This window comes from Ahaetulla prasina, chromosome 8 (assembly GCF_028640845.1).
Source record: "Ahaetulla prasina isolate Xishuangbanna chromosome 8, ASM2864084v1, whole genome shotgun sequence".
Taxonomy (NCBI): Eukaryota; Metazoa; Chordata; class Lepidosauria; order Squamata; family Colubridae; genus Ahaetulla; species Ahaetulla prasina.
Genome location: NC_080546.1, coordinates 40,279,780 through 40,351,868, shown reverse-complemented (window position 1 = coordinate 40,351,868; position 72,089 = coordinate 40,279,780). Strand labels below are relative to the sequence as shown.

General features: G+C 35.9%; 1 long non-coding RNA gene across 2 annotated transcripts; it reads left to right on the top strand.

Moving 5' to 3' along the window:
- The first annotated feature begins 21,051 nt into the window (after positions 1-21,051).
- On the top strand, positions 21,052-67,387 carry LOC131203433 (uncharacterized). Of its 2 annotated transcripts, XR_009156373.1 has the most exons (4): positions 21,052-21,108; positions 39,723-40,113; positions 59,187-59,362; positions 67,036-67,387. It is a non-coding gene; the product is annotated as an uncharacterized LOC131203433 (long non-coding RNA). The 2 variants fall into 2 exon arrangements; XR_009156372.1 differs by lacking the exon at positions 67,036-67,387 and having other exon boundaries at positions 59,187-62,088.
- Positions 67,388-72,089: the final 4,702 nt, after the last annotated feature.

Below are 72,089 nucleotides of genomic sequence, written 5' to 3'. Positions count from 1 at the left end.
CAAAGTAGTCTTAAGAACATATATTTTAGAACCAAGATAAAATATGAATGCTTAATTTGCCATCTTTTTTTCTTATCACAAGCATTTCTGATTCCAATGCTAATAACCTAGTTGATGCTGATCGCTAACAGTGCTAGTCTTAAAAAGAATCTGAACTAACTTTTGTTGCAAGAAGAAACTGTTAATTAGCTTTTCATTTTGAGAATGACTAAATGGAGACTTACCATTATCTATGCAAAGGTCAATATGTCTTCATCAGTACTCACAGAACTGATAAAAAGGATGAATGGAAAAAGTTCCTGTAAGCAATTTCCTTAAGAAGCAATGGCATCTCTTCCTCTAGCCTTAGCACAAAATCTCTGATGATACGATGATGAAATTATGAGACTGCAGAAACTGAAATGTTCTGAAAACAGCTTTTCAATCTTTTTTTTTAGATAACTGCAAGAACATATTCTCAGTTCATATAATGTACACTATTCCCTGCCTCTGTAACCACACTCCATAGAATATTCTTCTATTCTCATGAGCAGCAAGAAAGCAACAAGAAAGGCAAAGTGGGATATCTTTCTTTATATTTTGCTCTCTTTGTGGACCAAAACCAATGTAATACTAAACTTAAAAAAATCTTTAATATTATTTTGGTTTCGGTCCATAAAGAGAGCAAAATATAAGAAAGACTTTGCTCCTTGCCTTTCTTGCTGTATTTTTTAGGCATCTCCCAAAAACCTATTCATGAGAATACAGGAAGTCTTCAATTTACAACAGATCATTTAGTGAATATTCAGATTTACAACAGCACTGAAAAAGGGACTTATGACCATTTTTCACACATACAACTGTTGCAGTATCCCCATAGTCATGTGATCAGAATTCGGATACTTGGCAACTGACTCATATTTATGACAGTTGCAATGTCCTGTTGTCATGTGATCATTTTTGTGAACTTCTTACAAGCCAAGTCAATGGGGGAAGCCAGATTCACTTAATAACTGTGTTACTAACTTAGCAATTGCAGTGATTCACTTCACAACTGTGGCATGAAAGGTCATAAAATGGGACAAAATGCATTTAACAAATGTTTCACTTAGCAACATAAATTTGGGTTATAAGTGGTTATCATTTGTGGTTATAAATTGAGGACTACCTGTAGTAGAATATACTATGAAGTATGGTTTTTGTATGGAGGTTACAGATGCAGATATTGGTCTAAGTCCATGATGGCGAACCTACGTCATGTGTGCCTGAAGTGGCATGCGGAGCCATGATGCCTGGCACACCCAGCATCACCCATTACTCTTCCGGGTTTCTGGCACACATGCATGCACAATGATCAGCTGGCCTTTTTGCATTGGCAGTGCCGGAAACTGGAATAGCTGGTCTTCTGTTTTCCTGTGTGAGCATGTGCACCGGCCAGCTGATCGTCGGGTGCGTATGCATGCCAGAAATCCGGAAGAGTAGCTGGCTGACACTGGAAGTTTATTTGCTGAAACCAGAAATTTATTTTCGGGGCATGCATGCGCCCTGGGCAGCTCTTCCAGGTTGCAACCCAGACGCACGCACGCTCCCTTTTTGGCACTCGGTGCCGAAAAGGTTCCCATCACTGGTCTAAGTTATATGAATATATGGACAGTTCATCCAACTGAAAATATTTCTTGCAATTATCTAAAAAAAAGTTGAAAAGTTGTTTTTAGAGGATTTCGGTTTCTGCAGTTTTATAACTTCATTATTGCATCAGCAGAGATGACAACTGTTGAATTTATATTTATTTGATATGTTTTCTTGAGTTTAATGATAGGGACATTTACTTTTTTAAAAAATCATTCTGGAAATGAAACAGAAAGCTAAAAAGAACTTGTAATATTCTCCACATGAATGTCTTTTCTTCCTCCTTCTGTCTTTAAGGCTCCCAAAGGGAATTTCCGGAACTCACCTTCAACTGACTTCTAGATCAGAGCTGCTTTTATAACTTGAGAAAAGAAAGCTCTTCTTTAGATCTTTAAAGGTGTAGAAGTGCAGAAAAGTGCTTTAGTTTAACTAAAAAACAAGTTCTATAGATTTAAATAATTTCAAAACTTCCAGTTCACTTTAATGAATTCATTCTGAAATAAGTGATAATCCATCTTCAAACTAAGAAAAACTGGGTACAATAGAGTTGGGAATTAAAATTTGAATTAAGAATATGTCTTAATCAATATGCCTTAATTGAGAATATGTCTTAATCATGATTATTTATTTATTTATTTATTTGTCACAACAGTATATATAAGCATAAGCATGAAATAACTATACGATATATAAGTATAAATATAATCATAAGTATGTAATAACTATATGAAATTGGATACAATCAAATGGAACATTAGGATAGGAACGGTAGGCACGTTGGTGCTCTTATGCACGCCCCTTACAGATTTTTTTATTACTATTTTTTATTATATTTTTACTATTTTATTAGATTTATTATTATTATTTTTTAGTACTTATTTGTGTGTGTGTGTACAGTATATGTATATACATTAAAAAAATCTGATTCCTTTGAGTGTCTTCTTCAATCTCAGGTCCTTTATCAGAGGCCTGGGACTTTAAGGGTTTAGCATAGTATCTTAGTTGTTCCTAACTCTAATCTTCTGACAGAGTTCTGATGTGGTTCCTGGGATCTGTTGGAGCCACTCTTCCAGCTTAGGTATCACTGTCCTGAGTACTTCTATCACTACTGGGACCATTTTGAAGTTTACTTTCAACATCCTCTCTAGTTTTTCCTTGAGGTGCTACTATTTCTCCAGTTTCTCATACTCTGTCTACCCCCTGCTATCACTTAGCATTTCTATGTCTATCATCACTGCTATCTTCTGGTCTATGATTATAATGCTTGGTTGATTTTCCAGAATCTCCCTGTCTGTCTATATAACTACACCAATTATAGATAACATTCTCAAATAGCAGTTTGTGCACCATCGTTTGTAGTTATTATGATGCTTTTGCAATTTCTAGTTAATGTGAGGGAAATCAGAATATCTGCAGAAATTTGCATATGCCTTGATGTGGGTTTTATAGAAAATGAAAGATTCCTATAGAAACCCCAAATTTAACTTAATACACCAAAGGAATGCCAAGTAATTCTCTAGTATTATTTTTTTTAATCTGTCTTTCCTACTGTGCTGTATGTCTCATAACTGGTGAGAGAATAGTAGGGAGCACATAATATGACATAGAGGTGGTGCTCAACTTACTCCTGTTCATTTAACTATAGAGTTATGAAACAGAGCTTTACATCCTGTAAAGCACTTCCCAAAAATAAAGTTGTAAGTTGTTGCTTCCTTGGTGGGCTACACAAATCTAGCTGAAATCCTGACGATCTGTTTTTGGTAGTTGGTAGTTCTCTTTTGGGCACAGAGGACAACTGAACGCCTTCAGCAGGGTGGAGAAACAGAGTCAAAATCTGAAAAACATTTCAGCTGCATTCCAGTACCCTGCTGAAGGAGTTCAGTTTCCTTCCATTCATACATCAAATCTGAATTCCTTTAGTTGGCAGTTCTTTCAGCCAGTCCAATAGATAAGAAGAAACTGAAATCTAAGCAAGGAGAAGCCCTGTGGGTCCTGCATGTGTCTCTTTGTTCAAGGATCCAAAATTGTGTTTGGCTTTTTTCAGAGAAGATTTTCAACTACTTAGAAGGACAGTGCAGTAAGGAAAAAAGCATTGGGAGTCCGAAAGGTGGGTGAGGAAGCCCTGGAAAGCATAACAACGGCCATTTTTAGGGACTGAAAATAATGCTTGGATTTCAGCAGGGAGGAATTTCAGCTTCTGAATGGAATCTCCCAAGGTCTTAACCATCCACCCCACCATCCAGGCACCCTTTGCTGCTTACCCATCCACTCCATCCACTTAAACACCCACAAGCTCATTACCAACCACAACTAGGAGAACCGTGATTACACTCAATGAGAGCAGCAGTCATATGGATGTTTTGCTTAATCACTATTTCACTTTAACAACTGAGATTACGGTCCCAATTCTGTTCATAAATCAAGGCCTACTTGTCAAATTTTGTTTATGCAAGCTGAACTTTTTTATTATTTTGTTTATGCAAAAACAAATCATAATAAAAGATTTCATAAAATGAAGGTAGAAATGCAAATTAGGTTTAAATGCTTAATATATCTTATAAACAACATTATAAAAATAGCAATAAAAATTGTAAAGACCTTGGAAATGTTCTTATTGGAACTACGCTTACTAATCTCTGCATATTACAATGTAACTATGAACACTGATCAGTAAAATCATTTTCCATTTGGCCTAGTAGGTATACTGAAATTGTTCTCTATTCCCCATGCACAGCTGGAATCAAACCTAAGGATCCATGTTAAAATTATCATGAAGCAAAGCGTACATTCTTAGGTAGCACATACGGAAAATACATTTTAATATATTTTACTTATTAAGTTTTTTTCTACCACATTCTTCTAAAACATACATATCATTTATCTATAGCAATTAGGTGCACTTAGATTTATAGCAATTATAGTTATTATATAACTATAACTATAGCAATTAGATTAACATCCAAAATATTCATAGTCTAAAGGTTGATTAACATAGATTTGAGGGGAGAAAATTATCTACCAAGACAGGAACATTTTTACCGAAATAAAACTATTTAGAGTAATAGAAAAACTTCTAGAAATTGTCGTAGCCAGCATTTGCTTTATTTTCCCAAACAATGTTTGCTTCTGGCTATGATGGCTAAGAATAAAGTTCCAACATTCATGACTGCAAGAGGCATTAGTCTGAGAAATCCAATTCAACATTTACTTATATTACTATTTAATTTTTATTTTACAATTTCATTCCAAATGATTTACCAAGGTCTATAGTATTGAAAATCACTTACTATGTTATTATATTTTCATTCCTCTTTATAGAAGTATTGCCATATTTTTTACACTATAAGATGCACTCCCCCCAAAAAAAGTCAGTGGAAATGTCTGTGTGTCTTATAGAATGAATATTGCGGTGGGGAGAGAGGGTTGCTGCGACTGTCACTGCTGCCACTGTTCACCACTGGCAGGAAACACTGGAGCCTTTGCTGCCAAGCAGCTGATCAGTGGTATTCTGGGAGGCCAGTCCACTGCAGATCCAGGTGGTGTTTCTAGGTGGCGGCTGGGATTGGTGAAGGCGGCAATCCCCACTGACTAGAACAGCTGATTGGTGGTATTCCGGAAGGCTGAGCCAACTGCCAATCATCCAGCATTCCCTGGCAGCAGCAGAAGCTCAGCTCAGTTGACTGGTGGTGGTGGGTGCATCGGAATGGAGCCCTGACGAGTCATGTGCTGAGGCTGCAATAAAGTGTTGAAGCTGACCAGACTTTTTGCTGTTTGCTGCAAGGATGCTAGCTAGAATACCGAATGGATGCTGGGAGGCAGAGGCAGGTTTTTTTCTTCTTGTTTTTCTCCTCTAAAGCTAATGTGTGTCTTTTTGCGTGGTGTGTCTTATAGTGCGAAAAATACGTACATATTATAAACACTCTCTGTATCTTGATATCTGTATTTCTACCAATTTAACTGTTCACACGTGAAAGAAAAGAATAAGGAACTTAGTCCATCATTGTTATGCACTAAATGTAAGCTAGTTCATCAGCTTTCCATGCTCCAGCAGCATCATATTTTTTCCCGTAGAGGCTTGTGTCAGAAAGCTATGACCAATACAATACAATTATTATAGGATGGTCTTATCTGAGTATTAGACTGAGTTATAAAAACAAACAGTATAGGATTGTGTTGGGAATTTTGTTTTTGCCTTTGATCCAAATGGGAGTCTTAGGAGAGAAAGAAGGGTGGGAATTATAAAATATGCATCTCGATAAGCTAATTCTTTGCAAATACAGAAGGGATCAAGATTATGGTGTGACATCAGTTCCTCAAACATTGCTATTAAGAACATTCAAGTTACTGACCTATAATACAGTGATTATTTTGATCTTCTTTCCTGTGAACAAAGTTATATTCCCACTACCTTTTAACAGATTAAAAACTCTATATTGTTATTTCAATATAAGCTCTCCATTGTTTATAATTTCAGTAAAGCAAAAACGGAAAACAAAGTGACACTACCAACATTGATAATTCTATGGTTTGACAGCTATTGCTGCAGGGAGGGATCTATACTTGATCCTATTTTCTTTATAGTGATTAATGATCTAAGAGAAATATTACAAAGCATGTTAATTAAATGTAAAGAGGTTACTTTAAAATATTGAGAAAATTTAGAACCGAGAGGATAATTTTACCAAATATATGGGCAGGTAATAGAGAAAATAAATGAAGGATGGAAAATATTTCTAGTTAAAATCTTAAGGTAATATTTTTATATGAAATCAAAGTTGTCACCACATTATAGCCTCGAGTGATTCAAACAGAAAGAACCTAACTTGGTTAATTAACTGATTTTTCTATTTGTTATCAATCGCATATATGGCAAAAAAGTTATAAGCAAATAGTATGAATAGTAAAAAAAAATCTTAAAAGTATATAAAAAACCTGCTTCTTTCCTATCTAACATTTCCATGTTAATTTATAATAATAATGTCAAGCAACTAACAAAATAAAATCTAGTTATGAACAACTGTCCTAGCATAAATTTGATAGTTTTTGTGTTACACAAGATTGCAAAGTGCTTTAAGTACTTTGAGCTTGAAACAAAACATGGGTGCATTGAGAATTTTGTTTTGACCTTGAAACAAAACTTGGTTGTTTTATATGCATTGCTTCAAATGTTCTGACTAATCCTAGTGTTGTGTTTGGTCTGATGTTTTATGGCTTGTGATTTGTTTGCTTTTTTCAATTATTTTTTAGCTTAGTCAGTAGAATTAGAGAGCAGTCATGTTCCTGAGGCTATGATTTAGACTGGATGGGGTCAAATGGGAAAACTTCAACTACACTTATGGTCAGACAGAAAAATACAGTTCTCAATCACACACTTGCTATTCTACTGATTTAAAAAAAAAAGGTACAGAATTTAGAATTTAGAATTCATATGTGAGAATGAGGGAGAGCTCTGAAAATTGCTTCTAATCAATATATCTAATCTAATCAATACATCAGTAGGAGATGACCAGGCTATGCTTGAGGAAAGGTCAAATATGTCATCAGCTTGGCGTTGCTTTGCTCCCACAAGAGAGAGAGAGAGAGAGAGAGCGCTAAGTCTATTTTCCTCTTGAATTGTGTTGGCTTTTGGCTCTTATCTAGCACCAATTTGCCTTGACGGTAAGTAGAACAGATTCTGGTATATAGGTAGCATGTAATAAACTTGAACTGCTTTGAACTAAATTCATGTTCCTAATTATTTGTGCCTGACAATGATTTCAATTTTCTCCTCCCTACACCTATAGCCAGGATATTATAAATATTTCCAGTGTTGTACTGTCTGAACAATAAAAAAATCTTAAAAGTATTATAAAAAACCTGCTTCTTTCCTATCTAACATTTCCATGTTAATTTATAATAATAATGTCAAGCAACTAACAAAATAAAATCTAGTTATGAACAACTGTCCTAGCATAAATTTGATAGTTTTTGTGTTACACAAGATTGCAAAGTGCTTTAAGTACTTTGAGCTTGAAACAAAACATGGGTGCATTGAGAATTTTGTTTTGACCTTGAAACAAAACTTGGTTGTTTTATATGCATTGCTTCAAATGTTCTGACTAATCCTAGTGTTGTGTTTGGTCTGATGTTTTATGGCTTGTGATTTGTTTGCTTTTTTCAATTATTTTTTAGCTTAGTCAGTAGAATTAGAGAGCAGTCATGTTCCTGAGGCTATGATTTAGACTGGATGGGGTCAAATGGGAAAACTTCAACTACACTTATGGTCAGACAGAAAAATACAGTTCTCAATCACACACTTGCTATTCTACTGATTTAAAAAAAAAGATACAGAATTTAGAATTTAGAATTCATATGTGAGAATGAGGGAGAGCTCTGAAAATTGCTTCTAATCAATATATCTAATCTAATCAATACATCAGTAGGAGATGACCAGGCTATGCTTGAGGAAAGGTCAAATATGTCATCAGCTTGGCGTTGCTTTGCTCCCACAAGAGAGAGAGAGAGAGAGAGAGAGAGAGAGAGCGCTAAGTCTATTTTCCTCTTGAATTATGTTGGCTCTTGGCTCTTATCTAGCACCAATTTGCCTTGACTGTAAGTAGAACAGATTCTGGTATATAGGTAGCATGTAATAAACTTGAACTGCTTTGAACTAAATTCATGTTCCTAATTATTTGTGCCTGACAATGATTTCAATTTTCTCCTCCCTACACCTATAGCCAGGATATTATAAATATTTCCAGTGTTGTACTGTCTGAACAATAAACATTCAATACTCTTCAAATATTTAAACACAGCCATCTTGAAATTTATTGACAGTTGGCTTATTTTGTTCTAAGTGCTAAATAAAAAAATATTTTCCATTTTGTGGATATCCTTATGATTCTTCCTATAGGACTCATTATTAGGTTAACACAAAATGTACAACAAGACATTCCAACCAATGATGTTGAAGCAAAGATGTTCATGAAATGGTTACTCTGTACTTTCTTTTCCAAACTCCCAAACCTTTAAGCTTAAACTGCCTACTGTTGACCTCACCCCATTCCTTTGATGTTTGTAAGGTGCATGCATAAATGCACCAACGTGCCTACCATCCCTATCCTAATATTCCTTTTTACTTACTCTTTTCATGTATCCAAATTATGTTTATACGTTTACCTGTTATCTTATATATGATTGACAAAATAAATAAATAAAAATAAATAAATAAATAAATAACTAGGACATGAACGAAATAATCAAATGGCAGCAGAAGAAAACCATTTAGTCCCAGAATATTATTTCCAAAAAAGGAATAAAATTGTAATAATATTCAAATATGGACTAATTGAATAGTGCTAAACAGGAATGAACACATGGCTTTCCTGGCTAGTATTAAATAAAATAAGGAATAAAATAAAAAAGCATATCTAATTCAGGAAGCAATAAAAAGTATATCTAATTCAGTTCTTTGTTCAGTTCTCTTTAATTCTGTCCTGTTTTGTTTTTTATACCATTTGATTTTTCTTTCTTTCACTTCATCTCTCCCATTTACCCTTTTTCTGCTGATCTGAGCATACAAATGCATTTGAGATTAAAGAATAACAAGACATCTTTCTGTCTTGTTAACTAATAGATAAATCATCTCTGTTTGACTTGATATGAAAGCCATGTTGATCAGCTGTAATTATTTCTCAGTAGCATGTGCAGGAACTGTGAAATATATTAAAGGGGCAATTGTATTGGAACCTTGAATCAATTAACATATGTAGTTTTTGAAATGCATCCCTGTTGTTTTCTGTGCTTAGTTTTTCCACCAAGGATGAAGATCACACATAGGCTTAAATTGCACTTGACTAATAGAAAAATCCCTGTATTGGCATGTAGCTTAAATATTATGGATAGTGAAAGAGAAGAGAATGAAAAAAAAAAGATTTGAAAGAAAGCATGAATTATGATATGCAGACGTTAATTGATGAGTTAAAAGATTTTAACAGCCTTAAAAGAAGTTTTCAGAAAACAGAATGGTAGATAGCTTCAATTTCAAATGATGAGATCTTTCCTTAATTAGTATTCCTTTTAAATAAAATGAGAGGTAGGATGGTTGACTGGTGAAGATGCTCTCCTTCCACTTGGAAGGTTGAGAGTTCAATCCTAGGTAGCAGTAGATTTTTTTCTCCTATGGTGCAAAGAGAAAATATCTGCTGCAAATTCTGTGTGGCATCAGAAAGGTCATCCGGGCCGTAAGCACTTTTATTGATTGCTCCAATCAAACCTTTTTAAACCCCATGTTTAAATTTAATTGCAGTCAAATCCTGAAAGATAAAAACATGTTTATTCTTGAACACTTGTGTCTCTTTGGATACATTAGAAAACAAGACAACATTCTCAAATAGATAAAACATATATGGAAATTAAAATGTAGAGAACAATAGAAAAATATAGATATAAAAGCATATAATGCAAGGTGCTGATCTTGATCTAAAATTAAATATTTAATTAAATATTTATATTTGATTCCATTCTGAAAATAAACCAATTTTATGAGGCTGTTAAAATTAGTTAACAAAAAGCTGCAAATAGTTATTACTTATAGCAGGGGTGTCAAACTCACATCGTCATGGTGGTGTTAAGTGACATATCGGGACTTTTTCCCCCTTCTCTAAACTAGATGTGGACATGGCCTGCATGTGACACATCCGGTCCATAGATTGGGAGTTTGACAGCCCTGACTTATAGGATCTTTTGAAGATGTTCCACATGCTTCAAGAGGCATTGTGAATTGTTTGTAGGCATTTAGAGTAAAGTTCATACGGGAGCAATGTAGCTTCAAATAGAATCGTTCTTTTAAATTATCTCACAGCACTGAATCCAAATGGTATGCTCTATTTTGTGCTTGAATGGATAATTTATTTTGAATGATACAAATGCTTATATATTAATTGGAAGTATATGCTTCAAATGAAAATATGAGGTTTTTAATTTAACTTGACAGATTTATATCTTTCCTTTTCACCAAAATCTTCATTTATTATCAGCCTGTGAGATGGGTTGGTTTGGCCAAAATTACCCAGTGAGTTTTGATGTCTGTAAGTGTGCTTGAACCTAGATCACTCCAATACATGAGTGATTATATTTTCTGGAAGAAAAAGAACATAAGAAAATGACAGCTGGATTAGGAGAGGATCTATTTAGTTTGGCATTTTCTGTCACATACTGGCCCATCAAATGCATTCAAGAAGCTCACAAACATGTTGATAGCTCCCTTTCATAGACATTTCTTAGGAGCTGGCATCTAAGCATCCTGCTTATGATCTGAAAGAAATAAATAGATATCAAGACTAAAAGCCTTTATGAATTTGTCAATTTCTTTTTAAATAATCTAAATTGATGGCTATCTTCACACTCAAGGCAACAAATGCATTAAATGCATCTGCATTTAATTACTGTCTGTGTAAGAAAAATCTGATTTCCCCTTTTTTAAAAAAAATTGAATTATGACTAACATGGTGAAAGGAGGAAAAATAACTTCCCCTTACCATCTTTTTCTAAAGCCTTCATGATTATATATCACTCTATCATACCTTTCATTATGACAGTGTATCAAATATTTCCTCAGAGGGTTGCCCTTTTTGAATTTATACATTTGTACCAGGGGTGAAATGCTCCTGGTTCGCACTGGCTTGCCCGATTAGGTAGCAATGGTAGCTGCTGGTTCGGAGGACCGGTAGCAAAAATCCCTGCCCCCACCCCCTCTGCTGAGCCGCACCATCAGCAGAGGTTTTTTTTTTTACTTTTAAAAGTTTTTCTTCAGCCGAAACATGCCTTTAAAAGTAAAAAACAAAACAAAAACACCCTCTGATGATCCCAGGGCTGAGCAGAGATCATCAAAACCCTTTAAAAGTTTTTTTAAAAAACCCTCTTCAGCCGAAGGGGGGGAAAAAAAAGAAAAAAAAGAGGTTTTAAAAGCCTTCTCTGGCGATCCCAGAGGAGTTTCCTGATCCTCACAGGCTTTTAAACTCACTTTTTAACAGCCCCCACTTACAAAAGCCCCCACCCGTTCCCAGCCAATGCCCCCTCCTCACTTACCTATAATTACTGCTCTTTTGGGCTGGCAACGCCATGCTTTCTTCAGCTACTGAAGAAAAAAAAAGCTTGCTTTGACTTCCTGCTTTGCTGGCTGAGGAACTCTGGGATTTGAAGTCCACAATAAAATAAAATAAATAATAATAATAAAATATTTGTGCAGCTTTCTGAGATTTGGTGTGTTTCTATAGTGTTTCACTCTAACTACACAAATACACAAAATCTCAGAATGCTGTATGTGGCATTTGGGGTGTGTGTGTGTGTGTGTGTGTGTGTGTGTGTGTAAAGTGTGAAAATTGGTTTTTGAGCTTTTTGTGGCTGTGTGAAGTGTGAAGTGCAGCTGCTTTTACATTGTGTGTGAGTCAGTTGTGCTGTGTTGTGTTGTGTGTGTGCAAAGTGTGAAAATTGGTTTTTGATACCTCTTATTGTTTTTTATACTTTGTTTATTATTTTTATTATTTATTGTTATTGGCCACGCGCACCCAGTCATCTGATCACCAAGCCACGCCCACCAACTAAGCCACACCCACAGAACCAGTAGGGAAAATTTTTAGATTTCACCCCTGATTTGTACCTCTTTCAGCTTTTCGAGGTGTGCTGACCAGGTATGTGCACAATCTCCCAAAATGTTTTTTCAACATGATTGCGTATACAGGGGGAATACAATAAAAGGATATCCTATGTTTAATTCAGTTTCAATTTCCAAGTTCTTTTGAAAAGCAGGTGAAAATCCTTTTCATACAGGGTTCTATGGACTCAATGATAAATGCACATAAATGTATGGCACATAAATAGCATTTACCTTAAACAGGGTGTCTCTCATGAAGATGCATCTACAGTAGATATAGTGATGTACATATTGAAAGAAAATACTGATATACATATTGAAAGAATGATTCAAATGGCACAGGACTCAATTTATTTATGTAGAAGCAGTAGGAGGTATTTAGAATATATATTCTATATTCAGCAGTCCTAAATCTTCCTTAACATACTGTTTCAATTTTCTGAATGGAAGGAATCATTGTACCATCTGTTGAAAAACATATGAAATATTTTAAAAAAATATAGAATTGACATATGGATCAGTCATTCATGTATATAGACACAGACATATAAATATATATACAGACATATCATACATATGGGAGATTCTTGTTATTCTGAGAAATTGCATTCACAATGTAACACAATCATGTGTAATAAGACTTGAGCCTAGGGCAGTGCTGGCAAACCTTTTAGACACAGAATGCCCAAATTGGAAGGCACGCGTATGCCACAACACAAGAAACCAAATGATCAGTTGGCTGGCACACATGCATGCCTTGGAAACCCGACAACCAGCTGGCCAGATCAAATGCGTGCCTCAGAAACCTGACGATCAGCTGACTGGTGCACATGCATGTGTCGGAAACCCGACAACTAGCTGGCTGAACTGGGGTGACAGCACGCTTGCCCACAGAGAGGAGCTTCTACTGCTCCAGAAAATAAATGAAAGGTCAGCCATGCTGCACACTCGTACAAGGGGGGAGGGGGGAAAGTAGAAGTAAGGACACTGTAGCTTATCCAACTCACATCTTCTACTTTTGCACTCTACTTTGTTGTTCATTTTCATTTTGGAAGAATTATCATGCCAATGAAGAGCATATACATGTTGAAAACTGCAGATTACTAGGATCACTGACAAAGCAGAATGGAGACTGAAATCATATTTTATCATACATGCAAAACGGCAGACAGGCCATAAAGAAAGTTATAAATAATAAGATCCATCTCTGAGCCTTTAATGTTTATGAAACAAGAAATCCTGCTTCTCTTAACCATTACTTTTGCAGTTCTTCTTTCCAGCCTGCTTTAACTGATTAGGATTTCAGAAATGTGTATAGCAATGGAATCAAGGCAAAATATGACTGGATAAAGAAAAGGAGTATTAGCATGCAACATGATATCTTCTTTACTCAATCACATCCTTGGGGGTTCCTACCCAGTCCACACTGGCTGTACTATAGAAGAAAATATGGTTGGATAGACAGAAACAGCAACAGATGACTGGGTCTTAGTGAAATTTATGACTATTGCATGATCAATTATCAGTTTTAATCTACCAAGCCTAGTCCTAAAATATTATCTGTTTGATTGCAAAGCTTTTAATTTGACTTCAGACTGAAATTAAAATATTCTTGTAGGAAACATTGACTATTTTTAAAGCAGAGTTTTAATTATAATCCCATCAGAGGACCCAGGTTTCAGATTTCATCTTTTCTTGATAGGTTCCCAATGTCAAAGCAGACTATTGTTTTGCCTGATTTCAGCTATTCACAAATTCCTGTCATGCCATAATTTTACTTTTCATGTATTTAGAATCATTCCTGAAAGTTGAAAAAGTTTAGAAAACCTGTGTTATTATTTCTAAATAACTTGTGATAATTGTGAAAGGTGAAAGAGAAAAAGAAGCAAAACAAAGAGGAAAAAGCAGAGGGAGAAGAAATGGCAGGCAGAAACTATTTTACTGAATAACTCTATCTTATAGCACTAATTCAGGCATGGAGTACAAATCACATCATCCACTTAGGTCAAGCTGTGAGCAAAGAAATTTGCGAGCTTTTCTGGTAATCATGCAGCTTGTGCCTCTTTATATAAAAAGATTAGTTTCAACTTTAGCCACATTATTATGTCACCCTCAAGCCACAATGCCTGCATAAAAGATCAGGAACATTACATTACATTCAGTGAAAAATGGCCTTATCTAATGATCATAATCTTTATCTAGCCACAATTCTCCATTTCTAACTGCTAAGAGATCTCTAAGGTGCAACTAAGTAAGCATAGAATACATATTTCCAACACTTAACACTCTAGACCTCATAGAAATTTTTGGCTGAGAATTGAATTTAATTGTTAATGTTGTGCCAGTCAGGAAGTGTCTCCAATATGAGCTGAAAGCAGGATTCTTGGTAAATACATCTCCATTCAAAAACAAACACATATATTTGGAAAACTTTAACAGATTTTTCTCTCACTCATTATTTATATTTTATGAAGATTCTATATGTTGTGGTATCATCTTTTTTCAGTTGACACAACATTACTATTAGAATTCAAATTAATTATACTTTAGTGTAGAGGTGTCAAACTCATGGCCTACAGGCTGGATGTGTCATTTGCTGGCCACGCACACCTGTTGCAATATTAAGCCATATGAACCCCTTTGAGAAATTGCTTATGTGCAAAAATCAGCATAAGTAACTTTTGAGAGATTGCTTATGTGCAAAGATCAGCATAAGTAAGTCTGGCTAATTTTATCATGTAAGCAGAAATCTGTTTGATGCCAAGGTTGCAAAGATGTTTGCCTCTAAATGTATCAACACTTTTGTGATAGCCACAGGACATTCCTTTTCTGATAAGGCTCCTTTCACAAAGCTTCTTAGAAGTTTATCATACATACAATTATATGAGATTTGTTAACATGCAGAGTCAGCATGTTTCAAGATGTATTTCTGTTTGCTACGTGTAGCATGAATAGTGTAACTGTAGAACGCCTTAGACACGTGTGGGAGTGATGTCCTTGTAGCCCGTGTAGGTTGCTATGCAGCTGTACCACATAGGCAATAAGCAGAGAACAAAGAGCAGCCACCTCATGGCGGAGAACAAAGAGCCACCTCATGGAAAATCCTCCCAAGAATCACGAGCTTTCTTCCAAAATCATAGGCTTGTGGATGTGCTTGTAGTCACGTGTTCACATGTTGAATATATGCTAATATGTAACCTCCCCTGCTTACCTTTTGTAACCACCCATTTTTACCTAAACACAATAAAAGGGGGCTCTGGAATTTGCTCTGGGCCTTCTCATCCCAGACTTTCTCTAGGCTCTCACCCCGAGAAGTCCATGAGTCTGTCGTTCGTTAGCAGCCTTCATGAGAAGCCCACCAGATGCTTCGACACACACCCCCAGTTTAGCAAATGGGAAAAAAGTTGTGATACATCACTTGACGAAAATGTGTCGTCATGAGTTTGACACCCCTGCTTTAGTGCTTCTTGTTTACATCCTATAGCAGATGTAAAACATGAGGCTTTTTTGTATTATTGTTATTACTATTGAATATAGTTATGGATAATAGATGGAGCAGATAGGAAAATCAAGTTCAGGTAGAGAACAAAAACAGACACATAATCAATACAGCTGAAGGATTTTTTTACACTCTACCAAGATGGCATATTGTACTACATGAATAGTAAAAAATAGTAACAGTAACAAATCCCAATTTTGATCTGGGATTAAACTATTAGAGAGCAGTAATTCATAAAATCAAAGCAGCTGAATTAATAAGTAAACTCTGGCCATCTAAATTTGAATGACAGATTGCTTCAGCTTCTTCCAACATGGTAATTGATAAAATGAAATATAATGGGTACTATATATGAAATATTAGCTAATGCATAAAATATCCATATACTGCAGTTACTTTGTTATCAATATGTCCTTTTTCCAGAATTTTTTCCAGAGTCTTGCCATTCTTGTTTATAAACCTGCTACATCTTGAATCACCCATGCAAGTGATAGTCAGATGCAACTGTGCTTAATTTTTTTTTTTTTGTTTACATTTATATCCCGCCCTTCTCCGAAGACTCAGGGCGGCTTACAGTGTATAAGGCAATAGTCTCATTCTATTTGTATATTTTTTTTTACAAAGTCAACTTATTGCCCCCCCAACAATCTGGGTCCTCATTTTACCTACCTTATAAAGGATGGAAGGCTGAGTCAACCTTGGGCCGGGCTTGAACCTGCAGTAATTGCAGGCTACTGTGTTCTAATAACAGGCTCTAACAGCCTGAACTATTACGGCCCTTTCAAGTTCAGAAAATCCCAAACAACAGTCTTCACCAGGGGTCTCCAATCTTGGCAACTTTAAGACATGTGGACTTCAACTCCCACAATTCTTCAGCAAACAAAGCTGATTGAGGAATTCTGGGAGTTGAAGTCCACAAGTTTTAAAGTTGCCAAGTTTGAAGATCCCTGGTCTTTACCATCTAAAATTTATCTATACCCATACTTATAACTATTTTGAAACAAAATAGAGATAACAGAAAATTGTGTCGTTCTCAAAAAATACTACAAGGATTCTCTAACAGTTTCTGACACAATTTGCATTATATTGACTTAGCTGTGAATTTTAAGAAGTATTGTTTTTCATATAAAGCAAGAAACAATCTCTTATGGGTCATTGCCAGGTAAGGAGGATGGTGAGATATTGACGAACTGTATTCATTTGGGTTAAAACAAATGACTACTAAAAAGTCAGTGGTAAAATCCAATTTTTTTTACTACTGGTTCTGTGGGCGTGGCTGGTGGGCGTGGCTTGGTGGGATGGTTTGTTGGGCATGGCAGAGGAAGGATACTGCAAAATCTCCATTCCCACCCCACTCCAGGGAAGGATATTGCAAAATCTCCATTCCCATCCCACTCTGGGGCCAGCCAGAGGTGGTATTTTTGGTTCTCTGAACTACTCAAAATTTCCGTTACTGGCTTTCCAGAACCTGTCAGAACCTGCTGGATTTCACCCCTGCAGTAAGTACACTTACTGTTCTTACTTCTTAAGTACACTTAAGAACAGAGTTCCCCAATGTTTCTGGTTTTGCAGACCAGCACGGGGGAGAATGGCTGAGCCTCAAATGGAGTGCTCAGATGCTCGCTTATGCATGTGCACTTCCTCACCACTTACGTAGCCCAGTTCCAAACAGCTCAAGTTCCGGTGGTGGGCCACAGCCCAGGGGTTGGGGATTCCTGCACTATAATAACTATTGTTTCTATTGCAAATCCTGGCTTGAACTCAAAAGTTAAAGATGTTAAAGAAAATCACATCAGTTTCTGCTGACATAATAAAATGTCTGTCTGCTTGTGCAGAGAGCTAGAATATAAGCAATCCATAACATGAAATGAGAAAGGAATAACACCAAATAGACCTGGCTTTTTTTTTTTTTGAATTTATATCCCGCCCTTCTTCGAAGACTCAGGGCAGCTTACATCTTGTTAAGCAATAGTCTTCATCCATTTGTATATTATATACAAAGTCAACTTTTATTGCCCCCAACAATCTGGGTCCTCATTTTACCTACCTTATAAAGGATGGAAGGCTGAGTCAACCTTGGGCCTGGTGGGGCTTGAACTTGCAGTAATTGCAAGCAGCTGCTTAGTCTGTTGAGCCACCAGAGGCTTTGGGTAAGGCACTGGGTGAGTCTAAATGTGTAAGGATTCCACATTAATGCAGTTGGTCCAGAGCTTGACAAAATGTTCTGTTCCTTTGAAGAAATGTTACCAACCTCTGAATATTAAGGAACTTAGTACAATCTAAACCAGGGGTCTCCAACCTTGGCAACTTTAAGACTTGTGGACTTCAACTCCAAGAATTCCTTAGCCAGCAAAGCTTCTGGGAGTCTTAAGTCCACAAATTTTAAAGTTGCCGAGGTTGGAGATCCCTGATCTAAACAGTATTTCCTTCTATTTAAATTTCCATAAGGGGTATAAAATACAGTTCAATATCTGCATCCCCTTTTCCTGTGAATATGGTTGTAAATTCCCATGAGATTTAACTTGCTACAGATCATCTGCCTCATCACTCTCTGAAATTAATGAATGGTGTTTTATGTGAATCTGAATCTATGAATAAGATTGATCGTTCAGCCATAATTAGTGAGGGAGAGCAAATCTATGTTTCATCTTCCTATTTATTTATTTAATAGCAAATATTGTCAATGAGCAGTAGGCTAAATAAAAAAAATTAAAACATAATGTTCCCTTTAATTGTATTCAGTTTATAATTTCAGTTCATGCTTATACTATATATATATGCTATCTAATATGTACCCAACAAAATAAATAAATAAATAAATAAATTAAACAAATAATAAAATGCAATGAAAACATAACACTCATTGAAAGATATCAAAGAGCAGAGTGTACTGTATAGTGTCTTAGAAGAAACGATGAAAAAAAAATCTGACTATGAATGTCAGAATTACTTGAATCATGAAGACAGGCTCTTTCTACCAAAGGGATTTTCTGATACCAGCCTCCAGTACTACTGTGACAAACAGGATAGGCAAAAAGGAATGCAATGCATAGTAGCTGTGACATTGAATATTCAGCAGGAACAAGCATGTTCTGGTATAGAATCTACTCATTACAATAACTAATATCCCCTAGATGCATCTGCCATACTCCATTGTAAATCCAGTGGTGGATTTTTGCTCCAGTTTTCCCTTAACCTAAAGGCAACAGAAACTGGTGGGAGGAATTTGTGGGAGGAACCTCAAGTCAGTTGAAAAATTTGTCTTGTATTATAATGGTAGTTGTCAGACAGAATTAACTAGAGCGTGTTAGTTTGATTATTATCATTGCACCACTGATGTTTTTGGCACTTAAGTCTTTTGAGAATACCATATAGTATGTTTAGTTTTATAGTCGTTATTTATGTGCATTTCTTCCTAACAAAATCTGCCAAGGCCCAGACACATGTCCTAAGGCTAACTTGAGACAGTGAAAGGATTGCTGCATGTCTGCAAAATGAGCCCAGAGCAGTTACATGGAATAGAGACATGGGCTTACTTTAAGTCACGGAAGGCAACATAATGGATAATGATGTTGCCTGCATGTGTTTTTGTGAATTAAGAATTCATATGAGGAAACAAGAAAGGATGGTTTCTTGTTGGAAGTTTAAGTTTATGCAGACTATGCATCTTGCAAACTGTGGAATCAAATTTGGTATTATTCTGGTCCCAATAAATAAGTAGATTGAAACTCTAAATCACAACCATTCCCAAAATTACTGAAAAATGTAATAGAAGGTGAAATAAAGCTGTGAGGACTATGTGCAATAGCACTTAGACTTATATACAGAGTCAGCGTATTGCCCCCAACAATCTGGGTCCTCATTTTACCAACCTCAGAGGGATGGAAGGCTGAGTCAACCTTGAGCCTGGTGTGATTCGATCTGCCAAACTACTGGCAGCCGGTGATCAGCAGAAGTAGACTGTAATATTGCACTCTAACCACCACGGTTCATGATGATTACTGTTGTTGAGTAGGAGTCTAGTGTTTATTTTGATGGGTCCACATGTCAGCCATCCATCCCAAATAAGGGCAATCTAACATGGCAGAGCATATTTATCTGCAATGGAAACTTCAAAGAAGTTATTGTATTTTTAGAATCTACTTGTTCTCAATTTGGAAGCCATATTAGGCCGGAAGCTTCCATGCTGCCACCTTCTCATGTGTGGGAAAGTAGGAGGGGGGATTTAGTAGAGAGGTTGTCTTTAGACATAATAGCATTCTTCCTGTCGGTCAAGGTCAAGCCGATGCTGCATCTGGAGGAGAAGTGGTCGGAGTGCTGTCTCGAGATGGGACTGATGGTGATTGGAGCATGTGATTGACTGAGGAGTTGAAGGGATGGTTTTGGTGGTTTTGATTTACTGAAGAAAAACCCAGACCTCTCAGATTCGGGTTTTCCCAGATGTGCCAGTTTACCTATTCTAGTAAATGGAACTTTGAAAAATGCTTGCTTCAGAGTTTTTACTTGGAGTTGGGGGGTTTTCTGGAAAGCTGACACTTGTGCCTCTAGCTGTACTTCTGATTATGTCTGGGTCTGTATAACAAGATTATATATATGGTAGTCTTAGTGTGCAATTCATCTCTGGATATACAGGTGTCTCTGCAGTCCCAATCTGGGAGCATAGAGTGTAGCACAATTGGGACACAGGTATCAGTTTTGCTATTAGTTTTTGGCACTGCCTATCTTCAAAGCTGGTGGAAGCTTCATAGCATAGGGCTCACCGGCAGGTTCTGTCAGCAGCTGCAGCTTCTAATTCCCTTGGATGGATGCCACAATGGTATACAGTTTATTTCACAGTACCTTTTGTAGTGCTTGTTTGGTCAACACAGAAATCTCTTTCCAGACTACAGTATGTTACACCCCAACTGTTGAGACATACAGTGCTTGTCCATTGTGACAATGTATCCCATCCATCTCATCTGGATTCTGATAATGAAGGAGTCAATGCTGGTGGATTCTGGATGATCCAATAATTCCAGTTTGGAGTCACGATTGCTGAGGATAGAGCAAAAAGTATGCATGATCAAATTTTTCCAGTTGTTTGATGTGCTTTTGATATAGAATCCAGTGCTAGAGCCATTTGTCTGAGATAGGCAGCTATAGAAATTAGATAGATAGATCAGTGGTGAAATCCTCCCAGTTCTATCTGGCTTGCCAAACTGGTAGTGCCAGCTGCGGGAGGCTCCACCCATCCTCCAGGACATCATTACATCCCGGTTTTTTACTGTCTGCACATGTGCAGAAGGTTCTACATATGTGCAGAAGAGGCACGCTCCCACCTAGCATACAAGCACTCCTGCAAACTCCCGTTTCCAAACCAGTAGGGAAGGTAAGTGGATTTCACCACTGATGAAATAAAAAGGACTCTACTCTAATGTAAATGGAGATGCAATCATTCTAAATAGGAAATAATCCAATTGCAAAATTCCTGTAACCCCCAACCTCCTTTTTTTTGCAATGTATCTTGCTCTGAGGGAGAAGGTAGGTTAAGAAGATAGATGATATATAGATAGATAGATAGATAGATAGATAGATAGATAGATAGATAGATAGATAGATAGATAGATAGATAGATAGACAGACAGATGAGAGATGAGACAGAGAGCGAAAGAGAGAGACAGAGAGACAGAAAGATGAGGGAGGGAGGGAGGGAGAGAGAATATGAGAGAGAGAGTGGGGGGCAGGCAGGCATTTGCCAAAAGAGGTTGCCAAAAGAAATGAGGCAAAGTAAAAAAAAATATTAAAAAAAGCTGTTGTGATTGGCTGAGAACCAACTCTACTTGTATTTCAAATACCGAAAGAACTTGATATAATTAACTTAATGAGCTTCATAGAATTTCACCAGATTCCTCTTGGTTTATTGGGATGGGTTTCTTTTGTGATTTAGCAGCTAGCATCCTTCAGTCCACTTTATTCACAATGAAATCTTGCTGGTTTTGGTGTCCTGACAAAATCAACCACTGTTGAAAATATTTTTTTGAGGGCCACTAATTCAACTTTATAAGGCTGAATTCTTTCTTTTCTCTCCCCCTGCCATACTTCCCTCCCCCCCACCTTAATATTTCTTCTTAAACTCCAGGATTTGATACATTCCTTTCTGCCTGACTGAGATTTAATTTTTCACTTTTTCTTTTCTTTTAAGAATCCCATTTGCTAGATATTTATCAAAACTATTTAATGGCTATTTGCTACACATAATAGCCAAGAAATAAAATCCAGGATGTATGATTATACAAAAAGCCATATAAATTAGACTTTAAAAAGCAGTGTGGTGGTTTTAATCTTTAATCTTTAACTATCCATAGCATTAATCTCTTTATTTGTAATTAAGCTGTCATCCATCTGGGAGAAGCCCATAACAGTGTGGAGCCATCTTAATGAGTGCTCTCTGAGCCTTTGCCAATAAGCTAAACTGTGAGTCTGCCTTGTTTACATGAGAGACATGGTTCTTTCAAAGGGACGTTCAGAGGAGAAAATTAAGTGGCTTTTGTCATTGACATAGGCAGTCTGATGTATTCAAGAATCTGCTTCTGATTGACTGTGAACGGATAGTTTCAAGGAATACTTTTAGAAAGCCATAGCTGCTGCTTCCTGTACAGCACAAGCAAAGATCAATCTACAGTATTTTCTATTTTATATAGTTGTTATGTTTTTAATATTATAATTTAACTAATTTACGTTTATAAAGTGAAATATTTGTGGCACTACAAAACATAACCATGCTAGCACAATAAAAGGCTTCGATTTTCTCCCATGCTTTCTTTATCACGCTAGCATTTCATATTGCTTCAGGTTTAAAAGCTTTATAGTATAGATTCTGAAAGAATATCGTAAATTGTTCAGGATTCCTAAAAACATTTTGAAAAATAATGTAGAATCCCAAGAAATAATTCATATTTATGAAGGGGGAATAGGATCAGCAAGAATTGGGTATACATTAAAAATGTGTGTACTCTTTCCTTTGTCAACCATCTTGTCAGCGGCAGTGTTCATCTCATTTAGTCAACCAAGGACACAATATAGTAGATTCACCAAATACTTTATTAAGAGTCTGCTAAGCCTACTCAAGCACCCAAGGATATGTGAGATGACATTCCTAGGGTGAGATTCTGAACACACATATAGACAAGTTTTAATAATTATTTTTAAGAGTTACAGATGGTACAATCACATTGGCTAATACTTTGTTTTTTCTATATTTGGTCATCTTCTAAACAATCTAGCTGTTTCTTATTTATAATTTATCCTGCATTTTCAGAATATACTATCTATAACTCCATGGCAACATACAGTGGGTAACAATGGAAATGTCCAGGTATCTATTGCTTTTGATTGGTAAATCTAGTGAGTTTTTTTAAAAAATATCCTTTCCTGGAAGATAGGAAAATTGTGATTAACAAGTCCCTTATATTATTATATGTGACATTTAGGCTGATTAGTTCCTTTATAATTATCCTAGTTTCATGCGTATTTTGTTTATGTAGCAGACAACATGGAATAAATGAAGAATTCAAGGATGCACCTGAGTTTTACTGAAGAGACTTTATGATTTATTTATTTACCATTTATTTATTATTTGGCAGTAATATTGTTTGGAGATTATGATAAGCCACATATTCTTGTCACCAAATTGCAGAAATTTGTTGTTTGTAAGAAAAAAAAGTATAATTCACCTGTGAACATTGATTACGGTAGTCTGTGTGTAAGAGAATGATGCTAGTACAAAGGAAGAAATTATTTCCAATGAAGCTGTAAAATGTAGACGGTGTAGATATATATTTAACCAAATAAACCAACTTTGTATTTCTTCTCTTCTCTTTAAAAAAAAGTCTTTATTTTTAAAAAAATAATATCCCAGAACTTGATTTCTTTTTCTCTTTGTCCCTTCTTAGAAAAACCTTTGAAACTTGAAAGTTTTTTGTAAGTCCCAGATAATAAAATTATCCAAGTCACTATTCTGGTTAGTTATTTGTATATTCTTTTTAATTATGAAGACATCAGCTGCTTTTATTTGTATATCTAGTTTAATATTTTTTCACATATCATTCTTAAAACTTGTCATTTTGAAATTCACATTTAAATCAGCTTTATTCTGAAGCTTGTCCAGTAAAACATGATTCTCTTTTATAACCTCTTTTAAATTTAGTTTGTCCATGGCAACTGACAATATTCATTGTTCTCAAACATTCTTCAATTCATCCAAGGTTATGGTATTTTGCGTCATTCTGTATTGAGTTGAATTTAACTATACAATATTTTCCTGTGGAAAGATTTCTTATCCTTAATTTCAAAATAATTTCAAATACCTTTTAGCTGCTAATAACTTTCTAAAATCAAAATTCCTAATCACCTTTTGGCTGTTATTATTATATTAATAGCTCAAGTAAAAAGGATCCATTAGAACAGAAAAGGTGCAGTAAGTATAATTTAAAGGACAATATCCTGTTTTTGTAACATTTGTATGAGTATGCCCACAACTAACCCTCTAACCAAGGGTTTATTTTTGTTTTACTTTTATTGAATTACTTGGTAACAGGGAAATGTGTGCAGAGTACTTGGACAGCTAGAAATTTAGGAATTGTTTATGGAAGCAAATGTGGTTCTAAATTAATGTTTAATACTTCTGAGATAATTATGCAAAGTAACTTTTGTTTGTGTGTGACTGTTTGTGTGTATATAGAGAGAGATGGAGATAGACACACACACAGACACACAAATAACCAAATACACACTAATGTTTAATGTGTATTTGGATCTAATATAATGTTGAAATGTTGGTTTTTTATTTGTTCTGACTGGTACTGTGGATTTGTAATAATGGCTAAGGCAAACCATTAAACATACTTAGAATAATAATATATTCAGATTTACAATGGCTGGTAGGTCTGCAATTGTTTGTTTACAGGTCATATTTATTTTTAATTGCATAAACATGAGCAATTAATGTGGCAGCCTACATTCCTATAGATTTCCTTAATTTAAAGTTTTGCATTATTAACATTTCATTTTCTTTTTCAGGAATAATCTCAAGAAGTTTATGGATTATTTAAAACACAAATCAAATGCACTGAAGTATATTTTAAATGCCATGATGGTAAATTGTTTACCTTTTTGGATAAATAATGTATCTAATTCCATGGCATATGTGCTATTGATAGCATCTACTCCATCAATCCTAAGAAAATACACTCAAACCCTTGTACTTTTCATCCCACACTCATCCCCTTGAAGAGGTAGCAATTTCCTTTTTCAACTAGCTTAATATATGCCATTTAGCAGCAGCAAGTACTGGAGTGGGGAGGGGGTGTTGTTTCTAAAACTTTCTGTCTCTTGCTTATTTCAAAACAGTCCAAACACATTAGGCTTCCTTATACATTTCACTTCAGTTATCACAGTCTTTAATTTGCCAAGGGAAGTATTAGAGGACAAACCACTGGTGGAACAGCTGTCTTATATGAGAGAGACATCACCTTCCATCTTTAGCAAACAATTCTCACAGAAGGGAGAATATGTTTTTGTAGCCTTGTGGCATTTACAGTCTGTTCTTTTGTGCCCAAGACAAAAAAGATGAACATTTTGAGATTTTGAGGAGGACATGTTGAAGGACATTCAACTATGCTTTGGAAATAGCTTACTTCCTAAGGAAATTGTCATAGCATACTGCACTAACTATGGAGTCAGATACAGTTTAGACAGCAAGATTTTGAAATATGAACTATAAGGTAAATATGGTTAAAGGTGAGAATGTGTAGGGTGCAGTGTTGCCTGATCTATTGTATTGTTCCGTGCTAGACATTCCACATATGTCTTGGAATTCTATACCATGCAAGGTATATACAAAAAGAGGACAAGGCCAAAGAACACAAAGCAGCTTTCAAAGAAGATGGAGAGACAACATCAAAGACAGCATCAAATAACAATGGTAGAGGCCAAAAGTACAAAAACCAGAAGCTTGTATCTCCCTTGACACGTGAAGTGGTAAAAGAAGAGTAGGAAGAGAAGGAGAAGAAGGATAAGATGAAGAATTAGAGGATATATCTATATATAGTAGAGGACAGGAAGGCCTGGACGAATGTTGTCCATGGGGTCGCGATGGGTCGGACACGACTTCGCAACTAACAACAACAATATCTATTAAGATGACCAAAGGATTAATGCATCTAAACCAGGGGTCACCAACCTTTTGGACCTCAGGGACCACTAGATTCATAATTTTAAATCCTGTGGACCACTAATATGATCTGCCTCATGACCGGCTGGGTGGGCATGGCTAAGTGGTCATGTGACTGGGTGGGCATGGCCAACTCAATGTCACTTATGTCAAGGAGTGTCTCGCCAGCCTCTACTTGCCTCCCCTCCCAGCCCCTCCTCGCCTGCCTGCCCTTAGGGCCCCAACAGGATGCTGTTGTTGGAGCTAAGCAGCCACCATGAGAAAGAGTTGGCAAAACAGCTGGCTCAGTTCAAATTGGATCTGACCAAGAAGGAGGCTCAGCAGAAGCACCTCACTGAGGGCTAAGAGAATAGGCTTTCCAATCAGAGGGAAGACCTGCAGGAGTGCATGGCCAGGTACCGGCACCTGGAGGCTCAATGGGCTGAGATGGTCAGCCAGTTCCAGGCAATGATGCAGTCCCACTGGAACAAGGCCCTCTGGCTCTTTGCCACTGGTGGCACTTCCCTCCAGCCTTTGCTGAAAGCTTTGCACAGGAGGCTGAAGCAGACCCCAAGTCAGAATTTCTCCCTGCCCCGACCCACATAAAAAGACCCTGAAGGGGAAGACTCTGCAGAAACACAAACATTCATTGCACGTATCTGGCCCAGGGGCCATAGTTTGAGCACCCCTGATTTCGTGCAATATAAAAAATGCAAATAATTTTTCTGCGGACCACCAACATTTTCTCACAGACCACCAGTTGGTGACCTCTGATCTAAACCACACAAACTATCAAACAAATAATTAAAATGCTATCATTCTGTCACTGATATTCAAATTATTATAGATCAAATGATTAAAGAAAGCCTACACGTCTATAACTCTATGTGATATGCTTTCCTGATATTTTATATAGATATTTATCTGTCTTACTACTGTAGATGGATCAAGATGTTCACACATATGGTTTCTTCCAGCACCTAAATATGAGACAAAGGACCAGGTGCTACTTTATATAATTGTGGAGATGGAAGTAGGATATGCTTTAGTAATCAGTATCATTATACAGATATAAATAAAGTGGTGTTCCTGTAAAATGTGAAAAATAACATTTGCTACCCTAAGATTTGGCAAGGAATTCTTGGAAGTTTGGAATTCCCAATCATACTCTTTACCTTTCACTGTTTACTTTTGGCAATTATTCTTCCAGCTGAAATTACATAAAGAAGGAAACATTTTCTTTTAAATAAATAATGTTCATCACTTGAAGTGCACACACCTTAAATTTGCCAAGGTTGAGAAACACTGGTCTATTGTAATTAGAGAGCCTTTCTATTCCAAATACATTAGAGAGGAAAAACTGGCTTTCCCTGATTTATAATTTATTATCTAATTCCCAGAATTTACAATCAGTATTTGCAATAATAGACATGCTGACTGGAATTTTTAAAGTTCCCATCCCATCCAGGTTGAGAATATTATAGATAGATGATCAAACTGAGTGCAATGCATTCTGCCTAGCACAATACGTTTAACTACAAAAAATAAAATCTATCAGTCATGATCTAATTTATTTGACATATGCAAAATGTATCATGAGAAAATAGATTGTGGAACCCTAATTCCTTGGAGAAACATCAACAACCTCAAATTTATTGATGAATCTGTTTTGATGGTCAGAAACAAAAAAAGATTTAAGGAGTTTCATGTCAATGTAAATAATTTCAGCTTTGGAAGCCATATTAGGCCGGAAGCTTCCATGCTGCCCCATGTGTGGGAAAGTAGAAGGGAGAATTTAGTAAAGCGATTGTCTTTAGACATAATAGCATTCTTCCTGTCGGTCAAGGTCAGGCCGATCCTGCATCTGGAGAAGGACTGGTCGGAGCATGTGATCAACTATGGATTGAGGGAATGGTGTGGGGGGTTTTGATTTACTGAGGGAAAATCCAGACATCTCAGATTCGGGTTTTCCCAGACGTGCCAGTTTACCTATTCTAGTAAATGGAACTTTGAAAAATGCTTGCTTCAGAGTTTTTACTTGGAGTTGGGGGGTTTTCTGGAAAGCTGACAAATAAAAGAATGCAAAATCTAGTTTGTTGCTTGGTATTAAAAAAATGCCAACAGGCAACACCAACCCAATGCAAATGGGTGGAAGAGTTGAAATAGAAACAAACTTCCCAAAGTGAAAATGCAATACATCAGGGCAGTGGCCATCAAATTAAGCAAAGTCTATCACTTCAGAAAGAAAACAAAACAAAAAAACTAAGAGATGTAAGCAATGTATTGAAATGCAAAGACATCAAATGAACAAAAATGCATCTAATGTGAAAGCTATAGTTTTCCCAATTTTTTTTTATTTTGTCACAACAGTATACACAGGCATCAACATAAAACAACAATACATCATATAATCATATATATAAGCAAAAGTAAGCAATAACTATATTAATTTGATATAATGAAAGGAAACAATAGGACAGGAATGGTAGGCACTTTTGTGCTCTTATGCACGCCCCTTATAGTCCTCTTAGGAATGGGGTGAGGTCAACATTCCTCTTAGGAATGTTGACCTCACCTCTTAGGAATGGGGTGAGGTTGAAGTTTTTGGGATTTTGACAAGAGACCACAGAGTCTGGTAGTGTATTCCAAGCGTTAACAACTCTGTTACAAAAGTCATATTTTTTGCAATCAAGATTGAAGCAGTTAACATTAAGTTTAAATCTATTGTTTGCTCTTTTATTATCCCATCACCAATCTCTTTCCACTTATGACTGTATGACTGTAACTTTGTTGCTGGCAATCCTTATGATTTATATTGATATATTGACCATCATTTGTGTTGTAAATGTTGTACCCTGATAAACGTATCTTTTCTTTTATGTACACTGAGAGCATAGGCAGATTCCTTGTGTCCAATTACACTTGGCCAATAAAAAATTCTATTCTATTCTATTCTATTCTATTCTATTCTATTCTATTCTATTCTATTCTATTCTATTCTTGCGATTGAAGCTGAAGTAGTCTTTAACAGGAAGGACATTGCAATAGATGATTCTGCGTGTTAAACACAGGTCTTGTCAGAGTTGGTGGAGTTCTAAATATTCTAATCCCAGGATTTCAAGTTTGGTGGTATAAGGTATTTTGTTGTTTTCAGAGGAGCGGAGAACTCTTCTTGTAAAATATTTCTGGACACGTTCAATTGTATTAATGTCAGAGATGTGGTATGGGTTCCAGACAGGTGAGCTGTATTCAAGAATAGGTCTGGCAAATGTTTTGTATGCTCTGGTTAGTAGTGTAGAGTTTTTGGAAAAGAAGCTACGCAAAATTAGGTTTACAACTCTTAGAGCCTTTTTTCCTATGTAGTTGCAGTGGGCTTTGGCACTTAGATCATTTGATATGAAAACTCCAAGGTCTTTAACAGGGTGGGGGTCATTTGTAAGGTAATGTCCATCAAGCTTGTACTTAGTGTTTGGGTTCTTTTTTCCAATATGTAAGACTGAGCATTTGCTGGTTAAGATTTGGAGTTGCCAAGTTTTAGACCAATCGGATACAAAGTCAAGGTCTTTTTGAAGTATTGTTGGTGGTGTTAAATAGTTTGACATCGTCAGCAAAGAGAACACAATTATTTGAGATATGGTCACAAAGATCATTTATGTATAGTATGAAGAGTGTTGGTCCAAGAATGCTGCCTTGAGGAACGCCACTTTTGACAAGAACAGGATTTGATAGAGCATTGCCAATTTTGACCACTTGTCTGTTTGACAGGAAAGCAGTTATCCAATTGTGAAGAGGTCCTGAAATGCCATAGGATTTTAGTTTTAGGAGAAGTTTATCATGTACTACTGAGTCAAAAGCTTCGCAGAAGTCTATGTAGATTTCATCTATTGCTTTTCCTTGATCAAGATTAGTAGTCCATATGTTTTTGCAGTGGAGAAGTTTTAAGTTACATGAGAATTTTTTTCTGAAACCAAATTGTTTATTAGAGATAGGTTGTTTGTTTCTAGGTGGAGGGTAATGGATTGGATGATGATAGATTCCATTACTTTGCAGGTGACGCAGCATAAAGAGATTGGTCTGTAATTTTCAACTAGGCTGGATCTCCTTTTTTGAAGATAGGGATGACTGTGGCTAGAGAACAAAGTTTGGGAAGGGAACTAGTCGTGAAAGCTTTATTCTAGCATATGTCTGTGAAAAACTAAACAATGGAAAAATGCTTTTAAACTGTACCAGAGAAAAATTCTTCCAAATACCTTGAACTATAAAAACAAATAATTCAGTTCTTGGTAATATAAAAGCAAACTGCACACTAGAAACAGTAATAATGAAGCTAAATGTTAAACATTTTTGAATTAAAATGTAAATAATTGCTACCAACCTGCCTTCCATTGAGGACCTGTATATTGCACGGATCAAGAAGAGGGCCGTGAAAATATTTATAGATCCCTCACATCATGGACATAAACTATTTCAACTCCTACCCTCAAAATGACGCTATAGAGCACTGCACACCAGAGCAACTAGACACGAGAACAGTTTTTCCCCGAAGGCCATCACTCTGCTAAACAAATAATTCCCTCAACACTGTTTACTAAATCTGCACTACTATTAATCTTCTCATCGTTCCCATCACCAATCTCTTTCCACTGATGACTGTATGACTGTAACTTTGTTGCTGGTAATCCTTATGATTTATATTGATATATTGACCATCATTTGTGTTGTAAATGTTGTACCTTGATGAAGGTATCTTTTCTTTTATGTACACTGAGAGCATATGCACCAAGACAAAATCCTTGTGTGTCCAAACACACTTGGCCAATAAAAATTCTATTCTATAAAAAAAAAATTATATTCTATTCAAAGGCAAAAATCATTGAAGAAGACCTTGACATCCGGAAAATAAATAAATAAAGGAAATCACAAACCGGCTGAGCAAAGACACTATGACATAAGCAAGAGCTTACTAGAATTCAACGTTAACTGATTGACAATCCTTGTAAATTGACATAGTAAAGGTCATATGTGATTGAATAATTGAACAATGACACAAGTGAATTTCAATTGAGTTAACACATCAAATTTAAAAGCAGGATGCTCATTTTTTAACCTAATTTGGGGAAATGATATTCTTGCATTAAAAAAAATAATATCAAATATTGGTTTATATTTAAAAGGAATAATATTTCTTATAAATTTAATAGTTATGTTAATAGTTATGTTAATTAAGAGAAGCCATATAAATATATTATTAAATATGAATGTAGAGATATAGAACAGAACAGAATAACAGAGTTGGAAGGGACTTTGGAGGTCTTCTTGTCCAACCCCCTGCTTATGCAGGAAACCCTACACCACTTCAGACAAGATTATCCAATCTTGTTTTAAATCCTTGTACTTTTTTAAGCATTCAACAGACCAAATTTCTGTCTACTAATGGAGACAGAATTTACACTGATGTATATATTCCTATCCTTCAGTGCTGTTATTTGCTGTTGTTGCAATAGCACAGCTTAGTCTGGATACTCATATACTGTAGTTCACAACCAAGGACTGAGGATGAAACCTTTAACACAGGGGTGTCCAAACTTGGTCCCTTTAAGACTTGTGAACTTCAACTCCCAGAGCAAAGCTGGCTGAGGAACTCTGGGAGTTGAAGTCCACAAGTCTTAAAGGGACCAAGTTTGGACACCCGTGCTTTAACATAATATAATAACAGAGTTGGAAGGGACCTTGGAGGTCTTCTAGTCCAACTCCCTGCCCAGGCAGGAAACCCTACACCATTTCAGACAAATGGTTATCCAACTTTCAAACTTAAACTACTAGAAAAAAAATGGAGGATGAAGAAAAGGAGAGGAGCATTGGCAGCAAGCTGAGAGAGAGAAAAAATAGCCCTGGGAAATTAAAAAAAAGGTAATTTAAAAATTGCCAGGATTTGAATTAGAAAGGGTTAAAACCACTGTATCCTAGGGGAAAAAAAACTTCTGAGGGTTATTAGAAATGAACAGTTACTCCTGAGTAAAATTCTATGGCAGAAGGAAAGAATGAGTCAGCAAATAAATCAGTATACCAGGCATATAAATTACAAAAAGAAAAAGATATTGAAATTACAAAAGAAAAATACAGATAATGTGGCTATACAAAACTTGTTTCATCAATACTATTCCAATTTTCCTGGAGAAAGTAGATTATTATTTAAAGTAACAAAATTTAGCAAAGATTACAGAAACAGATTATGAATGCATGGATTAGTGGCTTCTTACTATAAAAGCTTTGAGGATGAACTTTTACAACCTTTACAGAATAAATCTTCAAAGTGAAAGATGCCAGGCAGTTGGAAAGAGGCTAACATAGCATTATTACCTGGCAAGAGGCAAGATTTGACCTGAACAAGACACTTCTAGCTGATATCATTACTGAATAATAACTATAAGTTATTTGCAACCCTTTTGGCTGAGATGTTGGAAATAATTTTGCAGCCCTTTATTCCCTTAGGATCAGAGTGGTTTTACCTAAAAGAGAATACATGTTCTGCCTGAAACCAAGCAGAAAGAGAGATAGATGCAAACATTACTAACTGGGTTTTGCAAAGTAAATAAATGAGCAGAAAGACAAAATTTATGTGGGAATATACATGTATGTAGAAGAGAAATAAGTACCAAAAGTTTTTTGCTTTAAACTCTTTTGAAACTCTTTTGCTTTAAAAGAGTTCCAATCCAATACAGGAGGTAGAAGAATGGCCAAATGTCAGAGGGTCAAAACTTTATGTAAGGTTTGTCAGCCAGTGTGGCTCCAGAGTTAAGGTTTTGATGATTACAGGTCAGGAGTCAAGGCATATGGTTAATGGATGGTTGTCATCAATGGAGGTATTTGAGCTCACTGCTCTTTTAAGCAGAAGCTGTCCTGATGTTGCTCATTTAAAAGAAAGAAGCTCCTTTCTTGCAGTATTTTTTTTTATTTGAATTTATATCCCGCCCTTCTCTGAAGACTCAGGGTGGCTTACATTGTGTTAAGCAAAATATTTGGGTATCACCATAAAAAATGTGAATGCATGTTATTCAAGACGTGGGATGAAGTTTAAAAAGTTGGGTTAAGATGGAAGTAATTACAATGGCATTGCTAGGGAGATTTTCTACAATAAAAACAAATGGTTTGCCTAGATTGAGATTTTTGTTTCAGACAATACTGGTTTGGACAACCGATTCACCAATTAATAGTGGAAAAAGGATAGCTAAGTTTGTATAGCAAGGGGGGGGGGAAACACAAATTAAAAACCAGCTTTTAAAAAATGCAAAGCAAAGAGAAGGATTGGGTTTACCAGATTTGAAATTGTATTTTGCATCTTCCTGTTTGATTTGGATATAAGAATGGGTGTTATTGAGAAACAGAAGACTTTTAGAATTAGAAAAAACATGATCTGACATTTGGGTGGCATGGATATTTATGCTACAGTACAACAAAGGTTAGTTGTTAACAAAGGTTAACAAAGGTTCAAAACCTACACTATTTTAGACATGCCCTAATCAGAATATGGAATAGATACAAATCTAGGTTGTGCTTGGAAACACCATTGTATCTCTCATCACATGAAGCATTTTATAGGGTTAAGCAGATACAAATGGTTACATACTTTGACATATTAGAATTTTGTCAAAGGAATACAAATAAAATCAAGAGAACAATTGATGGCAAACAGATATAGTTGTCAATGATATTCCAGTTACAATAATTAGGAAAATTCAAAGTAAAAAAAAAAATCATGCCATTATTTACAATATGCTATTATAACATTGTAACAAACAGTGTAACAAACAGTGTAACTTTCAATTATTTGATCCTCCATATTTTCACAATGTTTTGGTTATAATATACAGATGGAACATTGTGAAAATATGGAGGATCAAATAATTGAAAGTTACACTGTTTGTTACAATGTTATAATCTTAAAATAGTTTTTATAAAAAAATATGTATTTCTGGTATATAGCACCAGAAGAATTACAGTGTACTGTAATCTATGTTGGAAATATAAACAACAAGAACAGTCATTTTATCATGCTTAGTGAGCTTTGAAAAAAAGCTAACATTTTATTTTCAGATGCATACATTGGTTCAGAGGATTTACAATTGAGGCCAATTGAGTTTTTTTCTTAATTGCCTTAAACAAAAAGGTCCAGTTCAAATTGTGAAAAGCCTTCCCGGTATCTAGAAAAGGGTTGCAGCTGGATGTAGATTTAAATCAGGGGTGGGTTCTACTTACCTTTACTACTGGTTCGTAGTGGGATTGCGTGCTTGCTTCTGCGCATGCACAGAAGCTTCCTGATGATATCGGGGTGGGTGGATGGAGCCTCCCCCCAGTTTTACTACTGGTTCACAAGAATTGGTCTGAACCAGGGGCAACCCACCACTGATTTACATCCATGAACTTTTTGGCACATAGATTGGACCCGCTAGTGAAATGGGTTTGGCTAGATGGCTTATCTAATCCTTTAAGCAGCAAATGAGGATAAGGATCGTCATGTTCTTTATTCAAAAACAATATCATAATTTTAAGGTAAATGATATTTGGGGTGTCATATAACACTAGTGAAAAATTAAAACAATAAAAGTATATGTCTATTGTTTTAATAGCTAATATGGCTGATAAAATATTTGTTATGACAATATGTGACATTTACTTTTATGGCTGTGTGTATTGTAAAAATAGTATCAGTAAAGAGGGGGAAAAAAATCTGAAATCTCCAGGAAGGATTAATTCATTTTGCTTAAAATCTACACTCAATTCCATTACACTATTTTTTAAAAAAATATTGCCAATGAATCAAGCATGAATAAATAAAAATTACCCTAAAATGTATTTAGTGTATTAGATGTATTTAAACTGAAGTGTGTTTATTATACTTTTAACTCACTCTTGATTAAGAAAATGTAAGTCTGAAAAATTTATGTAATTTTTGTCTAATTCAGGCTTTATTCAGTCCAACACTTAACATGGTTTTAACTGTAAGACAGTATTAGCTATTCCCCAGCCACTTTGAGGACCATTCAAACTGAATCGTTGATCAAGTGCACTGCTTTGTTGCAAGCCTTCAAATCTTGTTAATACCGATTTACAAAAATAAATCCTTGTTAAGAAGGGGGAAAACCTTATTTCTAAATATGGGGGGAAAACAGACTAGTTTTATTCCTTACTGAGAATTATAACATCAAAGCTCATTTGTGAAAGTGCCATACTATCCAAATTGTATGTCCAATATATATCTAACTGGGTACAAATGTAATGCTTCCACAAGCATATTGTTTAGGCCAGTAATGTTTATTTATCTACCTTAAAAATGTAGAGGCATCTATTGATGGTTTTCATACTGAAATAAGAATAACCATAAGCATATCAATTTGTACCTTGATCATTCAGACATTTATGACAATTGACTTTTTTCACTAGTATGTCCTCCCTTGTTTTAAATTGTAAACTAATACATACTGTATCTAATATTTAATATGACTTTGTGGATATATCACAATTTTATTAGCAGAAGTGGTTAGCCTACTTATGGGACGTTTTTGATGCCCCAATCAAGTCTAAAGTCTTCATATTCCAAATAAGTCTTAAATCCAAGTATTAACAACTACTGATGTAACTTTGCTGCTGAACTATTTCATGTGCTGCTATAAACCTAGATTTTAATTAACTAATCCACTCTTCAATTATAAAACCCACTTATTGTGACTTGGATAAAAACCAATAAAAGAAATACATACATTTTAATTTAAGTACACAAAAAGAAAGGAAAAAATATGACAATATGACAAAATTAGTAGACCAGAGGAATGCTGTCGATATAATTTACTTGGACTTCAGTAAAGCATTTGATAAAGTAGACCATAACCTACTACTAAATAAAGTAGAAAAATGTGGGTTAGACAGCATCACTACCAGATGGATTAGTAACTGGCTGACCAATCACACTCAACGTGTAGTCCTCAAGGGAACTACATCCACATGGAGGGAAGTATGCTTTGGAGTACCCCAAGGCTCTGTTTTAGGCCCAGTACTCTTCAACATCTTCATCAATGACTTGGACGAGGGGATAGATGGGGAACTCATCAAATTTGAAGATGACACCAAACTGGCAGGAATAGCCAACACTCCAGAAGATAGGCTCAAGTTACAGAAAGATCTTGACAGACTTGAACATTGGGCGCTATCTAACAAAATGAAATTCAACAGTGAAAAAAGTAAGGTTCTACATTTAGGCAAAAAAACCAAAATGCACAGGTACCGTATATGTGGTACCCTGCTCAATAGTAGTACCTGTGAGAGGGATCTTGGAGTCCTAGTGGATAACTATTTAGACATGAGCCAGCAGTGTGCAGCAGCTGCTAAAAAAGCCAACACAGTTCTGGGCTGCATATACAGAGGGATAGAATCAAGATCACGTGAAGTGTTAGTGCCACTTTATAATGCCTTGGTAAGGCCACACTTGGAATATTGCATCCAGTTTTGGTCGCCACGATGTAAAAAAGATGTTGAGAGTCTAGAAAGAGTGCAGAGAAGAGCAACAAAGATGATTAGGGGACTGGAGGCTAAAACATATGAAGAACGGTTGCAGGAACTGGGTATGTGTAGTTTAATAAAAAGAAGGACTAGGGGAGACATGATAGCAGTGTTCCAATATCTCAGGGGTTGCCACAAAGAAGAGGGAGTCGGGCTGTTCTCCAAAGCACCTGAGAGTAGAACAAGAAGCAATGGGTGGAAACTGATCAAGGAAAGAAGCAACTTAGAACTAAGGAGAAATTTCTCTGACAGTTAGAACAATTAATAAGTGGAACGACTTGACTGCAGAAGTGTGAATGCTCCAACACTGGAAATTTTTAAGAAAATGTTGGATAACCATCTAACTGAGATGGTGTAGGCTTTCCTGCCTGGGCAGGGGGTTGGACTAGAAGGCCTCCAAGGTCTCTTCCAACTCTATTGTTATATATATTATGGGTACTCTTCAAATTAAATAGTAGCTGAATTCAAGAAACATAGGAAAACCATATTGGATAATACCAAATATTCTATATATCTAGTGCAGAATTCCATGTTACACAGAGGTCAGTGATATCTTTTCAAGAATCTAAGTAGCAGATTCTTGCTACTTAGATTCTTGAGAAATTATAATTTCTCTCAGGACCATATATTCAAGACATTCTTATAAATACTGAGGGTAGAATATTATCATCAATACTCATTGACATTAATAGTCTTATCCTCCATTAATTTATCTAACTATTATTTGGAGATACCTAAATCGGTTGTAACGGTTGCTGGGGGTGGAACCAAGTTGTTGGTATGCTGACTTACTATGTCAAATTGAGACAATGCTTTGGTTTATTCTGAGGAATAAGATATACATAGTGGCCAAATCCACAAAATATATACAAACAAACTAAAACTAGCCAAACATATACAACACTATAGCCAAGTAAAATTCAATTGTTTGGACAGTGTCTAATGGGGCTTGACTGAACCCAGTTGAACCCAAATGAACCCTACTTAAAACTACACTATATTACTACATAACCAATTGGTGACTATCACCATAACTAATGGCAGGGAATCTCATAAGGCAGGGGTATCAAACTCGTGTCATCATGGTGGTGTCATGTGACGTATCTGGACTTCCCCCCCCATTTGCTAAACTGGGCAGGGCTGGGTCCAGCACATGATGCATCCGGCCCACGAGTTTGACACCCCTGTCATAAGGCATAGAAACCAAATAAGTTTCATAAGTACATGTGTGCTTGATCTTTTTAGGTTATACCTGTACGTACATATACCTACTTCAGTCAAATATACTAGATGTTTTATGACAATTTATCCTAATTCATCTAGTGTTAAATTCAAATTAAATTTGTTCCTGATTTACTTAGCTGCATAGTACATAGGCTATGTATTTGCCTCATTCTATAGTCCCACAGTCTGCATTCTTCCATTTTTTTAGCCTTATTGGCTTATTATAATATTTAATTCTCAGATACCTATCACTTCCTGCTATTACTTTTCTTTCTCTGCAGCAAGCCAGACATCCATGGTTTTTGTTTATTTGTCTTTTTCAAATAAGTGCTTCTACAAGCAGCTGTTTAGGCAATTATTTTGAACTCACAAAATTCCTGACAGCAATAGCATTAAAAGGGAATGCTGCTCACAGCATGAATCCTTCTCTTGACTGTGATAATTAACACAACAAAGAGATCAGTACCACTTTCCACTGAACATCTAGGGTTTTTAAGATCTGATTAAAACTGTCCATATTGACTGAAATTTCTTCAAGATTTTACAGTAGTGCTTCTATAACCAGAAGTTATGAATCTGACTACAGGGGTATATGAAACTTTCATTCATCTTGGCCCTAGATAAGAGTTTACTAAAAAGTTTACTAAATTATTGTTTGTATAAACAGAGGCGTAGAATCAAAATGATGTGAAGTATTAGTACCACTTTATAAAGTCTTAGTAAGACCACACCTGGAATACTGCATCCAGTTTTGGTCACCATATTACAAAAAAGATGTTGAAACTTTGGACAAAGTGCAAAGAAGAGCAACTAAGATGATTAAAGGCCAGGAGACTAAAACATATGAAGAACAGTTGCAGGATTTGGGTTTGGCTAATCTGGAGAAAAGAAGGACTGGGGGAGGGACACACATGATAGCAGGAATAGTATTTGAGAGGCTGCCACAAAAAAGAGGTCATCAATTTATTTTCCAGTACACCAGAGGGCGGGATAAAAAACAATGGATGGAAGCTAATCAAAGACAGAAGGGAAGTGGAATTAAGAAGAAACTTCCTAACAGTGAGGATAATTAACCAGTGGAACAACTTGCCTTCAGAAATTGTGGATGCTTCATCACTGGAGATTTTTAAGAAGAGGCTGGACAGTCACATCTGAAATGGTATAGGATCTCCTGTTTGAGCAGGGGCTGGACTACAAGACCTCTAACATCCCTTCCAGCTCTATTCTGCTTCTGATTCTGACAAATATAAATTCTATCTTTGTTCTTTTTAAAGAAAGAATGGGTGACACCCATGTATTCTGAAGTTTTGAATATTGTGTTTTTTAGAATTTGAATTTCAATTTATGTATTCAACTATTTTGTTTCAATTAATTGCTTTTTTTCTGACAATCTTCAGTTTTAATAGCTTCAAGGAATAGTTTTCTATATACTAGGACCATGATGGCAAACCTATGGCATGTGTGGCACGCAGCGCCCTCTGTGGGCACATGAGCCATCACCTCAGTTTAGCTCCACTGTGCATGTGCGCATGCCTCCTGCCAGCCAGCTCGTCATCAGGTCTCTGCCATTCATGCACAGGGGGGGCACATGTGGGGAGTGCTCACACATGTGTGTGATTGCACCAATCCCAGTTATTTTTGTATCTTAAAGGACCTGGTAATTAGACAGTTTACAACTTTATTTCTCTAGTCGTATATCAGTTAAACCACATTACATTCAGGCTGATGTATTCAGAGTAGTTCCACTGTAGGGTGAGCTTGAATCTAAAACAACATTTAAAGAATTTGAAAAACAAATGACTGTTTGGTTAATTTGCACATCAGCTTGATTATAACACAGAATCAAATATGCAAAATTCAGTGAATTATTTTCTTTAACATATGAGTCTGAAATGAATTTTAATTGTACATACGTTAGGGAAATGTGAATGCAGGAACCCCCATAAGTTAGATCTGGCCTCAGTTGAAAGCAATCATTTAATTAGATCCTCATTGGTTTGTCTCCCCACTTGCAGACTCTCTGAACAATTCAAAGACAATGGAGAGAGTTGACTGGAATGTTCAAGGATGAGAAAACAGGAATGGCATTCAGTGAAATTAAACTTGAAAAGAACTATTGGAAACTTTGGAAATGCTGTTTAAGTAATCTGAGCAATTAGGTGTTTAGGACTATGCAGCACTTTAGAGTCCAAATCAAAAATATACTTTGAAGTCCATGGAGTGATATATGCCTGGAACTCTATTCATCCATTCATCTTCCTAGGATTGAACTGTATTGTGGAATCCAAAAAAATGTCCTTCTTTAAGGAACTGCAGACAATACTATACTATGGTTGAATGAAAAATAATGCCTCCAATAGTGCAAATCAGCAGAAGATGTCAGTTAAGATAGCAATTCAGTATGTGGTAAGTTGTGACATCTTTAACATCAGTTTTTTTACTTAAGATGGCAATTGACTAGAAGCTACAGTGACAAATTGTAATTTTTTATATTTTACAAAGTCAACTTATTGCCCTCAACAATCTGGGTCCTCATTTTACCTACCTTATAAAGGATGGAAGGCTGAGTCAACCTTGGGCCGGGCTCGAACCTGCAGTAATTGCAGGCTACTGTGTTCTTAATAACAGGCTTTACCAGCGTGAGCTAAACCGGCCCCTCATTCAGTATGTGGTAAGTTGTGACATCTTTAACATCAGTTTTTTTACTTAAGATGGCAATTGACTAGAAGCTACAGTGACAAATTGTAATTTTTTATGAAATGGAGATCAACAATTAGTACTTTTTGCCATGCTTTAAGCAATGTGTCATGACTGAGTTTGTGAAGGTTGAAAGTATTCTTTCAATTGAAATTTACTGTAGAATGTAAGCTTATGATGATAGCCAATTTGGTCTATGGTTAAGGCTAGAAACTGGGGATTTCCAAGTTCTAATCCCACTTTAGCCAATTTGGTCTATGGTTAAGGTACCAGGCTAGAAACTGGGGATTTCCAAGTTCTAATCCCACTTTAGGCATGAAAGGCACCTAAGTGACTTCCTTTCAGCCCAATCAACACCACAAGGCTGCTGTGAGGAAAAATAGGAGCAGAAAGGAATAGTGTTTGTTTTACCACCTTGAGTTATTTATAAAAATAGTAAAAGCAGGGTAACACACACACAACAAATTCTTTTGACATGACTATTGTGTATAACTGGGCCAAAGGTAAAGATAGGTAAATACTGAAGTGAACTATGAAAATGTGATTGTGTTATCAATAAAGAAGTAAATGAACTATGATAGCCACCAATGAGTCACACATTAAATGTTGATGAACTTCTGTTTTTATGTGCACCAAATATAAGCATAGTTGCAAAATTATCTCTTACTGTAGGATTAGAAAGAAACTCCTTTTTTTTCTATTTTCTATTTTTTTCCTAAACATCAAAATTGCAAGTGACCCGTTCCCTCCTTCACCAGGGGAAGCGGGATGACCCGTTGCAGGGACGTGCTGAGGAGTTTAACGGTTATCTATACGATAAAATCGTTCAGCTTCGGGATGGTCTGGACCAAAATTGCGGTGATTCAGATGGGGCGTCTGAGGGTGGTCTTGGTGATATTGTCTGGGATGAGTTTGACCCTGTGACTCCCGAGGACATGGACAGGTTGTTGGGTAGGTTGAATGCCACCACGTGTTTACTGGACCCGTGCCCCTCCTGGTTGGTGCTGGCCACTCAGGAGGTGACACGAGGCTGGCTCCAGGCGATTCTGGCGCTTCCTTGTTGGAGGAGTCTTCCCGGCTGCCTTGAAAGAGGCGGTGGTGAGGCCCCTCCTCAAGAAGCCTTCCCTGGATCCGGCTGTTTTAGGTAATTATCGTCCGGTCTCCAACCTTCGCTTTGCTGCGAAGGTTGTAGAGAGTATGGTGGCATATCAGTTTCCCCTGCACCTGGATGAAACTGTCTATCTAGACCCGTTCCAGTCTGGTTTCCGGCCCGGTTACAGCACTGAGACGGCTTTGGTCGCGTTGGTGGATGATCTCTGGAGGGCCAGGGATAGGGGATGTTCCTCTGCCCTGGTCCTATTAGACCTCTCAGCGGCTTTTGATACCATCGACCATGGTATCCTGCTGCGCCGGTTGGAGGGATTGGGAGTGGGAGGCACCGTTTATCGGTGGTTCTCCTCCTATCTCTCCGACCGGTCGCAGACGGTGTTGACAGGGGGGCAGAGGTCGGCCCCGAGGCACCTCACTTGTGGGGTGCCACAGGGGTCGATTCTCTCACCCCTTCTGTTCAACATCTATATGAAGCCGCTGGGTGAGATCATCAGTGGCTTCGGTGTGAGGTACCAGCTGTACGCTGATGACACCCAGCTGTACTTTTCCACACCGGGCCACCCCAACGAAGCTATCGAAGTGCTGTCCCGGTGTTTGGAAGCCATACGGGTCTGGATGGGGAGAAACAGGCTCAACCTCAATCCCTCCAAGACAGAGTGGCTGTGGATGCCGGCATCCCGGTACAGTCAGCTGAGTCCATGGCTGACTGTTGGGGGCGAGTCTTTGGCCCCGATGGAGAGGGTGCGCAACTTAGGCTTCCTCCTGGATGAACGGCTGTCTTTTGAAGATCATTTGGCGGCAGTCTCCAGGAGAGCTTTCCACCAGGTTCGCCTGGTGCGCCAGTTGCGCCCCTTTCTAGACCGGGATGCCTTATGCACTCACGCCCTCGTGACATCTCGTCTGGATTACTGCAATGCTCTCTACATGGGGCTCCCCTTGAGGGGCATCCGGAGGCTTCAGTTAGTCCAGAATGCGGCTGCGCGGGTGATAGAGGGAGCCCCTCGTGGCTCTCATGTGACACCTATCCTGCGCAGACTGCACTGGCTACCTGTGGCCTTCCGGGTGCGCTTCAAGGTTTTGGTGACCATCTTTAAAGTGCTCCATGGCATAGGGCCGGGCTATTTACGGGACCGCCTACTGCTACCGAATACCTCTCACCGACCCGTGCGCTCTCACAGAGAGGGACTCCTCAGGGTGCCGTCAGCTAGGCAGTGCCGTCTGGTGACACCCAGGGGAAGGGCCTTCTCTGTGGGGGCTCCCACCCTCTGGAACGAACTTTCCCCAGGACTCCGTCAACTTCCGGACCTCTGAACCTTTCGTCGCGAGCTTAAAACACACTTATTCATTTGCGCAGGACTGGATTAGTTACTAAATTTATATTGGTTTTAAATGGGTTTTTATTATTTATATTGCTTTTTAATTCGGCTTTGTAGAATAAGTTTTTTAAATGTGGTTTTAGTGTGTATTTATGTCTTTTACTTGCCTGTGAACCGCCCTGAGTCCCTCAGGAGATAGGGCGGTATATAAATGTGATTAATAAAATAAAATAAAATAAAATAAGTTATAAATGCATTTTTTTCTGTTTTATGCAAAAAGTATACAGGTCATCCATAAAAGTAGTTATTATCATTTCTCTAACCAAGGAAATCAATTTAGAAATCTCTGCAAGTTCAATATTGTTTACCAACCATTCCTTGACTGTGAGCAGTTTAGAATTTTTCCACTTTTGGACTTATAGTTATCTCCACTGCATTCTATTTCTTTTTATCTATTCTTTTTGCATTTTTTTCTTTTTTCTTACTTTGTTTTCTTTATTCTATATTTTTTAAGATTTTTTTTGTTCTCTTTTATGCTTTTAATAAAATTTATATAATAATAAAAATTTATAAATTGATTAAGGACAATCAGTGTTCTTAATCTACTAAAACAGAAAATGTTCTCAAGCCTTCATAGCTACATGTAGATCACATTAAGTATATTGAAAGGTTTATACAGGATGGGTGGCTTGCATGCTGACAGCAGAGATAAAAGCTTTAAGCAATTACATTTTTTTAGGTATTGCTGTCATATTACAAGAATGAACATAAAAGCATTTCTTCACAGCATCATGAGAAGTGATGAAATGTGCATTTAACATTATGATCTAGAAATGTAAAACCAAACTATGGAATACAATCATAAAATTTCACCCAAAATTAAACTAAAATAAATAATAAAACTTTGGCAAGAAACTCATGGTTATAGTTTTTAGAATACCGAGAGTGCCACATGGCAACAATTAAAAGTTTGAAAGAAAGATTGCCAAGGCTTTGTAAACAAGATAATTTTGCTGCAACATGAAAACAATATACTTTATATCTATATAGATTTTCGTCATCCAGGTCATGGTTGTCCCAAAGGTCAGGGGTGATGCTTGCATTAATTTGAAACTCGTTCTGAAGGCCTATGTCTGCGTGTGTCAATCCAGACCTCATTTCTTGGCTGCAGAGGCCTCTGATGGTGGACTGAGGCTGGGGGTGACAGATGCCAGTGGCGGCAAGCAGTGGCAGAAGAATTGGGCTGGCAAGGCAAGGCAGGTGTCAGGGTGTGTGAAGCCTGGTAAGTAGGGAAGCTCCACCCCTTGATCCCCATCCTAGCTTAATTTTTACCTGTGCACATCATCCCACCCCTTGCACCCAAAGGGTGGAGTCTTAATTAGGGCTTATTTTTTTTGGGGGGGGTAGAGTTTATATTGGGAAAACGTGTAAAAATCAAGCTAGGACTTACTTTCGGGGTAGGTCATATTTTCAGGGAAACATGGTATCTTATCTATCTATCTATCTATCTATCTATCTATCTATCTATCTATCTATTTATCATTGACACACACGGCACCCCTGGCCTCCATTTCACAGAGCTTCAGGAAAGCCCTCTGCAGCCGATAACAGAGCTCTTGAATCGATCCAGAGCTCTTTTATTTGCTACATATACCTTCCAGAAATGGAAGCTAGGGCTGATGCACATGTCAATCCAGACCCCATTTCCTGTTTGCAGAGGGCTTTCCAGAAGGCTCTGACAGCGAAATGGAGCCTAGGGGTGACACGTGTAAGCAGCGGCAAGAGGCTGCAGAAGAAGTAGGCTGTAGAAGAAGCAGCTGCAGAAGAAGGCGAGGCAGGTGTCAGGGTGTGTGAGGCCTGGTAACTAGGGCAGCTCCACCCCCATCCCCAACCTAGCTTAATTTAAATTGCTCCACCCCCTGCACCCTGGGGTGGGCGTGGTCTTAATTAGGGCTAATTTGGGGGGTAGGACTTAATTTGAGCGCATGCGTTCAAAAACATGATAAGGCTTCTTTTCGGGGTAGGTCTTGTTTTAGGGGAAACATGGTATATCTATATCTGTATCTATCTATCTATCTATATTCTGTATGTGTGTGTGTGCCACATGTATGTCTGTGCTTACTTCTCAAGTTTAAGAAAAAGTGACAGCCACAAACATCTGCAGTTGCAAAATGAGTAGTACCAAAATTCAGTTGTTTCTCAGAGAAATTGGGATCATATAAGAGACAAGATTGTGGGGAAAGAGAAATTCTAGTTCTGCAAGACCAAAGAAACTAACTGAAGATTTACTTCACTGACTACATCACTTTTTCTTCATTTTGCTACCTACTATAGCTATCTTTTGATACTCTCTTCTTTTCATGTTCTTACTCCTCTTTCCCTTGGAGACTGTCAGACACATCAGAGAAGTTTTTCCTTTGATTGATTCTTCAAAAACATATAGGTGTCTGTTAACTCACTGCTTGCAACTGTGACTCTGTTTTAGCTTGTTGTATCTTGGAATTGACTGGATCCTAGTCAAAAGAAATCTGTCCAATGGCTGGGAGTGTTATTTTTAAATGCAGACATGATTTAATTTTGAAGATAATGGTTGAGTATTTTAGTGCCAAAAGCCAAAGGCCACAAAAATATGACTGCAAACTTTTCTCCATTTATGTAGCTGAATAAATCAGATCCATAAACCTAGTCTTGGTATTATATCAACTCTAAAATTGTCAGGTATCTCTAGTGCATTCTAAAATTTGTGACTGAATAATCTGAGTCTTTTAAAAAAAGTATAAATCATAAAGGCTATATAGGAATAAGTAAATTGAATTGTATTATATCAAATATAGAAATTATTGAAAATGTTCTCTTTTTAGCCATAAGTATTTGAAGAAAGCAGCCTAAGGCCGGTCCCTCAAAGGAAAGGGAACCTATTGATCTTCAAAGGTTTTTGTTCCTCTAGTAGCGTCCATCTTAGCTTTAGAATATCTATATTCTCTTTCTTTTTATTGTCTATATGAAGTAGAGACATAGAAAATCTGTTGTTTCTCTTGTTTTCTATGAATCATCTTTTTATTCCTAAGAAATCAAGGATTTAGGGAAAAAACCAAAATTGCTACCTGCTAAACAAAGATACATGAAGAACATTTCTATTTAAATGTGGCATATAATCTTTCTTTTTATATGTTTTATTGCACCTGAAATGAAAATACTTAGCAAGGTTGTGTTTAAAACACAACACAATATTCTGCAGCTAATTTGTGAAATAAAATAATGGGAAACTGCTTCTTTGTTTGATCTATCTTATTTGTTTCATTGTTTCTGGGTGCAGTTTTGAGCCTCTGCAAATATATTAGTACTCTGTGTATTGTTTCAAGCACAGCAGCTCTTGTGAAATAAGCGTTCATATTTCACAAATAAAAATAAAGGCAATTTATTTTCCAAATAGTTCTGAATAAATTATTTTCTTAGAATATTGGGATTTGGTTGGTTGGTAACTCTGTTTCTAGCACAGATATCCTGTTCTGGAACCCAAAATCAATCTTCACTTTTTCCAAAAGAAACACATTCTCAGTAAGCATAAATCAGTGCTAATCTAAGTTTAGCAAGGTATTAAAGTAAGTAGCAGAAAAGTCTTTCCAATATAGAGCCTGTGACCTTGGTTATTGAAAACCAACAATTAGAAATCAGACCAGAGCCTTGTGTGGCCTTGAAATGGCATACCACCTTGAAATAAGAATGAAAGGAGTGAAAAGTAATAGCCTGTCCAGTACAATGAATGAAGCTTAATGTCCTCACTTCACAGCATTAGTATTTCTTTTTGAAAAAGTAATGGCATACACAGCCATATTAGTATGCAGTGACATGTGCCAGCCTGGCATCTATAGCAGATGTTGTGGTTTCATTTACAGACCTTCTCACAGCACTTAGCAACAGCCTTTGAAAAGCCATTATACCTCAGCCCATAAAGCCACTCAAAATTTTCATTATGTTTTCCTCAAAAAGTGCTTGTTTTGCAGGATAGAGCTGGGGTCAATAAAATGGATTGGGTGTCACTTAAAGCAACTGACATCTTAATCTCCTGCAGGCCCGTGTCCTTAATCTCTACAGGACATAAGTCAGTTTAGAAACAGGAGCTGTTTGCGCAGGTATGAACTATTGAGCTCCTTAATGTAAATTCGAAGGTAACGTTTATCAGTGCATTTCTAGAATTACTTTAGTGTAGTAACTGCCTATAGAAAGTGAACATTTTCCAACCCTTAATAACAACTTCCCTGTCACAAAATACACATAACTTCCAAGTGTCTTGTATAACCAAGAACCATTTAAATTCCAAAGGAGATAAATGGATTTAGGTGTTACAACCAATTTAAGTTAGACACATTTCATTAAGCTAACTTAACTATCACACTTAGATAGTTAATGCTGAATGAAATTAAGCCAAGGAGGGCATCTCAGCTATGAATTATGGTACAACAGGTCTTGTACACCCACATTTTTCAACTTCCGTTTGAAATGTTAATCAAATCAATTTAAGTCATTCTACAGCCTTTCTAATTCACTATGGTAGGCTGCTACATTTTTGATTCAGCATTCTTACAGACCAGTTGAGATAAATATAAATGGCAGTGGATGGAGCTATCAAATGGTTCCCCAAAACATACATGAGGAAAGCCATATATAACTTATAATGTCCATGCAGATAACTGTGTTATTGTTTGCCTGGTACTGTATGCTTGAACATTGCATAACCTATATTATATACTCAACTTGGTACAACTATGTAAGAATCCTTACTGCAAATGTAATTCTTTGGTCTTCTGCCATCACAAAGCTCCCTTGTATACACACATAGTAACTACAATATTTCTTTTTCTAGAGTTTAATGGGCTTTATCCTAGATACTTTTCAGCACCTATGACCCATGGTCCATGGAGTTTTCTTTAAAAATAAAATTTCATTGTATATATGATGTGATCATATAGAAGTGCTTGTAACTGGACTTTTGAATTTCTTCAAATCTGCATTGTGACCTGGAAATAATTTCTACTTTCAAGGCAGAAGTATTTATTTTTCCTTGTGTGTGTGTGTGTGTGTGTGTGTGTGTGTGTGTGTGTGTGTGAATACATACATGCCAGGGGTGAAATATATATATTTTTGCTACTGGTTCTATGGGTGTGGCCTAATTGGTGGGCGTGGCTTGGTGACCAGGTGGGTGTGGCTTGGTGACAAGATAACTGGTGGGCATGGCCAAGTTGACATCACTTCTTTGCCCTTTTTGGAGCTACAAAAAGAAGATATACCAATTATTTCATGCAGTCAATACTTAAATAATAAGCGAGCTACACAAAACAGTAAGAGGCACACACATACTTACAGAAGAGCAATAAAAGTGTTGTCTTCAATGACGCTTCTTGCATCATGGAGAATAACGACCTGCAAGGAGATATACCATGATAGACAAATTTAGCCATTTAATAGTAAATAAGAATAACAGAGGTACACAAAACAGTAAAAAAAATAAAAGAGGTACTTAAATACTTACATAAAACTGTTAGTCATCTTTAGCTATGAGATGTTTCCACATAGCTATTTCAGTGGCACTCTCCTCACATCCACTTTTCTTGCACTTGATGCATGGATGATTGGCTGAGCAATGGTGTTCTCTGAACCATTTTTTACTGCGGGAATACGGTCCCATTCCCCTACCAAGAGGTAGTCCAGTAATGCTGATGGTCATGAGGTTGGTTAGATTGGAAAAGGAAAGGCGACTTCTGCTCTCTGAACATATCAGGTTCATTTTAGAAAAACCCCTTTCTGCTTGTGCAGAACTCACTGCAATTGTCTGACAATATCTTTTGCTTTTTTGATACTGTCAGGAATTGTATACCTCTTCGAATCTTTCAAGACATTCTGCACAAAATCTCTGTAGCCATTGATGTCAATTTGGTAGATATAAATCTCACTAAATGTGCGCAGTTGTTCTTTACCTGTTGCCCATGGAACGACTATTTCCTCAACATCCCAGTACTCTGGCACCAAAAACTGTAGAAACTGTAGTTTATTTGTGGTGTCTTGCAGTTAGTTCCCAGTTTTTAAATGCTCACAGTCCATCAGTCGTTTACACAAATTTTTGATGATACTTTGTAAAAGTCTTTCTCAATGAAGACCAACAAATTGATCATTTTCTATGAACTTTATATTCTTGAAGGTTTCTGAGGTAATTAGTCCTTCAACTTTCCTTTCGTATGGGCCCTTTCCCTTTGTTAGCAGTTCAAATGCCTTTAGTGATCTTCTCACCAGTTTTTCAGCTTTTATTATGTCCATATTGCGCGCTTGCAGTGCAGTTGAAAGAAGTGAAATTTCTTCCAAAATGTCTATCATCAATGCCAAATCATTTAAGAAATGTTTATTTTCCAGATGGGCAGCAATACCCAAGTATTTAGCATTCACATGAAAATATTGATGTAGCACAGGGTAGGCGCGCCACAAAGCTATGGTTGCCCTTAAACTACAGGCAGCCCATCTTGGCCCAAAAACCCGACCAATCCTTATGATGTTAATCTCAAGTTCTTCAGATATTTCATCAAGTTCTATCCGGTTTTTATTTGATTGCTGGAAAATGGAGCATATCTTATCAATGAAAATTTGAAAATGATTAACTTGCTTTATTTCCTTTATGGCATCATCTAAAACAAGTTGGAGGCAATGGTTCAAGCAGTGCCATATGATGATGTTTGGAAACTCTTTGGCTATCCTGGTGCTCAGATTTTCTCCCAAGCATAACGTTGGCACCATCAGAGCAGAACACTATTAGATATTTTGTAGATATTCCCGGGTAAATCCAACCTTATGTAAACTTTCAAAAACTGCAGACCATATTGTCACTGCATCTTGTTTCTTCAATTCAACCAGCTCGACAAAAATTGTTGGTGGGTTCTCTGAGTCCTCAACTTTTAGGAAAATGATCAAAACTGGCTTGCAGGATACTGTTGAAGCTTCATCGATGATCAGACATAGTTTCAGATTCTATGCAATGATGCTGGAAAACATTTGGGTTTTGATTTCATTTGCGATGCATATAGCTATTTTGACAACTGTTGGTCTTGAATGCAGCCCTACTTCCAGATCTAGTCCATTTTCTGTTTGTAGGTCTATCAATTCCTTGATGCTTGAAATTGGTCTTCATGCTTTTGCCAGGCTGTAAACAGTTTTGAACATTCTAGAAGTGGTGGCAAATTGCATTTCAGAAATCTTGTCCATTGCTTTTGTTAAGGCTTCCTGCTCAGCTTGCTTGACGTTGTCTCTACAAATGGTGTGCGATTTCAATACAAAATGTTCTCTCATTTTCTTCCATAGAGACGCCTGGTGCACTTCCTTGCTTTTCCCAACTGGCTCTATCTTGAAAAGCTTCCATTCTTTGCTTAAGTGAATACTGCTCTCCATTGCAAAGCCATGTTTTGCGCAGTATTTACAACCTAGCTTCTTGTTTGAAACTTCCGATATTTCTCTTGGAAGTAGCTGCACTGTTGCAAGGTCCAGCAGTCAGGAAAAATTATTCCAATTTCAGGTGGGTGGGTGACTCCATACTTGCTTTGCTGTTTTGTCCGGTTTCAGGTGGTGGTGCTTGTGGCGCTGGGGATGGTTCTTGTTCCATTTCTGCTGATTGTTGTTCAAGTTTTGGTTTCTTGGCCAAGAAACCCGTCAAAGTCTATTACCTTTTCATCCTTCCTGTTAAAGGCAGCAGTTACTGCAAAAAGGAAAAAAAGGAGCTTTGTTAGCTGATGACATACAATGTAAAAACACAACACAATACCACAGACTCACCCACAACTTAAAAGCAGCTGTGCCTGACTCAAAATGGCCCCTGCAACAAGCAGAAGCAGCTCACAGCCCAAAAAAGCAAAAAACAAACAAAGAAACTTTTACACTTTACACACAACACAACTGACTCTCTCTCTCACACAAACACACATACAAAATGCCACATACAGCTTTGTGAGATAGTTGTGTTTGTGAAACACTACAGAAACACACAAAATCTCAGAAAGCTGCACAAATATTCATTTTATTTTATTTTTAGATAAAAGCAGCTAAATTTAAAACTTCCTAAACTACAAATGAAAAAAACACCCTCAAATAACTATTTTTTTTTAAACTCCCCCCAAAACATGAAAAAAAATTACCCAGTTGAAGGGACAGGACAGGCAGAATCAGTTGCTCACAGATGAGATCAATTGCAGGTAGGCAGAATTGGTTGTTAGCAGATGCAATAGATTACAGGGATTGCAGGAGCGAAGGAAGGCAGATGTTGCAATCAGCGGCTGGGGATTTTTTCTGAAGAGTGAAGGTAAGCAAGCTGGAGGCTGGGGGGGGGAAAGTGGGTGGTTAGCCAGGCCAGGCAGGCAAGCAAGGAGACCAGGGGACTGTGGGGGGTAGCACATGGCCCGTAAATCATCCCCGGCAGCTGTGCGAACTACATGAGCCCAGGGATGGGGGGGGCAGCACAGTAGGCCGCAACCGGCATTCCTTACTTTTTTGATGAGTAGCAGTTGGCGAGGTGTCCAGGCAAGGCGAGGCATCTAGTCAAGGTAAGCTGGAGGCTGGGGGGGAAAGGTGGGTGGTTAGCCAGGCCAGGCAAGCAAGCAAGGGAACCAGGGGACCATGGGGGGTAGCAAATGGCCCGCAAATCTTCCCCGGCAGCTGTGCGAACTACGCAACCCTGGGGATGGGGGGGATGCACGCTATGCCGCAACCGCCGATCCTTACCTTTTTTGGCGAGGCATCCAGATGAGGCGTCCAGGCAAGGCAGCAAGGTCTGAAGCGAGGCGGCGAGGTCCGAGGCGAAGCCGAGTTGCCAGGCGTCAGCGAACTTCTGAGTGAAGTAGCTAGGCCATGTAGAAAGGGGAACTTATATAGGCCGGGGTGGAATGGGTGGGCCGGAAGCACCGAGTGGTGGGGAAAAACCAATGGTGGAGGAGCCGAGTGATTGGAAAGAAAAGAAGCGACAAACAGGCAAGCAGGTGACTGGGCGATGAGGGGGAGAATGAGCGGGGGGGAGGGGCTATCGCTACCGGATCAGCTGATCTGGTCTGAACTGGGAACATTTCACTCCGATACATGAACATACATATATAAAAATATTTAATTCATTTAATATATGTTAATAATTTATTATAATAAATTGTTAATTTAATTAGTTTAATTAATATAATTTTCAATAGAAGAAATTAAAAAAATATAAAGAAATGGATTCACAATAATTATGAGCACAAATATGTTTGAAAATGAATATTTTCAAATATTTATGCTGTTTTTATTTTAGATAATATCTGGTAATGGATGTACAACATCTGTTTTAACATAGGATGTATAAATGGCATATCTAAATTGATATTGCAAGACAAAAATACAAAAGTTACAACTAAAGTGTTAAAAGATACAAAAGAAAGAGGAACATTGTAAAAACAGTTTAATCTGTTCTTTTTCTACCTCCTAATTTATTATTTATCTATTATTTATTTATTTTCCTTTCATCTTTCATATTTACTGTATCTTTATATTTGAATACACTAATTATATATATATATAATGTGTATATATATATATATATATATATATATATATATATATATATATATATATATATAAATATATATATATATATATGTCTTTGGATATTCGGGTTTTCTCTCGCGTAAAATTGGAAGTGTCTTGGCGACGTTTCGACGAAGTCTCATTCGTCATCTTCAAGCTTCATCTTTGTGCTTCTGGGAGCAATGTGTGATTGCAGCTGTTTCTTCCTTTTTAACTGCTAGTGGGGGTTTGAACTGATTGGGTGGGAGCTTCGCTGTGCTCTGATTGGATGGGGGTTTTTTTGTGCTCTGATTGGCTGGGGGTGTGTCCTGGAAGAAACAGCTGCAATCACACATTGCTCCCAGAAGCACGAAGCTGAAGCCTGAAGATGACGAATGAGACTTCGTCGAAACGTCGCCAAGACACTTACAATTTTACGCGGAAGAAAACCCGAACAACCAAAGACCTATATACAAACACCCGTGAAAACCTCAGAAAACATATATATATATATATATGTTTGGATATTCGGGTTTTCTCTCGCGTAAAATTGGAAGTGTCTTGGCGACGTTTCGACGAAGTCTCATTCGTCATCTTCAAGCTTCATCTTCGTGCTTCTGGGAGCAATGTGTGATTGCAGCTGTTTCTTCCTTTTTAACTGCTAGTGGGGGTTTGAACTGATTGGGTGGGAGCTTCGCTGTGCTCTGATTGGATGGGGGTGTGTCCTGGAAGAAACAGCTGCAATCACACATTGCTCCCAGAAGCACGAAGCTGAAGCCTGAAGATGACGAATGAGACTTCGTCGAAACGTCGCCAAGACACTTACAATTTTACGCGGGAGAAAACCCGAATATCCAAAGACCTACATAAAAACACCCGCGAAAACCTCAGAAAACACACACACACACACACACACACACACACACACATATATATATATAAAATAATGGAAACATATTCAGTTAAATATTTTTTTTTCACAGTTTGGCCCTTAGCAGCATCTGAAACTTCTTAATATTACTGTAATTCTTAAGTGTATTCATTCCAAAACCACAATTTCTTCAGAGACTACTAAATTGCAATGTTAAAATGGTTATTATTTCAAGTACTTTCAAATAAAGATTTGGAATACTCCATATTAACAATAATTACGGTCTGATAGAATATAAAATATATTTCTTGTGATCAAAACATGAGAGTAATTTGACAAAACCCATTTGGTTGGAAATCTAATAGGTTTGGCCCACTATCATTTCATTTTGTTTTGCCATTCAAAAATTTGTTCCAATGTTTTTGGAAAGAATAATATGATTTAAAGATACAATAACAATAATAACAAAAACAGAGTTGGAAGGGACCTTGGAGGCCTTCTAGTCCAACCCCCTGCCCAGGCAGGAAACCCTACACCATCTCAGACAGATGGTTATCCAACATTTTCTTAAAAATTTCCAGTGTTGGAGCATTCACAACTTCTGCAGGCAAGTCGTTCCACTTATTAGCAGCTGCTGCACACTGATGGCTCATATCTAAATAGTTGTCCACTAGGACTCCAAGATCCCTCTCACAGTTACTACTATTGAGCAAGGTATCACATAAACAGTACCTGTGCATTTTGTTTTTTTGGCCTAAATGTAGAACCTTACATTTTTCACTGTTGAATTTCATTTTGTTAAATAGCGTCCAATGTTCAAGTCTGTCAAGATCCTTCTGTATATTGAGTCTATCTTCTGGAGTGTTGGCTATTCCTGCCAGCTTGGTGTCATCTGCAAATTTGATGAGTTCCCAATCTATCCCTTTGTCCAAGTCATTGATGAAGATGTATGATGAATCTAATCACTATAAATCAAAAATAGCAATAATATATTCAGGGTTGGTCCACTTGAGATTGTGATTTTATTCTATTCAAAATGACTGGCTTAGTTCAGTGCAATACTTGTTTTGCAGCTGTCTTTCGCAGTACTCTTTTCAAATTTGGGTACTGTCCTCTTTGTAAACAAATTAGCAGTCTACGTGGACAGATTACATATCTAGAATCTCTAATCTATGCTCTCCAAGCAGAAATTAGGTACCCAATTCAGCCATTCCAACTGCTGTGCCTCCTCTACCACAAAGATCCTGCAGGAAAAGGGCAGTATGGACAACTGTGGGATCTGGCAGGGTAAGAGCTGTGAACCATAAACACAAAGCTTTTACAGTGTCCCAGTATAACAGATATAGAATATATATAAATAAGAACACTAAAGTGACAGATCAAGGTAGTTGTGATACTGATAACTCAAACAATCAAGGGATTATGGTCCGAGATGAAGAACTTACTTTGGAAAAGTGTGAACCTACTTTGGAAAAGTGTGTATCAAGTATTACAGATCGGTCACACAAGAAGAGCACGGTATCCAAAAAGAGAAGCCACCTTCTGATTGGTGATTCAATTGTAAGGGATGTAAATTTAGGAAAGGATATGGAGGTTTTGAAAGACATCAGGTGTCTACCTAGTGCTACTGCCAGCAGAGACAAGAGGCGTATTCTTAAGAAAGTCAAGAATGCCAGTAAGGATTCTGATGTTGATGCTATTATACATCTTGGCACAAATGATCTGTCCCAAAAGGATGTGCTTTCTGTGCAGAATGATTTACCAGTACATAAGGAACAAAAAGGTAAAGGCCAGCATGTAGTGGAGTTTAATGTGTGGCTAAAGGAGTGGTGTAAAAGGGAAGGCTTTGGTTTTATTAGTCATGATATCTGCAACTGGTCCAATGAAAAATTGTACAAAAGAGATGGATTGCATCCATCAAAGAAAGGGACTGAGTTACTTAGCAATACATTCACAGATTTTCTGGATAAACATTTAAACTGAACAGTGGGGACAGAGAATTAACTGATACAGAAAATTAAGTCCAGTATGGCTGATCCCCTTGTTGCCTTCTCTACTTTTTGGGAAACAAAGTTGTCTGCTAGGTTTGTTAGGAACCTGTTGGATCTTCCACTTAGTTCAGAGTTTGTCTCCCAGTTGATGTCAGGGTAGTTAAAATCCCCCATTACTACTATGATGTGCTTCCTACATACCTTAGTTAGCTGACTAGCAAAAAGTTCATCTACTTCCTCTGTTTGGTTGGGTGGCCTATAGTATAGACCTATGGCAATATCATTTCCCCCCATTTTATATTGACCCAAATGCATTCAAGATGATTTTCATCATTGTTGTGCTCTATTTCTGTAGACATGTAGTTATTTCTTATATATAGTGCAACTCCACCTCCTCTTTTATTTGGTCTATTTCTTTTAAATAATTTATATCCCTCTAGCTGTATGTTCCATTTGTCAGTTTCATCCCACCAAGTTTCCATAATGGCAACAATATCATATCTGCACTCATTTACTTGAATTTCTAATTCACCCTGTTTATTCCTCATACTCTGTGCATTGGTGTATAGACATTTGAGTCCTTTTGGATTGACCTTGTGTTTACTGTCTACATAACCTGTGTTGTGCCTGATTGCCCCTACTTTCTTGCCACCTGTTGGTTTAGTGCACATGGTATGGCACTCACTATTAAAGGCTTGGTTTTACTTGATAGCAGGGCTGATAATCTTACCCACACAGACATCTATGTTACTTGCACTGATAACCCTATTAATTTTGGATTGCTGGGGACAGAAATTTTCTGTATCAATTAATTCTCTGTCCCCACTGTTTAGTTTAAATGTTTATCCAGAAAATCTGTGAATTTATTGCTAAGTAACTCAATCCCTTTCTTCGATGGATGCAATCCATCTCTTTTGTACAGTTTTTCATTGGACCAGTTGCAGACATCGTGACTAATAAAACCAAAGCCTTCCCTTTTGCACCACTCCTTTAGCCACACATTAAACTCCACTACACACTGGCCTTTACCTTTTTGTTCCTTATATACTGGTAAAACCTCTGAAAAGATAAGCCTACAACCTATACTATTAAGTTCATACCCCAAGCTCTGGAAATCATTGTGCACAGAAAGTACATCCTTTTGGGATAGATCATTTGTGCCAAGATGTATAACAGCATCAACATCAGAATCCTTACTGGCATTCTTGACTATTGTATTGTGACTATACGACACAATTGGCTTATATTTCCAAAATCTGGAAAAAATCAGTATATAATGAACTGTAGATTTATAAACTATGGAGCATAAAAAATTGTTTTCTTTTTATAATTAAAAGCAAGATCAGCCCAAAACCTAAAGAATGGATATGTTCATTTCTTTTTGAGTGTTTATCCATATACCAGAAAGATTGACGTAAATTATTCTGTTTGGTCATGGTTAAAAATTGAGCTGGTTCCTCTCCTCCTCCTCCTGCTTCTCCTTCCCTCCCTTCCCCCTCCTCCCCCTCCTTCTCCTCCTCCCATAAAAATTACAAACAACAAAGATGAAAATCTAAAGAAGGATTTATTACTTGTATTTGTAGAGAGCACATTTTGCATTTTTTATATTAGGGATATAGCTGGGAATAATTCTGAATTAATCACCATCAACTGGCTTTGAGTAATTTTTATTTTAAATTGTCTACTAGTTTTTGTTTTGTTTTGCTTTTCTGTTTTATTTAACCAGTTCTTGAAATCTGAAAATCTTAACACCATCTCGATCTTATGAACTGTATTTAAATTAAATTAAAGTAAATTAAAATACAAAATCTACTCTTGTATTTTACAAATAAACTGAGCTAAGATTTTATGAGAACAAAAAAAGAGTCAGCAAATAAGGCAGAACTTGTTTATCATTGGGTAGCATAATCAATTGCCTCAGGCAGCAACCACTGAGACTTGGCAGCACAAACATGTAATTTGTACAATAAAAATAACTAGTTTATTCTTTATTTAAATATGCATTGTCAATATAGTTATAAATGTAAAACTAAAGTAAGACATCCCTATTACTTATTTATTTTTTTAATCTTTATTAATTTATAAATAACTCAAGGCAACAAACATATATAACATTCCTTTTCCTATTGCATTAACAATCAACAAGTAAGACTAATGGATAAGTACTTTCTTCTTTAGTCTAAGTGAAAATGTACAGTGGCTACCCATATATGCTAATTAATCACCAGGCCTACCTAGCTAGCATATTTAAAATGATGCTTTATTTTAAAAAATTATGCCACTCAGCTTTGTTAACATTTTTAAAACCTTAGTTACTCACTTTTTCTTTAATGCCCAAGTGACTTTTTTTCTTCAATATCTTGTCCTTCAGGCATTTGTCTTGTCATTCTTGAGTTGAAATGTTCCAAGGGGGCTGTCAGTCTGACTAGTTTCTTTGGTGCCTGATAAGAGGCATTGAAAGACAGTAAATCCAACCTAGCTGTAGCATTCATGAACAATTTTCATTCAAAGCAGAAAACCTTTTCCACTGTTCAACATCAGTTTGAAGGCACAAAAGAATGTTAAAATTGAAATACTCTAGACACAAAGGTCAATGCCAGAAGATTCTTTGCTAAGACAAATTATGCTAAGATATTTGTCTTTTTATGTTTGAAATAATCAGATGAAAAAAAAATCTTTTTTTACACGTTGATGTTTTCAATTGCATTTGCAAACGTAACATATGGAAAATCCACTGGAAAACCCAATAAGCACTAATGAAATGAATGAACAGAAGAATGTAACCATAATTTTATGCAAATATACTTCATTCTGATTAGCATGAAATTTCTTCTAGTTGAGTTAATCATTATTTCATGAAGTTGGTGTTCAAAAATGGAAACTGTGTATCTATAGACTGGACTGGATTAGACTAAAAAAATAAACACATGATCATCTCCCCACCCTTTCTAAATATTTAATTTTTAATGGCTCCTTTCTCTTACGCATTGGTCTAAATTTACACCATAATCAGGGATACAGGAATGTTGGAACAATTAAAACTAGGTCTTTTGAGAGACTCCATGATTTCTTCTTTGGGAAATCTTCAAGAACCACTGAAAGAATTACCTGACTTTAGAATGTATGCTGTTTTAACTAAAATTGGCATGACAGAATGGAATAATAATTCATTCAATAAGTGAATGAATGAATGAATGAGCTGGAAGGGACCTTGGAAGTCTTCTAGTCCATCCCTTGCTCAAGCACGAGAACCTATACTATTTCAGATAAGTGACTGTCTAGATTCTTCTTAAAAAATCCAGTGATGGAGTGCCCATGATTTCTGGTGGCAAGCTGTTCCACTGGTTAATTGTCCTTAGGAAAACATCAACTTTTTGGTCAGTTGATTATTCAAAATATAAAAATAAACAATCTGTTTATATTCTACAAATAGACTCAATTTTGCTTTTATTAAGCATACATTTATGTCAGTATTGATTTATTGACATTAATTAATGAAAACTGACCACAGGAAGAGAAAAGTATAACACAAGACAAGCTATTCCTATGATGAAAAGCTATTAGATAGTTTGCAGCTTTTCTCTATTGTGTTTGATTTTTTTCTTCTTCTACTTAGTTGATACCAGTGGGCTGAAAATAGAATTTCAATTATTTTAAAAAAATCTAGTCTGGATTATTTGAAAGAATGCCATGCATTGTCTATATTTAAAAGATCATAATACTGCAGAAAATAGTTTCCTTGTAACATTTTATGGAAACGAAAGTTGAACTTTGAAGAAATAGGATAAGAAAAGGTTTGTTGGTTTTGATATTTTTGCTCAAATGTTTTGATATTAGAGAAAACTCGTAAGGAAACTATTGTCAACTAAAGCATTGTTCCCTCTTGAAGCACAAATGACCAAGCACAATTATCCTATTTTGGATTCATTACAGAAAAATCTACCTTTCTGAAGAAAACAGGATGACCAGCAGCACGGACACTGAAAAAGGAAGACTCAAAGGACTATGAAGGAACACGTTATCATGGCAAAAATTACTCTTTGTGGTTGCTAACACTTACACTGACTTGATGGCACATAATCAATCAGTAGATAAGTGTGCAAGTAGAGGTAAATGCAATTATATATTTTATATATATATAAAAGCTACAGTGGATGTAATTGATGCCATCACAGGCAAAGATTTTGAGTGTTTAAAAAGAGCAGATATTTCATTCTTTGGCAGGCATTTTTATATTGTATGTTTGACAGGCACAATATGATGTTCTGCAATTTATATAGTGGACATAAATCACAACACAATGAATAATCAGAGTCTTTGAATTTATGATCACTATTGTTCCTTTAATATATTTTTATGAACTTAAAGTATTTTCTATATTTTTAAAAGTTTTATTTTATACCAAATTTTGGAAAAATAATCACTGGACTTTTAAAATAGCATTAGAAACATGTGGTTTATGACAATGAGGAACAAATCTGCTTTGAATGGGCTCTACTTGTAGAAATAGGAAACGTATATAACTTGGATTTTAAGTCAATGCAAAATAAGAAGTAAATGTTTGCAGATATTAGGTGGTTATGTGTCACAATCCATTCACCTTTTTAATAGCAGCTGATAGGTTTGTGAAAATTGGAATTGCTTGGGACTAATTACAATACTTAGTCTTATGTACTGTAGTCTCTTAGCTTTTATATTGGAATATAGGGATTATTTTCATACATGAATATTTTGGTGTTGCTCTTACAAACAAATACATCTACCCATCTTGCAATCAGCTCTGGCTGGTAAACAAGTATAAAGCCAAACATAAAACTAATATACGTAAAGCCAATGAAGGTAATAAAGACAATAGGTAAAAATCTGTCAAGGATGATATCCAAGCTCTGGAAAAAGTGGAAGAATGATAAAAGCTTCAAAATTTGTGCTCCCTCCCAACCTTGATTAAATATGGCATGAAAGAAAGTATAGGGAAATTCAGTAGGTTTTAAGATTCTGTTGTTGTATCTTACAAAAAATAAAGCAATTCTTGTGATGTCTATTTTCTGATTTGACCGATGAAAAGGAGTTGCCATTCTGTCACACATGTTGAGTACTTGTTAATCAAGATTCTGATCTACAAAATTTTAATTTTCTACTCATGTTTGCTTGATCAGTCTCTGACTTGATAAAAAAAAAATCACTCTATTGTGGAAGAGTGAATTGGAATTTGATTTCTTTGCTCTTGCAGTCAAGACATAAAATGTAGAAGCACAAAATTGGCAACATTACTTTTCAAGTTTTTTGGATAAAATGAGCCTCTTCTTAAAACTTGTTAAATAGGTTTTATGTTGCAAAAGCAACATGAACATGGAGAACCATAGAAGATATTTTATGTTCCATAAAAGTAATGAAACATATTGCACTAAAATCTGTGTATATATTCAATATATTTTTTATATATTTCCTTGTTCTAACAGACTGAGAGGAGTTGCAATAATAAATCATATTAAAGAAATTATTGTCCATAACTAGCTTTATTTTTGTATCATTTTTAATTCTTCTTGGCAGGCATAATATATTAGCACATTGATTGGTTTCACATTATGGGTTCCTTAACTATAATTTATTTAATAAATTCCAATTTATTTGGTTTATACAAAGAATAATACCATATACAGACAACATAAACAGACACAATAACTTATTTCACATGACATATGACAGTCAAAGAAACCATGTTAGCTAAGCCATTCTGAATACCCATTTTCTTTGTATTTTTAAACATATTGTTTATATTGTTTCCTAGTATGATTTGATTGCTTATTAGTATCCTATGACAATCACTAAGTGTTCTATCTTATAATTTTATTTTTTCTTTATGTACACTGAGAGCATATGCACCAAAGACAGATTCCTTGTGTGTCCAATCACACTTGGCCAATAAAAATAATTCTATTCTATCTATTCTATCTAGTGAATCTAGCAACTTTGCTAACATACTCACTTTTTCCATTTCTTTTCACTAGGGATATATCATTAAACTGAAATAAGATCAACACTTGGTCCAGCTTTCTTTCACTTGTTGGTTTTAATTCTAGTAATCTTACCTTCTAGAGTTTAAGAAAGATACTTATAGATTTTGATATGATCAGTTATAGTAAAAAAAAAACCTGTTAATTTAAAAATGAAACAGAGATGAAACTTTATCCAGTTTTCTTGGTGTTTCTGAAGGAAACAGTCTCTGGACTGTAATTTTAAAGTGGTTAAACCACTTTTTCTAGAGCACTATTTTTAAACTGCTGTATAAATAACCCAAGTGAAAAAGTGAAATATATTCAACTTAAGGAATTACTACAGCACTGTAAAGTCAAATAATTATAAGTAGTCAAATATAAGCTTAGCTAATTATAAACATTAAAATATTAATAATCCATAAAAGAATTTTTTTAAAATTTTGAATTGTTTGATATATTGGACTACTAAGAATATGAAATAAAGAACAGACTGAGAAAATCTTGAGTATACATTAAATAGTATGCATTATTTGCAAATATTCATAGTTCAATTATGGCTCAATATATATTAATATGTCATTTTTTAAAAAAATACTGTTTTTTATATTATCTTCATCTGAGGCATTTAATGGTTACCTAAGTAAAATACACTGCTAAGAATCATTAGAGATAATGGCACTCATTGCAGCATTTCTTCCTTTAATAAATAGTATTTTAATTGCAATGGATACAGTCTAAAGGCAAATGGCTCACTAATGCTTAGAGAATTGTACTATGAAAGTCTATTATAATTTACCATTGTGGTCACTTTGATGATAAATTATATTTACATAATTTGTATTTTTCATATATTAATACACATTATAAATGATGCATAGTGATAACTAGAACCATAATTAAAAGCTCAAAAATGCTTAGTTAAAATATCTACCAAATACTATTAATCCAATAAATATTGTAAAAACATATTCAATTTTGAAAAATAAAAAGATCAGGTCAGCAAGTTCTGATAAGGATCCAACATAATTCAGTCCAAGTAAAGTCAGCCTTCAGATACAAGGCATTTAAGGACCTCATCATTGAAAAATGATCAATTTTGGAATATGAAACAATTGCCATTCTCTACCTTCACTTTACTTGTGGATATATGGGCAATGTAATTATTCATAGGAAGGGTTTGAAATGGTTTAACTACATGACGAATAACTCAGGCTATTTAAAGAACCATCTTGAAAATAATTTAACAAAAGTGTCTTTGTGGGAATTAATGCCATCTGTGCAACTATCTCTTCTGCACCTCTTTCACTGATAAGTTCAAAAGTGAAGTTTTTCTTTCATTACCCTGTAAGATACTATTTCTTTGTTGCATGTTTTTCCTCTAAAACATTTGGCCTTATGAGAAAGAGTAAATATTGTGCTTTTTGTATCCACTAAAAATTATGGCCCACATTTATGTATATGGTAATTGATCAATTAAGCAAATGTTTCCTTAATAAAATGTATATATGTATGTTGTTTTACTGAAAATAATGTAATAGTGACTCCTTATTTTCTGGGATTGCTGTTTTATTTATTTATTTATTCATATTTTTATACCGCCCTTCTCCGAAGACTCAGGGCGGTGTACAGCCAATAAAACGACAAGAATCCCAACAAATTTAAAATAAAATATCAAATTTAAAAAACTGATTCAATCGCTGTAACTTAAAATATTAGCTAAAATTTATCAAAACTAAAACCTTGGTAAAACCCTATTAAAACCCACTAAAACCCCCATACTAAAATCAATCAGGCCAGCCCAGCTTGGTGAAAAAAGAAAGTCTTGAGCTCGCGCTTAAAGGTCCGGAGATCAGGGAGGAGACGGAGTCCCACCGGCAGCTCATTCCATAAAGCCGGGGCCCCCACAGAGAATGCAGAGAATGTTGTTGTTGTTGTTATAAATGTGTAACTTAGCTACATTTGAAATCAGTCTAGGAACATAGAAGAATGAAATATTTACATTTCTGAACATTAGTCATTTAAAATCTTTGTATATAGTTTCTTTGATTCTTTGGAGTCAGGGAAACCTGCACTTAAGCATAGATCTGAAATGCTACAGAATTTTTGCTATGAATGACAAACATCAATTAATGGGCAGTTTCCAATAAGCATCAAATTATCAATTCAATTAAAATTCAACATAGATTATAAATATAGCAATGCAACATATAAACACAAGGAGACAACTACTGCATTAGTGATGTTTTGCTGGAATGCATAGTGAGACATGTACAGTACTCATGACTTACATTTCGGTACAGATATTCTTGAATCTGGAGAAACCCAATATAAGTTATATTTTTGTTATAGTAATAGTTACAACTATAATAAAAGTTATAGTTAAAGCTATAGTAATTCCACTTAGTTCAGTTTCAAATTACATCCTCAGAATTACTTTTCTTTTCACTAAGATGGGGGGAAAGTTTGGTCACATGTAGAAGTTATGAATCTTTGGAGAGTTCTAAATTTATAATCCTTGGGTCATATGTGAATTTCTCATATTTTTGAAGGAGTCCTTGGTGCTCTCTGACCTTGCTTGTTTTCTTGCAGACATTTCATTACCCAAACTAGGTAACATCATCAGTACAAGCCAATGTGGTCTTATACCTGGAAATTAAATAGAATAGATATGGAGCAGGGGTCTCCAATTTTGGTCCCTTTAAGACTTGTGGACTTCAACTCCCAGAAACCCTCAGCCAGCAAAGCTGGCTGAGGAACTCTGGGAGTTGAACTCTACAAGTCTTGAAGGGACCAAGGTTGGAGACCCCTGGTATGGAGGATAGAAGAAGCAGATAATACTACAGCTAATATCAGGTAAGCTAAAGTTCAAAATAAGTTTAGTGAAGGAAGTTAAATGCAAAAACATCTCATTAACATTTAAACTAAAATAAAAGCACCATACCAACTGTTCAATTAGAAGTAGATAAAGTACAACTTTCAACAAAGAAAAGGAGAGATCCACTTGACTTTTATTTTGACTCAGAATTTTCTGACAAGAGGCTATACAGTACATTCCACTGAGCAATTGTGAAGAGCTGATTTGAAGAACAGGAAGGCAGTTTGAGGTTGATAGAAGCATTTGCTGAAGTATTCCATGAATTCTGATTAGCAGACTAATTAAGTGTAGTCTGGATGTCTCTACTATGTGGATCTATAACTATAGATTGAAAAACATACCTGGAGTGTAATCATCAATTAAATACTTGAAGAGTGTCACATAGCGTGACTCTCATCCTTTATATTCCAGAAGGAATAATGGTTAAATTACAAGCGGAAAATATCCTGCAATTTAAAATTATATTTTAAATTTAAAATGTTAGGATATCTTCCTAATAGTAACAGTATCAACTTTGGGACCAGTGACTGACGGAATGTGAACTCATTTTCATTAGAATAGTGAATAGCAAATAAGGAAGACCCATTTATTGGAATTACTTTAAGTTTGTATGCTATTGCTGGCTTTTTGATGTTATAAATGCAATAATGATGATAAATTACAATGTTTTATATGATCAGGCAAAAGATTTGGATAATAGTTACCATAAATTGCTGAAAGCCTCTGCAATTGGGCAGTATACAAATTATTTTGTAATAAATAATATGGAATGTGCAGGATATAAAAAATTAGGTTCAGTGGTCTACGTGAAGTCTTTTATGTCAACAATTACATGATTATGTGTTCAGACTAATTGTGAACAAATCAAATAATAAAAATCATTATTGCTTCAAAATTTAAGATTCTATATTAGGTAATATATAATATTAAAATTTATATAGCCACCCATTTCATATATACAGTACATTCAGAAAGTATTCTTTCACTTGGGATAAGCATTCAAGCCTTCACTCAGTACTTTGTTGAAGCACCATTGGCAGCAATTAAAGCCTCGAATCTTTTGGGGGTATGATGTTACAAACTTTGCATACCTGGATTAGGCAGTTTTCTGCCATTCTTCATTGCAAAGCCTCTCAAACTCAGTCAGGTTGGATGGTGACCATCAGTGGACAGCCATTTTCAGCTCCCTCAAGAGATGTTCAATAGGATTCAAGTCGCGTGCTCTAGCTGGGCTACTCTAGGACATTCGCAAAGTAGTTCCTAAGCTACTCTAGTGTTATCTTGGCTACATGATTTCTATAATCAAGGTATTGAAACATGTCAGCAACTCTAAAGAGAAATTGCGGTGTGTGGGGAGAGAACCTGAGCTAAATTTCAAGTGTTGCAAAGAATCTGAATATTTATGTCAGTGTGATATTTCAGGGTTTTTAAAATAAATTTATAGACATTTCTATGATTCTGTTTTCACTTTGTCATTATGGGGATTAATAATGTAGATTATTAATGTAGATTAATTAATAATGTAGATTAATAAGAAAAAAATGTATTTCAACAACTGTAGAATCAGGATGCAGCATAACAAAATTGGAAAAAATGAAAGTGGTCTGAATACTTTCTGAATACAGTCCACATTTTAAAGCAAATTTAAAAATATGCAGAAAAAAATCCCTACAATTCAAAAACAAGAAAAATATAAAAGCATAAACATATAAATAAAATACATAAAACTAATAGCCTATAAGTTCATTGATCAAAATAATCAATAAAGCCACTGCATCAGCTCTACATCACTTCCAGGTACCCAAAAATATTCTAAGACAAAACCAGAGGAAAAAATGTGTGCAGAAGGACATATCACCCCCCAAAGCAGTTAGCATAATCAAAAGTCTATGTTCCAAACCTTCTCAGTTGTTTAGAAACAAAATGCGTACTATGTTCATCACAATAATGTATTTTTAAAGCAATGACCTATCATTTTAAAGAGGGATGGAAACATTTGATGTTAATTTATACCACATCAGACTGAATTATGTGACCTTTTCAGAATTAACGGAACCCAAAAGTGACAACACATAAAAAAAGTCAACCTTAAAGCCAATTACATTAATAAGACTTGATGTGTAAATGGGCCTTTATTTTATTTTTTTTAAGCAAGGATTAAATACGTTGGAGGGGTTTTTAAAGGGAAGAGATGTCTAAGTACAACACATCCAGTAATGAAATCACAGTCAGCCTAGTAGCTGATTAAGGTTAATTTGAATCACATCAATATGAATTAACTTGGCCTTTGCAGAATGAACAACACCTTTGTACTGACATGATCAATTAGTCTCTTTAACTTTATACATCTGCTTAGAAAGGTTAGATTTGTTAGTTACCTGGTTATTTGGATAACAATTCATGGATTTTAAAGAACAGGTTTTTAGTTTTGTCCAGTAAGTCTACAGAAAACAATATATAAAACAGTGTAAAAACTTTTAATAACAATATGATATTCAGGTGGCTACTGAAAAATGGATAGATCCAATAATAAACTATGCTTGCTTTTATTGCAAAGAACTGTAATCATGTAAGGTTTGTTCAAAAGGTGCTTTTTCAAAAGGCATGGTTTTTTTTTTTCATGATGTTTCACTTCTCATCTAAGAATCTTCTTCAGTTCTGTTATGGTTGACAATATTTGAGTATTCAAAATTAATATTTAATAAACTTATACTGGAAATGTAACAAAAAAGAGAGGATATTTTACCATGCTTGGTAGCCATCTAGTAAAGCCAGAAAAAAAAGTGAACTCAATAACATAGAATAAATCATAGGTTTTTAAAGACACATATTCAATTGAAACCAGGGACTTTTCTTTTGGGATTGATCAATAAGCAGCTAGAAGAATATTATGAAACTTTGTTTTATATAGGTCAACTGCAGCAACACGCTTATATGCCTGGCAGAAATATCCAACTTTACTCATAATGGATGAATGGATGGTGAAAATGGTGGAACTTGCTGAGACAGCCATCTTGACTGCTTTAATTAAATATAGGACACTGTCTAAATTTACTGATGATTGCAAAACCCTTATTAAACTTTTTGGAAAACAGATAAATTTTTATGATACTTGGTTTTGAGAATTATAAAAAAATAGATTATAAAGAAAATGTAAATAATGCTGTAAATGCTGTAATGTTGTATCTTTTATTTATATATAGCTGCTGTAAAAGAAAGTTGGATGTCACCACTTTATTAAACTTTCTTTTTGATTTCTACAACTTTGCCTCTGCTTTTATTCTTTCTTTCATTTTTCTTTTTCAATCTAAATGGTGGTTCTTGTTGGTTTTTATTCTGTATTAAAAATTATAAGAAGATTGATATTAAAATAATTATATATCTGATGTAATTTGATATCTAATTATTTTAATATCAATCTTCTTACAATTTTGATGTAATTTGGAACCACTGAAGACCAGGGTCTTAAATTACATCGATTACAGCAATACTGTACAAAATTCCAGTTTTCTTCTTTTTATGGTTGTGATACTTTAAAATGTCATTGTGAGGATATAGCTTACAATGGTTCCCCATTTTTTTATCTGAAATTGTCTCCTGAAGAGAGTTTCCAGTAATAGCTTGCACTGACCTGCAAATGATCTGCAGAAAACAAGAGAGGTTGCTGATTTCTGGGGAAGAATTTTGAATCAAGAATTACAGGACACTCACAGAAACCCTTCAAGTAAAGATAATTGCCACCTATAGAACTTAAGCCAAGCTTTTTAATTTAAAGTGCCTGTGCCTCTGCTCAGTTTTTTTTTTTTTTTTTTTTTTTTTTTTTGTTTACATTTATACCCCGCCCTTCTCCGAAGACTCAGGGCGGCTTACAATGTATAGGGCAATAGTCTCATTCTATTTGTATATATTTACAAAGTCAACTTATTGCCCCCCCAACAATCTGGGTCCTCATTTTACCTACCTTATAAAGGATGGAAGGCTGAGTCAACCTTGGGCCGGGCTCGAACCTGCAGTAATTGCAGGCTTTGTGTTCTTAATAACAGGCCTTACCAGGCAGAGCTAAACCGGCCCTTCTGTTCTACAGTCATTGCTAATTCCCTGAAGCATGTTAAGGTACTGCTTTACTAAAAGTGCCAACATGAACCAAACATGTTCATTTAAAAAGAATCATATGACGAGACTGCACAATCATCCTAGGTTTAGTTACAACGATGGTTGGAAAATGTAAGTATGGTTTTGCTCTCAAACTCTGCTATCAATGGAATTTGTATATTTTTGCTCCATTAGCTTTCAGCCAATTGCAAATACCCATGGCATTTTTAAAAACAAGGGGATTTAAAACAAACGAAGAACTATTACGTTCTCATATGTACAATACTTTTATTTTTGCAGTTTGAACATCTGCATGCGGTAAGAGCAGCTTCTGGTTTTATGACTATAAGCCATTTCCATATGATGTCATATAAAGTAAATATACGTAGCAATTCAGATCCAAAATAGAAAAGTTGTTTCTGAGGACTTGTGACCTTTCCCTCCAGCTTCCCTGCAACACTTCCTGAAAGATGCTGTATTGGTGGTTGTTTTTTTTTTTAAAAAAATGACATGATGGTAACATACATATAGGAAAATATGTGTTTGAATTAAGAAAGCATACCAAACAGAAAGTGGATGCATGACTACTGTCTGAAATGTTATGTTTATTTAAAATAAAAATATAAAAATATATGTGCACATTTATTTTAGGAGCATTCTAACAAAGTTGTATCAAACAATAAGCATTAAATAAACAAAACACACACACACATTACAGATATGACCTTAAATAACAAATGAAATATGATAGACTGAATTGATGTTCTCATGCTTTTTTCTCTTGTGAGTTCAAGTCTGGAAATACTATACAAATGGGAATGATATAAAAAATTCTGCACTGAAAAGTAATATACAGCATATTTATACTTTATCTGCCAATGTATTGGCATATAAAAACCACCTTAATCAGTTTCTCAATCTAGTATGAGAGACATTTGAAAATATACATACACACAACAAAATATCTGCTTATTCTTGGTTTTTATAGTGTCTTCAATTTGATGTGTGTTTTTTAATGACATAGATTTGAGTTGAAAATCATACAAATAAATGCAAATAGAAATCATACAAATAAATAAAGACACAGCCATGTCTAGACAAATAAAATGATGTACAACAATGCTACTAGAGAAAGAAAATAATGTTCATGTGTGAAAAAAGAACAATTTTCTGAACACTATCTGTTTTGCATTTAGAACTTTTATCAAGAATTTGTAAGGTACCATCAGAATTAATGACTGCTTTTTTATCATAAAGATACTGAGACAGGATAGAGATAAATTTTTTTACCACCAAAGTTCACCAGACAAAATATTATTAATCCTAATAATACAAACAGACCCACAATCCAAGTCACATCCTATGACAATCATTAACATTAAAACAGCTAATCTGTCTCTACCTTTTAAAATCAAATTGTGGGAGAAACATTTGCAATCCATTAAATTTATGCTCAATTACTATTAAAATTATCCACTCCACCCCTCGAAGATTCAGCATGTAGTATGTTTTCCATTTAACTAAAGAGCAAGAATCTCAGAAAACTAAATCATGAAAAACTGAAAGACAATTCAGGATGATTTTGTTTTAGAGAATTTTGCTGCCAAAAATGCATATAATTGATGCTTCTTTCTAAATTTCCTCCTGACTATTGGCCTAACCATCAAATGAATGAGACTGTGTTACTTTTACATTTAAAAAGAGTTTTATATCTCCTGCTTTATAGTACTATTATTATCCCTGTCATCTTCTCTGCTACCCCCTCTTATTGGTATCATTATTTTGATTATTATTACTCTGTTGCTTTGAATGTACACTAACAACTTTGCCCTAGAAACAAAGTCCTTGGGGATCTAATCACACCTGGCCAAATAAAGTATTCTATTCTATTCTATTCTATTCTATTCTATTCTATTCTATTCTACTCTACTCTACTCTACTCTACTCTACTCTACTCTACTCTACTCTACTCTACTCTAGCCACTTTATTACACAATCATGTGGTAGGGAATTGAATGCCTTCCTATAATCAATCCAAGTTACATTCAGATTGGTCTTCCTTCTCTTGCAATTTTCCAGAATCATCTTGTCAGTTAGGAGTTGGTCTCCCCTGCTGTTTGGGCAGTTTTGGGCAGTTTTCTTTCTGCTCAGGTGTAAAGAACTTGTTTTCAACTAGATGCTGTTGGACTGCACCAACTACCAAACCAGTTAACAAATTTGAAAGTATGAGATATAATTCTGAGTAAATATGTTGGCACTATAATCGCAACAGGATCTCTTATTAGAAGATGTATTCTTCATATAAACAGAGTACTAAAAGAATACAGAGTAATAACATTTTGGAATATCACATTAAAAAAGCCTTGATGCAAAGCTTAGCCCAGCTTTCAGGGGAAGCCAATTTATATTTGTAATATCTTAGTATTTATTAAGAAGTAGATAAGGGTAGAAAATCCCTATTTGTTCATAAACTGCATTTTGAAGAGAGGAAATCATGGAGAGAAAGAATGAGAAAGAGAGGAAACTTCCCTGTTTAAATACACTTTCCCATTTAACATTAGGAAGAAAGTTCCTGTAAGAACAAGACATTGGGACAGCATATGAAAACTAATTTTCTTCCTTTTGCCATTTGCTCTTCTGTTCAAAACATATAAATGTTAAATACAGAACAATGGTAGAAATTACAACAAAAATGCGTGCTAAATGTACTTTATTCTTGTTTGTCTACTTGAAAAGGACTTTAATCTATCTATACAACAAGCAAGAAATCAGATGTTTTCAAGATACACCCCAACTATATAATAACTATAATAAATATATTTTAAAAATATTGCAAGAGACACTCACCTCAAAACTAGACCTAACTGAAATTTCTTTTATATATACACATTATCTTAATGATAGTTTATTTTATCAATGCTTCTTTTAATTTCTGCTACAAGGATAATAGAAGTACAGCTGAGTCATAATCAGCTTTCATATGGGTTAATGGGATGAGCTCTCTTTGATAGGAATGATAGTTTACTCATGTGGTAATGAAGCCTGTCTACTTTGATATGATAAAATCCATTATGGTTATATGAGAAAACATTAAATGGACTTATTACGGACAGAACTAAATTAGACTTGTTACTGTAAGCATGATTTACCTCAATTTTATCAGCAGGATATGTCGACATCTGGTTTTGAATTTCTGATATTATATATGTGGTAACTAAACATCTAATTTCAAATTGCGTCTATTTTCAATTCAGAAAAAAAAAGTACTATGCACAGTGATCTTGAATATCTCAATTCACTTATGGTTGTTTTTGTAATATCCTGATATTTCTCACAATATTTGATGATGTGATTTGGTGCTCAATGTAAAATAGATACATAAACTAGAAAAACATGCCTATGGCCAGTATTTTATGGCTATATGAGAGCAACTTCAATGAACCTCTAAATTTTAACATGTTTTTATCCATGATGTTAACCATCTTCCACCAAGATCTGCTGTACTGCATCATCATGACAATAGTAGGGATCTTCCTGAGATGGATGAATGAAGAACCTGTCCAGAGTTTATATTTCCAGCAGTGTGTGTCATCTCAGCTGTCCCAGCTGTCCTGCAAAAGCAGGCAAGACAATAATAATGTAGGAACTGATGACAATGACAAAGGCATCAATTCATGATGAACAGGATAAGGCAATGGTAAGCCACTTCTGTGTTTATAAAGAAAAACCATATGGTTTCATAAAAATGATTGATAATATAGTGCCCGATTATGGGTCTTTCCATTTGCATTGTACTCAATATACTGCTGAAAATGAGTTGAAGATCATTTGGAGTACTAACAGTGTCTATGACATGGATAGATTAAGGTCTTT